Source organism: Blennius ocellaris (genome assembly GCF_963422515.1).
Source record: "Blennius ocellaris genome assembly, chromosome: 4".
Classification (NCBI taxonomy): Eukaryota; Metazoa; Chordata; class Actinopteri; order Blenniiformes; family Blenniidae; genus Blennius; species Blennius ocellaris.
The window spans coordinates 31,314,052-31,381,589 of NC_137653.1; the positions used below are offsets into that span (position 1 = coordinate 31,314,052).

A 67,538-nucleotide genomic window follows, 5' to 3' on the forward strand; every position below is an offset into this window, starting at 1 on the left:
ATGTTTACCTTCACCATCAAAGTTGGGTGCGAAGGTTATGTGTTCGTCTGCATGTATTTATTTTTTGGTCAGTATGTACGAATGTATGTTACTGAAAAAATGCCCCAAAATGCAGAAAAAACATTCCTACACAAAGTGGATGAGAGCGGCACCTCATGGAGGAGATCAACGTCTGTTGCCATGGAGACGCTCCCTGCTCAGTGTTTCACATAGTGATGTTGCTTCCTGACCAAGCGAGTTAGCATCGATGTGAGCTAAGGGCTATCATGCTAGCAATGCTAACTCGGTTCCACAAACAAATGTGGCGTTGGCGAAAGGTCTGCACTTTACCGAGTGTTGCTCTAGTTTCTGCATGTGTTAGTGGGTCTTCTCCGGTAATACAGATTCATTCCACAATCCAAACATCTTGATTTAATACTGCAAATTTGGTCATGGTGGATCATGGCTTTTAACGTTTCACTTTTACACTTTTACATATGAAATAATGAGTTACAATTAATCACACTTACACATGTACACTTCCTGCATGGGCAGGAGTTGTTGAATTAATATATATATATATATATATATATATATATATATATATATATATATATATATATATATATATATATATATATATTTATATATATATATATATATAAATATATATATATATATTTTTTTTTTTATTTTTTTATTTTTTTTTTGTTTTGTTTTTGTTTTTGGCAATATATGCAAAATGAAATGTTACAGAAATGTACCTGTGCAGACAAACAGAAACAGGGAACAATAGGGGACACTCTTTGGAATGGCTGGACTGGGAATCTTATTAGAACTGAAACAGATAGAAAAGGTAATCCAGGATGAAAGATGCAAACAGATGACAGCCACATCGGACACACAAGAGACGCACAGCAAAACACTTTTTGCACAGTAGGTTTCCTACCTACATGAAGCTGGCCCTCCACCCCTCGCAAAAAATCTGTGAAAATAGTCCCAAACGTTTGTGCTACGTTAGTGTTGGTTTGTGCTGAATGAATGATCGTTCTTGCTGCCTTCGTTTTGAAGATATTTAAATAATAATATTAGAAAAGGCGTGCATGCGTGCGCGGAGGCGGAGGGTGCGCGTATAGTGCAGTAGCAACGGATCAACTTCTAAAGTTCACACAGCTCCTCCACCTTTGTCTAAACTGAACACAAATTGGCTCAATCATTAGTGCTGGTTAGTGCGGAACAGAGGCCCCGCAATGGGGTAGGCAACACAGGCAATTGCCTAGGGCCCCGAGATGAAGGGGGTCCCGAGGGACGGCTGACATCAGTCAATTTCAATGACAAAATAATGTAACTGCTTTCAGACGCTGCAACGACAGCGCATCGAAAATCCCCCGAGCCGGGCCCTATCAGAGTAGTCACTGGTTAGTTGCGAGTAGGGGCCCCCCGACAGACGGCAGATACCAGCGAGACAAATTGAAACCCCCTGGACACATTACAATGACATGTCGGGAACCTCCCTAATGAGGCCCCACTACGGCCCTGCATCAATGTGCAGTCCTTGCTGTCAAACACCAAAGAAATTAAGCAGACAAACCATGAAACGAGACAAAAAGAGAATGCGAAGAAAAAACGTGATAGTGGTAAGTGAGAGTGTGTAAGCTATGTGTGTTACATTATAAAAACCTTAGTCCCAGGCACATTGTCCAAAACTCCCAGTCATCCACCAAACACCAGAAAAGTGAACTGCACAATTAAGTCCGTGTAAAGTGAATTCAGCCATTTTCTTCTAAACACGTTCATAAAGTGTCTATATATGTATATATTAATTATTTAAATTAAACAGTGTGGTTAACACACTTCTGTGGTATGACAAACTTCGAGCACATATTTAATCTTACTTTCCACCAATTCTAACAGCTTTATTTTAAGAAGTAGTCCAGCTTTGCTTATGCAGTATGTCATAAGTCTCGTTGCCAACAGCTGTGTACTACATTCATAGTCACACAATAAGTTAGTCCTTTGCTGCCAATGATATTTTCTCCCAGAATAAAGTATTTGTTGTCAAACGCTAAAAGTGATGCCAGCATCAATCCTACAGTCAGATTAGTCTAGACTGTGGCTAATTTGTATTTACAATTGAACAATAATGTAGGAATATAGTAATATAGCCATACACTTTCTGCTGTAGCCTAAATGTTACATTAAATAAAATGTTAACAGGAAGCATTAAAATTGTTACTTCAAATGAATGTTCCTTAATTATTCCATACATAATATGGATCAAATGTTGAGTACTTTTGTTGTTTTTTTTGCTTGTTTGCATTTTTATCATACTTTGATGAAGTATTTCTTTACTGATCCATCATTCTGGACCTCATCCATCGTCCTTCTGGGGCCGGGAGGCCCCATAGTCCTTCTTGCCTAGGGCCCCCAGGGGGTGGTGAAACGTCCCTGGTGCTGAAACAATTATCGTTTGTGCTGCACGGAGCTGAGTGACATCATCACTGTATAATAAAGTATTGTATTTTAAAAACGGAGGCAGCACAAACAGTAATTGTTTCAGCACTAACCAGCACTCACACAGCACTAATGATTGAGCCCGTTTTTGTTCAGTTTTGACAAAGGTGGAGGAGCTGTGTGAACTTTAGAAGTTGCTCCGTTGCTACTGTATGGTGTATGGTTCCTCCTCGCGCCCTTTGTAATATTATTGATTTAAATATCTTCAAAACGAAGGCAGCACAAACGATAATTGTTTCAGCACAAACCAGCACTAACGCAGCACAAACGTTTGAGACGATTTTCAATGATTTTGGCGAGGCGTGGGGGGCCAGCTTCACGTAGTCGCAACGGATCACCGCTCCTCCACCTTTGTCAAAACTGAACAGAAATGGTGTTGATCGTTTGTGCTGCGTTAGTGCTGGTTTGTGCTGAAAGAATGATCGTTTGTGCTGCTTTGGTTTTTCAGATTTAACAGTTTCTCTCCCCATGTATCTGGGCATGACTGTTTATGTTGTAATGGAGCATTATTAGAACAGTAAGTAATGTTTGGACTGTTTTCACTTAATTTGGAGAATGTCCAAACTGTCTGACGTTGTAGTTTCATAATAAACTTGTTCTTGTCATAAACCCAAAGGACAAGACCCAAAAATAGACTCACACACAATAATCAGATTACAAACACTCTTTATTATATTGTGCCTTAAAAACGAAGGCAGCACAAAACGATAATTCTTTCAGCACGAACCAGCACAAATGCAGCACTAACGATTAACACCATTTAATGTTCAATTTTGACAAAGGCGGAGGAGCTGTGTGAACTTTAGAAGAGGCTCCGTTGCTACTGCACGGTGCGCGCACTCTCCGCCTCGTGCCCGCATGCACGCCTTTTCTAATATTATTTATTTAATATCTTCAAAACGAAGGCAGCACAAACGATCACTCTTTCAGCACGAACCAGCACTAACGCAGCACATACGTTCGGGACTATTTTCAATGATTTTTGCGAGGAATCAGGGGCCAGCTTCACGTAGGCTGTGTACCTTTATGTTTTTGCACCCGCGCGCATTGAGACTCGGGAGCGCGCCAGTGAAAGAGAGCGGGTGGGGGGGGCGGGCTGCTCCTTTAATGCTCCTTAATGCTGCGTTCGCGTCACTCGTAAATCTCAAACTTCTGTTCATAATCTCAATACCGGAAGGATTAGCGGGATAAACTTATGCTTCTTGTCGATGTTTTACACTGAGAATGGAACAAAGGAGGGGATGAGAATGTTAACTTTACCAATATGTGTTGTGTTTTGGATGATAATGCGTTTCAAACAGGCAATCCCCTGAATGTCTATAACATCAGAGCAATTCTGACTATTTTCTTCTTTTTTATGAGCAATTACAAATAGAAAGCCACATAAAGTGTATTAAAAGGCCAAACGTTGTTAGACAAGTAGTTAATACAATGTAAGTTTTTCTTCTTAAGTTTAAAATTAGGGAAGACAAGTAAGTGGACCACTTTTAGAAGAAGAAAAAAACCCACCAGTTTTAAATTCTTTTTAAAGACTTCAAAGCATGATGATGAATGCATCTTCAGATTTGACATGTAAATTGTGTTTATAGACACACACGTGGTGTGATTTTGTTAAAACGCCCCGGTTAGATTGTGAAAAATCCGAGGTTGCCGTGGTCCGTGAACGAGCCGCCGCTCTCCTGTTGCTCTGTGTGAGGAGGCAGGCCGGTGATTTTCCACTGCTGCTGATGTCTCCGGTCCCCCGTTTCAAGAGACAAAGGTCAGAAAGAGAAGCTTATAAATAGGCTAAAATAAAGGCTACCGACGCGTCCAACCCTCAGTCGCTCTCACGGACACAGGAGGACACGGACAAGACGGATCGGACAAGGGACCGAGCGTAAAGGACATTAAAAGAACGAAATAATACACAAAAATCACATCATCACAGCAGGTAAAATAAAATTCTATTTAAAACTTTGCAGAGTAATAGGAATAGTAATAGCAATTATGCTTTAATTGTTTTTTTCCATTTCCATCTTTATTTACAATTGCTACTATTTTTAAAATGTGGATCTTTAACGTGAATCATAATATAATGTGTGTTTCATACATATTTTGAAACACATGTGACAATATTTTAGAGAAAAGTTTATGTTCATTTCAAAATGAGATAATTTGCTGGAGTGTTGTGATCTATCTCTATATATATGTGTATATATATATATATATATAATTTATTTATCTATTGATGGTGAGCATGTCTGGATGTATTTCCTGGTGAAGAAGCGATAAAGACTTTGGTGCATTTCGTGCGCACATGAGCTGCATTTAGATTCCCCCAAATGTTTACCCTCTTTTTTTATATACTTCATCCTCATTATTCATTTTTGGTTGTTGTTTTTGTTTTATTCTGTGTGTGTGCTATTTGGAGCGATGCGGGTAGATCAAGCTTACACGCGTGCGTCAAAGCGCATTTCTGCTTAATGTCTGACCACCGTTAGCTATGTGAAGGAAGGATGTGGATCATCCTGTTTTCTTGCAGCTTCTATGTCGTCTGGGGCAGTTTTCGTTTCTCTCGCATCCAGCCAGTGGACGTGCGTTCATCCTTTTTCATTTCGATTTTTTTTTACTCAACATCTGTGTGCGCGCGTGTGTATATGTACATGAATTGAGGGTGTTGAAGGAATCTGCCGCTGGATTTGACTCGCCTGACTTGTCTTTATTTGACTTTGTGAAGCTAAAACGGCTCAGAAAGGAGAAGTGAAGGGTGAGAAGGCGGGGATGTTGGCCTGTGGCACCTCGAGCATCGCCCGTTGCTTCTCCAAACCACGAATCGCTCTCTCTCTCTCTCTCTCTCTCTCTCTCTCTCTCTCTCTCTCTCTCTACCTTTGTCTTGGTCCCCGCCCCTGCGCCCCCCGCCAGCTGTTTTAAGTTTGATCAGCCACTGTCACGTGTGACAATTAATGAAGACATGGTGCCTTTCCCCCTCAATTTGTACTGAAATTACGCGCAAACATTGTGCAAGTGCAAATGTCTCGGTGCACATGAAGTAAAGCTACAATCCAGAGCATCTTATGTAACAAATGCATGGAGAACTGCCACCAGACTCATCTGTTAATGCCATGCAACTGAGGGTCTGTTCATCTCATAAAGTACAGAGAGCATTCTCGGTTGCCTTGGAGAAAAAAAAATGTAATAAGAAGCGTAGTAGGTTCCATTTTGAATCTGTTTCAGTGTGGGTAATTACCGGAGTCCTTGACAGCCAGAGTGAAGAAAAGCTGTGATGCAATTTCTTTTCCTGTCAAGTAGTCAGCTTCTGTTCAAAGCATTCATGCAGGGATTAAGAGAAGTGACCATGAATTAATTGGTCCCATTTGAATGCGAAACAGTTAACCCATTCAGACAACTTTTGCTTTTTTTCCCTTTTTTTTTTTTTTTAAAGCTGTTAAACTTGTAATCCTTTACATGAACTCATAATGGAACCAGCAATTATGGGAGATAATTGTGCAAACATCAAATCGAGGATTGAGCATTTTTCATTTTGCATTAAGCCATTTGTTGATCAGCTGATTAAATTCAAAGTAGCCATTGTTTTACTAAGTGCAAGGTTCCAATACGGCTTCAGAGTTGCACAAAAAATGTGACAAAGTTGCCCCGACTTTGAGGCGGAATGAAGATGACAGGAATTAAATTGCTGCAATCCAAATTTGGGAGGGGGTGTGTTTCACTTGGCTGCTTCTGAGGAGGAGCATCTATTGTCTGAGAGCTGAGCGACACTGACAGGCTGACGTACCACAATGAACTGCTGCTTTTGTCGTGGCTGCTCTTTGTGTGTCACGCTGGTCGCGACATTAATCTAATCTTGTCACGCTGATGTGTGGCTTTTATCGGACAGATATAGCCGAGCGATGCTAACGCAACGCCATTAAAAGTTTTTGTTTCATGAAGCCGTTTTGTTTGTGAATATTTCACGTGTGGAAGAAACTAATAGGAAATAATTAGTGCAATTCACTTCTGCTCTCAAACTCTGTAAACACTGATCTGCGACGGCAGGTCGTGATCTTAACGACCTCGTTTTTTTAAAATTCTTTTCTTCAGTTGGGTTGGACGTTGATTTGTGATGACACTCCAAACGATTGCTAACAACTTGCGACTACCAACGCCGTCGGCCAGTTTTCATTTTTTTTCTGAATGAGTCAAAGCATATCAGTAAGGAAATGAAGAAATGTAAAAAAAATGTTGTCTTTCAATCTGAAAGTGCAATTTTTACAAAAGCCAATGTTTGCAACAGCATGTTGCTGCCCAAGAAGCAGGAATTTGCAGGTTTGTACAAATTATTTGACACCAAAACAAACAACAACAAAAAAATCGGCCAACTTTCGCAGTTGTATTTTCCTGAAATTTGCTTCCTGGATCATATGTTTGACACAAATTAAGGTCCTATTCACACGACAACATTTCCAAATGAAAACGCTAAACGTTCTAGCATGTTGGGAGTCCGTTTACGCGCCAGCGGTGGACGGAGACAATGTCTCTGTTGTCGTGGAAATGCTGCGACTGTGCACAAGCACCACGACCGTAGTAACAAGTTCTCCTGCACATGCTCAGTTGAGACAATAAGAACAATGTTTCCTCCGTGGTGTCATAACTCCCAGTCCACATTCTCTTGGGACTTGGTACTTTTATTTTGACGGTCACTGTAATAACCATCCAACTTGGAATGTCTGTGTCCTCCCATTGTTCATGTTTCGAGTGGGTGGGTGGGTGCATTACAAAAACAAACCAACTGCACCCACTAGTGGCCCAGCATGTTAACTACATCGTTTTCACAGTGCCATGTGAACATCAAAAGCATTCCTGCAAGAAAAAAATGCAAAACAACCCATGTGTATTCAGTGGAGAGGTGGTGTTGTTAGCGGGGCCTGAACAACCTGCAGGCCTCTGCAGAGCAGTGATCTGGCTGAACAACTGTCCCACAATGTGGAGGAGAGACTGACGGCATTACACAAAAGACGCCTCCACTTTACGGCCTCCGCATGCAGGAACAGGTGGAATCAGCAGGTGGCAAGCGAGATGGCGGCTCTTGCTTCGGTTGTTGAGGAGTGGAAACATGAATCTGCTCCTCAATGGTCATGACCATGCACTGGTACGTTCCCAAGTACTATCCTCGGGGATTACACGCTTTTGCTCTCGTGTCCAATAAGCAGGCTCCTTCTACACACCTCAACACTGAACTCCTTCAAAGATTGAACATCATAGCATACTTGTTTGACCTTGTTGTCAATGTTAAATGTGATATCGTCCCTGGATTTGATACATTCAACACAAAATAGTCTGTTTTCAAGGAAACCTTGTTTCTTCCCGTCCATCTCAACGCAGCGCTGACAGCCGCCGCCTTCACTGTTGCCTTGTTTGCTGTTAAATGATTTATTAAGCCAGTAACCTGAGGTTAGTGGAAAGTGTGTGTGTGTGTGTGTGTGTGTGTGTGTGTGTGTGTGTGTGTGTGTGTGTGTGTGTGTGTGTGTGTGTGTGTGTGTGTGTGTGTGAGTGTGAGTGTGAGTGTGAGTGAGTGAGTGAGTGAAATTTCTGTCACAGCAAACACTCCCAGAGTCGCTGCTCCGAATGAAAACTGAGTCCGGAGAGCCTTCTCGCCGACACGAGGATTACAAACGTTACCCGGCCTGGTCGCAGTGAAAGATTTATGGCCATTTGTCCTCAAGCGGACGGAGATCTTCATCACCAGAGTACATAAGAACCAGTCTGAACCACTGACCCGGTTCAGCTCACACACGCTGCTAAAAAATTCCCCATGTCTTTACAGCTGCGTCATTAATCCACCATTATTTTTTGGATAATTGTGTTAAAGTTGGAGTCAGAGTGGCTAATAAAAGGTGTAGGCAGCTTTCCCAGGTTTTATTTACCTTGGCAGCTGGGGGGGGGGGGGAGATAAATAAATGGTGATTAACACCCAGCGCCCCACATTGTGGCATAATGTTTCATCGTTTGTTGCAGATTTAATGCAATAAGGATGACGGAGGTCCCTCAGTTCGCCGGGTCAGCGTCATCTTGTGGCCAAGGCACGAGTGGTATCCTGAATCCACCGCCACATTAGGTTTTGGCTGGTGGCCACACGGCAAGAAACCCCAGAGGGCAGAGCCTGTGTCGGAAGAACACCGTTGTTTGGAGGCACAAAGACTAACATCTGATATCTGCCCCAACGTGTCCGTACGTGTAGATCAGGAAGTGGGGATCCAACCACTAATCCCACCGTAGTGAGGACAACCCGCTCCACCGCTCACCATTTGGAACTACGGAAAAGAGCAAATGCAACGATTTTTGCTGGATTGCAAGAAAATTTGCAGCAGAAACATTCAAGTTAATGAGCTCAGGAATTGATAAGAGTAACATGAAATAATAGCAAAAGTATGTGATAATGTCATTTGAGATTGTCAATAAATCTTTTTTATTTACTTTTTTATTTGACAAAATTGCCTTTGTTATTAATCAATTCTAATAATTCAGGTTTTAGATTGAATTACAGATTGAATGTGCAGAGCAGGAAAACGCACATGAAACATCATTTGATCAGATCCAGTCAGTCTTTAGTGAAAATCAAATCAAACAAAATGAAATGAAATATGTGATAATGGTTGTCAATAAATAAAATTGTGGGCTGTAGAAAAAAATTGTTTTATATTATTAATAATTTCTAATATTTCAGGTTTGCAGTTTGAATTTTCAGAACAGTAAAGCACATATGCATAGAAACATCATTTAATAACACCCAGTCAGTCGTATAGTGTGCATGTTGATACTGCGATATTAATACATTGGTAATGTTTTGTGCAGCTCTAATAGAACCAAAGCAAAACTGCTCAAGAATAAAGCAAAATGCAGCATTTTACCCGGAATTTTATTGACTCGTCTTCCGGCCTTTCATGGAAAAACAGCAGATGAACCTGGTCTCACAGGGTGAACGTACCAACTCCACACGTCTGGCTTCATCTTGTATCGTAAACATGAAGCTGCCAACACGTTTGGTGCATCTTATTTAAAAGGCTGCACATTTCTTCCAACCTAAATCTAGAACATCTCATACATTGCTGTGGTATTAATGGAAAATCAAGGCCCTGCGTACACATTTTTCATGGGAAAATGGGAAAACCTTTGTAGCATCTTGTGTGTCTGTTTCCACGACTATGGCGCTGGGAGCAACTGAACTCCTTGGAAACTGGTGGAACTTTACGAGAAGGCTGCACCTCTGTGCGAACAGGTGGGAAACTACAGATGTCTATAGATAGTTCCTCTGCGAGTGGATGAACAACAAGGTGTAAACAGACACTACTTTTAAAATCTATACCATGTAAACACATAAACAATGACTTTTCACTTTAAATTAGATGGAAACAAAACGTGAACCCAGGATCTCTGCTCCCCCATGGCTGTGGTTTGTCCTTCTGAAACGTTCACTAAATGGGCTAGTGTCTGCAGTGCCATCTACTGGCGGATTGGAAAGATTTCCTCCTTTATTTTCTTTTGTTTTGAAGGATCTCATGACTCGGGCTTACCGGCAAGTCAGCATCTTCTAATTTGATCATGTGACTGCACAGTGTTTATGTGAAATTCCCAAGCTGCAGCAGCAGCTCGCACTCCCCGACAAATCTGATAACAGAGGAATGCAGGTCTGAAATAAAAGCAAGTAAATTGTGGCATGGAATCAACACTAGACCGCAGCAAAGTGGCGAGCTCACGTTTTGGATTATTCGCTATTTAATGTTTTGTTGGCAGGTAATTACATAAGAGAAAATTCACAGCGGCTGTTTTATTTGAATGCACTTTTTTTTTTTTTTAAATGAACTTCTGTTCTTGTGTGTTGTGTTTTCCCCCACTGCACAGCGTCACACCTTCACATGCACCCTCCATTTTTGTTGTTCCAATGAGAGAAAGGTTGTGGGTGGAGTTTTGTTTCTTTATCAGTTTATCCTTATCACTGTACACTTGCAGTAAGTCTGTCACTTTCTGAAGGTTAATCAACAGTAACTAACGTCTTTATGGTCCGACCAGTTAAAAAAGAAAAAATCACATTCACTGTCTCATTTTTAACATATGAAAATAAAATAAAACATAAAATATATATTTTATGGATTCCTTCTTCCTTATTTCAATTTTGAAAGCCATGTTTTATATACATATAAACAGAAATTTAAATGGAGATCTGACTCGATTTGTTCTGACAATTTCTTCTCCTCTAAAGCTGATGGCAAAAGGGACTTTAGGACTTCAGGCCCCATTCCAAGTGAAAATACTTGGTTTTTGTGTTTTCATTTCAGAAAGGTTTTCTGTCGAAGCTGCAACCTTTTGAAAACAACGTCCATTTCCATGGAAACAGTGCACAGGCTGAAAACAATGTTGTTAGCATGTGCGTATAGAGAACAATGTGCCATAAACATCAGCAATAGAAGAACACCAACATTCTAGTGGACAGACCACCCAGTTGGATTGTTATGATGGTGACTGTCAAAATAAAAGTACCAATCGGCTTTGAGTCATGACGCCACAGAGGAAACATTGTTCTGGTTGTCCAGCTACTGAGCATGTGCAGAAGAACTAGTTACTATGGCCGTGATGTGCATGAACAGTGGCATAGATTTTTTAAAAAAGTGACGTTTTCCCCGTTTCCATGGAGACGGAGTCAGAGAAGAATGAAGTAGAATCTGTCTAAAATGACCTGGGCTGATAAAAATCAACAATAAAAGGGAGCTAAAATGATTAGATGGTGCATGAAAAGGAAACATCTGGGACAATGGAGGAGAAATAAGTGACCTGGTTGAGGGAGCAGTAAAAGTAAAAGTAAAAAAAAAAAAAGAAGATGCAAAGCACAGTGATAAATGTTCTGCTGAAAACCGGAGAGGAGGACAAAAGGGGGAACCTTGAGAACAAAAATGGGAAGTGGAGGGAAGATTTGTGTTTCATCATTTCTATTTCACACCATGAAGTCGACATGAGTGGGTCGATTTCCTGTCGGAATTGCATTTATCATCCTTAAGACGCGATTCCTGTCGTCCTTGTTTGGAAACCAAGAAGTCAGAGAGCCAAAATAGCTTATTTGAGACAATAACACAGCAGATTTAGGCTTGTTATTGAAACAAATAAGGCCTAAAGCGGAGAGGAAATGAGGTGAAGGAGCAAATATAATGGAGTGGAGGAGATGAAGGAGTGAAAGAAAAGTCGAGCATCGGAGGAAAGGGAGGACGTGGACATAAGGGGATTTAATAGGCGGTCAGTGCAGTGGAAATGTACATGCTCTTTAAATAGGAGAGTGAGTTATGTAACTGGTGAGAGAGGGAAGCAAGTGTGTGTGTGTGTGTGTGTGTGTGTGTCACTGTAGTCTCGTCCATGGTGTGTGTTTGAGGGTGTGAGAGATCACCGTCGCAACACCACCAGACAACGGCCCTCTGTTTCTCGCCAAACCTCTTCGAATCGTCCCACAATCCTCTGCAGTTCCCCTCAGCCCTCTGGAGGAAGTTCTGAGCACAAATGAGCAACAGTTTCATTTCAAATTAAAATAAATGCCACAGATTGGTGGGGAATCATCAGAAGTTACAGTAGAAATCCAGAAATTGCACTCATTTTAGAGGCTTTCTAGAGTGTTGCTGTTTTCTTGGAATGATCTCGACTGAATTGCCTGAACTTTCCTCGTATTTGGACCCAAATTCTATCAGACAACTGCCAAAACTTTCTTGGTCGATTCATTATTTAAAGCTTTGCCAGTGTGGGATGTTCAACCAGTCCATGCAAAACTCGCTTGACTTGGAACTTGAAGATAAGAAAGTGTTTTTCGGACGCTCCTGTAAGTCACATCTGTTCTGAGACTTTTAAACATTTGCACCATTTCGCCAAGGACATCTGTCATTGAGGCAGATGACATTATTGATTTTTTTAGGGGCTTTCCTAGAAATGAGTCACTTCTTGTTTGTGATGTTGACGCTCCAGATGTCCAGATGCCAACTTCCTCTAATTTATCCCAACTATTTGTAGAGGTCCACACAGATGCATTGACAGCATTGTATGACCTTCCCATAAGCAGCACTATGTGCAGTTTTAACATTTCATTTGAACTCTTTATTAATAAATGAAGCAGGGTTTTTTCCATGTCTATATGACCACGACAGGATGGCATTTGAAAATAGAGTCAAAGTACACATACATCGCTTGTCCTCCAGCCGTCCGCGTGATGCAATGTGTGTTATTTCTGACTGAGCGAGAGTGGTCATTTACGTATGAACCAGTTCTACAACGGAAAATATGTGTCCTTATTTGCATAAAGTGCAAAAAAAAACATTCCATGTCAAATGCAATTGACGTGTTGTTGCACTTTATGCAAATAAGGACACATATTTTTGTGGATGGCTGGACAAGCGTGCGATGTATGAGTATTTAGAGTCTTATTTTCAAACGCCATTCTGTCGTCGTCATATAGACATGGAAAACCCTGCTTCACACATATATATATATATATAGTGTGTGTGTGTATATGTATATACACACGAGCAGGAAGTACTTGTGCACACATACACACAGTATGCACACACAAAGCGAGACTTTGTTGCCGTTGCGGCTGCAGATAGAAACGAGTTGTTGAGACTAAAACAGTCGAACAAAAGGTTTTCCACATCATTTCGGGAATGAACAATTTCAACAGTGGATGGATGATCCAGGTATGTAGGTGAAACGGTGACTTTGTCCTTTGTCGGCTGAAAAGTCAAATTGAGAGAGAATGACGGGAGACAAAGGAGGAGAAGCCAAGGGCACAGCAGCCCAGCAGATGGAAAAAGAGAAAGACGTGACATTTTCCACAGTGACAGCAGACATCTGCTGACTACCGAGTATCTCTCTCTCTCTCTCTCTCTCTCTCTCTCTCTCTCTCTCTCTCTCGCTCTCTCTCTCTCTCTCTCTCTCTCTCTCTCTCTCTCTCGCTCGCTCTCTCTCTCTCTCTCGATCATTGTTGGGGTGGAAATTTACAGCGACGGAGTCGGCGTGACCTTCATCACTCCTGCTTCAATGTGCGATAGGCCTCAGGTTAACGTTAACAGCCACTTCATTTTCACTTAATTACCACATTTACCACCGTGCAAGTGGCTTTCTAAACAGTCGTGGGTGTTTTGAAGTCTCAGCTTGTGTTTAGATTAGATATGAAAAAAAGGTTTCTCTGGTGTTTCCAGGATGGAGTGTACTCCTTTAGTGCGGGGAGAGATTTGTTCCTTATTGGCTCTGGACAGCTTCCAGACTGTAACCCAACACCGACACGTTTGATCTCCTGCTCAAAATGACTGTTTAGAGTCAATGTTTCTTGAGCCACCTGAAGACATTTCCCATTGAGGAAAACCTTCCAGCTTGGAAAGCTTTTCTTCATAACTTCATCGGGAGTAATTGCATCCTGTGGAACGCTCCGGTTGGCGAAGTGATATTTCTGGTTGTGCTATTTTGAGTTTGAGCCCCGAGGAGATCAGGTTTTGACTGTTAATGAAAAAGAATTGTGTTACATCAATCATCACACATTCTTTGCTCAACGCACAACTGTATGGTTAGCTACTGACATCTTGTCCGTGTAAATCTGTAGCAGCCAATCAGAAGCGATTCGGTCCACAGCGAAGAGGTGCTGATCGTTTCTCCATCTCCTGTCTTCCAGAATGGCTCAAAAGGAGAAACTTCAGTGCCTAAAGGATTTCCACAAGGACACCTTGAAGCCGTCCCCCGGGAAGAGCCCCGGCACCCGGCCTGAAGACGAGGCAGAGGGAAAACATCCCCAGCGCGAGAAGTGGGCCAGCAAGTTGGACTTTGTTCTGTCCGTGGCCGGCGGTTTTGTTGGTTTAGGGAACGTGTGGCGTTTCCCGTACCTCTGCTATAAGAACGGTGGAGGTGAGGTCGGCCAGCCGCTCCCAAGCTTGTACCACTCAGAGGAATTCAGCACGATCTCACTGTTCCTGTGTCTCTCTGTTCGAACCTTCTGCAGGTGCGTTTCTCATCCCCTACTTCATTTTCCTGTTCGGTGGAGGTCTGCCTGTCTTCTTCCTGGAGGTCGCGCTGGGTCAGTTCACCTCCCAGGGTGGGATCACCTGCTGGGAGAAGCTCTGCCCCATCTTTACTGGTAGGTGGCTTCTTATTGGACCCATTGGAACCAGATCCATGAGCTTTAGGGCTGCAGGATAGTAGAGCATTGTGATAACTACATGCAAAGATGTTACACATTCCACAGATTTACAAAAATGTAAACACAAAAGATGTTTAAATTCAGGTTCTGAATGAAGATTTACCCTGTTCACCAGTATCATGAGTGTGTGTTGTCCAATAAAGAACGAGAAAGCTCCACCTTTGTTGGGTTTAAAAACCCAAAAAATATGGCGTGTGACAATAATGCAGTTAAAAATTTATAATTTTTTTTAAAAACAGGCACTTTACCTACATCAGACAACTTAGTAAGCACTTTAATATTTGCACTTTCTGGTTTTTAGGAAGAAGTGTTTTATCATCTTTGTCGTTGTTTTACGATATTGTTTTTGTATGTTTGCAACCTTGTATGGTTTTATGTGGGACAACGGATGGTAATTAACCTTAAATCCAGCATTATTTACGGTGCCTTGTTCATTAACACGCACTTTCTCATCCACAGAGACAAATAACAAAAATATAAGCTCTAATAGGGAGCCTGTACCAGGTTTAATGAATCAAACCACTTAAATTCACTCTCTCCACCTGAATTACCTCATTGTTTATAAATGTTTGGCACAGTTAGCGCTTAGCCTTCAACACCTGGAGCATAAAACAAGTAAAACTCTGAGAAATATGAGCTTATTTTGACCAAATCTGTGTTCAAACATGATGACGATCACATGCTCGATGGGCAGTTCGAGTGTGTTTGAATGAGTTTGTTTTTATTCTTAGTATTTAATAATGGGGCATAAATCGTAAATTCTTAAGCCTAACCATACATGACTTGAAGCTCCTCAATCCATCCCCGATCTTTTCCCAATGGTAAAATAAGCTTAAAGTCACGTATCACAAGTGGAGCAGAGAGTTTTTGCCCTAAAAGGTAAGTGGGACTCCTCAAGTGTGTACACGCACGCACACACACACACACACACACACACACACACACTGCCCAGCATGAAAATAGTCCAGATATACAGTGCAAATCAAATTCTACAATATTGATCAAATCTTCATGATTGCAGTCGTTGCCGAGCTTGAAATCCGTGACCTTCAGACGGCTTGGTGACACGAGCGTCTCTACAACTGCTGCTCTTGTGGCCTTTTTTCCCCCCGAAAGGAAAAGCTGTGATACGTATAAAGAGTGTGGAGGTGAAGGCAGAGTCGGTGAAACTGCTGCAGCTCTGAATGAAAGGTCATTTTATTGAGAGCCCCATGAGCTCCTGACTTTTTTGCAGGTGTTATTCTGCCTGGGGTCTCCTTCTTTTTCATTACACATCTTATGAACAAGATTACCGTATTTTCCGCACTATAAGGCACCTAAATACCTCAAATTTTCTCAAAAGCTGCCAGTGCACCTTATAGCCCGGTGCGCCTTATAATGGAAGAATTGCTCTACTCGAGACTGCTATTTGACAGCTGAACAACCAGAAGCTTTTATTTTGACAACTTTAACTTCTCAACCGGATCTTCAGAGCGGACGACACTCCACACAACACCTTCATCACTCATGGTTGCACACCAATGTTCTAACAAACCAAAATAAACTAGATGAAATAATGACTCCCTAAACTGGGGAACAAAAACACATAAACACAATCAACACAACACCAAGCCCAACAACAACCCACAATAACCTCCAACAACACAAAACATGAATTCCCATCATGCCTTGCATCCTGAGCTCCTCAGTGCAGCCGACAGCTGCAATGAATTATGGGAGTTTCTGTTTGTGGTGTTTTAAATGCAATTATTGGGGGTTATATTTGGTTTGTGGTGTCGGTAATAATTGTGTTGTGTTGTGTTTTTGTTGCTTAGTTCATGTAGTTTAGTTTATTACTGGTAGTTGTAAGTTGTCAACCAGCAGTGAAGAAGGTTTTGTGTGTAGTGTCCTCCTGGCATAGGCTGCAGGTAGGACTATCAAAATAAAGTGTGTGCACCTCTCTGGGTGTTAGAATCAGTGGAAAATGTAACCTAATGGCTTTGAGCTATAAAGGTTATGACCACTGGTCTATTCCATGTGCCTTATAGGGCAGTGCGCCTTATATATGAACAAAGTTGTAAATTATGTCAATCAATGTAGGTGTGCCTTATAATCCGGTGCCTTATAGTGTGGAAAATACGGTACATACAAAGTCGCATGCACACGCGCACAATCACACAGCACAAACTGTGAAGCTCACTGTGAAACCAACTAAAACATATCTGCCAAAAGAACACATAAAACCAACAACACCACAGAACTATAATAACTATGGGGTCATCCAAAAATCTAAATGAAACAACAACAATAACAATTATCAACAGCAATTATTGTTATTATTACATTATTATTGATATTACAATCATCATTATTAATTGCTGATCAGGTATTTAACTGAAATTCATTCTTGTGTAAACAAAAACACTTTTAATTTCTTTTGAAAAACATTTCTGGTTATTTTCTGTCAATGATATTCAATGTGCTCCCGGGACAAAACTCCCGGGAGCACCGTCCAGGCTACCATGGCCCTATGATAAACAGCTCGCTGCATTTGATAGATTTTACAGCCTGGTAGTGCCCAACTCATTTCACTGCTCTGACGTGGACCATCATTGGGATTGTCTGCGTAAAAGGACAATTTATTATGTATAATTTTAGGTATTTTTGTAACAATGACATTTCTATTAAATGTTTCTTCAGAAGTACTTTAATCTACATTTAATTGTTAACCAGGGTTGTGGGGCAGGTGGGTCGTTATCTTAATTCTCATCAGCCCAGGTCGTCTTCTATTTAGCACTAAGTATTTCACATTTCATATTTCACATGTTTTTCGCCATAACTCTTCATTAGGACTTGAAGGAGGTTTTCAATTGACGCAGCTTTTCTGAAATACTGCTACTAGTCCTGCGCATCACGGCCGTAGCAACTATTTCTCCTGCACATGCTCAGTAGATGATTCAAGGATTCAAGGATTCAAGGATTCTTTATTGTCATATCAAAGGAAGAAATGATACGAAATTTGGACTCAGGTCCCGGTAAGCCAGTAATAAAATAAAATAAAATATATAGAGCGTAAAAATATATACAAATATACAAGAGCAGAACTGTAAAGTGTAAAGTGTTGTAGTGCAAAATTGTGAGGGAGTCTATGGAACATGGCTCGAGTTCACTAGTCTCACAGCTTCGGGGAAGAAGCTGTTCCTGAGCCTGGTGGTTTTGCTCCGGATGAGTAAGTAGAGCAAAGTTTCCTCCGCTGTGTCATGACTCCCAGTCCATCTTCTCCTGCGACAGTCCAACTTGGTGCTCTGTCCACTAAAATGTCGTCTTCACTGTAAAGTTTTAACCAAGCAGAGATGGGTACAAATGAGGCAGTTGAGGCTTGGGCAGTGAAGCGGATCGTAGCTCAATCAGAAGTTTTCTGGTTTGATTCCCCATCGCCCCATGTCACATGTCAAAGTGTCCTTGAGTGAGACACAAACCTAAACCTCTACCAACGGATGGACGGTGCTCCGTCATGCCAGCTGCCTCCATTGATGAATGTGATTTACAGTGTCAAATGCTTTGGGCATTGCTCACGCTGTGCACTCTCTTGACCATTTTACTAATAGGGTTCCACGGGTTTAAAATCCAACCATATGGTCTCAAACACCTTTGTTCAAAGACCATGTTTGGTTCACGGCACTAAAGCGTATGGCCCATGATCAGCTAACACGACATCTGATCTGCACCTCCTGTTGCAGTTTGTAAAACTACACATTACATTTTCAGATATAAAAGCACATGTTTGTCTCCTCGAACCAACTAAAACCGCACATCCATCATAGTTAAATGATTTAAAGGCCTCGAGATGAGATGTTTTTCTGCGTCTCGTCACGCCGCTCTCCGCTCCGCCCCGTCCGGCTCGCCGTTGCGGCTCCGGCATTTTCTCCACTCGACTCAGGGGTTTAGAATTTTTCCAGACCTCTGTTGTTTTTCACAGAGGAATGGCTTTGCAACATAAGGCTGAGTCACACCAGACTCTGCTCCAATCAGGCTACCGAGACCTTACCCTGCAGCCGTTGCCAGGCAACCGGGCCTGCACGGGTACACCAACACACTGAGGCCTCTATTCTGCCTGCACCTTTCCCCAAGCGCTCACCTCCTCTGCTGTGGAAAGCACATCTCCTGCAGGAAGCCACATCACAGTTATCCTGCTGAGATTCTTCATTTTCAACTTCACATCCTTTCTTCTTCTTTTATTCCCCGGATTCTACGGTTCTTCTCACCTCCTCCTCGCCGGCTGTTCACCACCAGATAAATATCATGCATTCATCACTGTCTATACTTTCTTCCTCTCACTATTCACTCTGGCCCATCAGTCACATATAAGCATCCTTGTACTTTTAGGATTGAACTAATACTCTGTGATTTAGAGCTGATTAAGCTTCACCGTCCTCAGTAATTCAAGCATCTCGTTACAACATTCAAAATATAAAACTTGGGCCTGATTTATGAAGATCCCATGCTGGGCTGCATAAATTGTGCCTTCGGTTTGCATTTTGTGGTTGATTTATTAAGAATACACACAAGCAAACAGAAATATACAAATAAGAGGTTTGGGCTGTGTCTCAATTCTCCCCCTTAGCCCTTCATCTTACCCCTACCCCTTTGAAATGCGTGTTAAACGAGAGTCTGAGGGGTGTCCCATTTCACTGTTGTGCAGAGGCGGAGGGGTGAGGGGAAGGGCTATTCACCCCTCGAAACGAAGCTTTTCGTTTCCAGATGCACACTTTAAACAGAGGGGGAGCAGGACATGGCGCCGAAGGACTCGCATTTCACATATATACCCTTCTAAAGTTATATAAACCTGTTGTGTTTTATACTAGTAAGAATGGCAGTAGTGTTGGCGTATGGAGCTTCCGTGTGTATTTGTTTGGTAGAGACCGTGTTTCTAACATTTTATTATTACACTGTAGAGTTCCAAAGTCTTCTAATATGGTGTTTTGAAAACAGGAACCCAGAGCAAACAAAGGAAGCTCCTCTGCTTTTGCATGATGAATGAGGAAATATTTCTGAAGTCCAAATACAATGCAAAAACTGAAGTAATCCATGTCTCCGTCTATTTCTTCACCTTGATGTGGAAACAAAGCAGCCAAGCTGCTGCAACACATTGAATTTGGGACGGCAGGACGATGCTCCTGCTGGAAAATCAACAAACATCCATGATTCAGTTCTGCTGATATAACGGCGCCGTATTATGACGTCAAAACTGTGAGACGGAGGGAGAGGGGCGGGGCTGAGCAGAGGGAGAGGGGCGGGGCTGAGCAGAGGGAGAGGGGTGTCCCAAATCTAAGGGCTGAAACTTTTATCCCTTTGCCTTTGCCCTCGTTTTGGAGGCAGGGGGCTAAGGGGTAGGCGTAGGGGTAAAAATAGAATTGGGATTGGCCCTTGGTGTGCGTCAACTCAATTTTAAATTCAAGTTATTTTATTTCTATAGCACAGAATACGACACAGTCAAGCAGAGAAACCGTGGAAATAAAAAAGTCTCTTCTAACAGGAAGAAATCTGCAGCGTCTCCTCCGTCCACATAGACTTGTCGGAGAATAGTTGGTTTTCCCCCGTTTATTGTAGTATATTACACAACAACAATAAATAATACTTGAACTGTACGTATTTAGATTGAGATTATGATGAATATGCCTCATATACTTTATTCTATTGCTGATTTACAATTTGACATTTAAATAGCATTTGTGTTTTCTTGACGCTAGCATTAGTTTTACCCCCATCAGTTTTTTATTATCATGATTTTTGAGGAAGAAAAGATGCTGGCGGAATGTCGATCACAGCGGTGGGAAGGGCATTCGCCTCCATCCCGAATTAACTCGTTGCCTCGTTTGTAATTCTACCTCGTGCTAATGAATCCACCACAGTAACTTTATAATCACGACCAGTCTGTTGTTTCATGCTCTCGATTCAATAATTTACTCACGTCGCTATTCTCACTTTCACATATATGCACAGTCTTTCTTCCTTTCAGACACATTATCCTCTTGCTGTCTCGCGTATACACACACACACACTCACACACGTACAAGGCGGTGTACACAGTGTCCCGAATCACACGTTGCTACGGCAACAGTGCCGCAACACATCAGAGGGAACAACGAGAAACAGGGAAGAGGATGGGAGGAAGAGAGATCTGAACAGCAGACAGAAAATGGAAGGAAACTGAGAAATAAAGAGGCAACGAAAGGATGGATAGAGATGGGGCAGAAAAAGAGTGAACTGCATAGATAGATAGATACGATAGATCGATCTCTAGCTATATCTATCTAAGGACACTTTGAAATGTAAAGGAAAACATTATAAATAAAATAAAAGTGTCCTCAGGTTCTCTGTCTTGATGTTTAATGAAATGAAAGAGCAGTCAGAGAAGCAGATGTGGGATTAACTGGTTACAACCGTCTGAATTATATTCCAACATGTCGAGGGGAATAAGGTTTCATGTCGCGTTGCAGTCAAACAGTGGAGGTTAGGAGAGAGGGGAGACTTCAGCTTTACACGACTAAGTAGCAGCATTTCCACCCGCGCGTTTTCATAAAGTTACGTTATGCCCACCAATGTTGTTTTTGGCAGCCATCTTAGTTTTAGTGTTATGGACGAAAATGCGTATTAGTTTTAGTCATATTTTAGTCATTTCAAAATGTGATAGCGTGTCAAAGCGATTGTAGTAAGCGCGGGTAAATTGCACCGGACCTCCGTGCACTCTGAGTGCTGCGGTGCATTCAATGACCTCCAAATTCATATGTCATGACTGTGTATCAGGACAAATGAAAATTGTCTTTCCTTAGAAATTAACAAACTTTCTGTGGTCTTTGTGAGATCCCAACATATGTATGCTTTGTAAAGAGGGATAGTTGTAACCTACCTTCGAAAGAACACCAACGTGGAAAGCCTTCAGGTGCCGCTTCAGATTGGTGGTGTTCTTTCTACCTAGTTTGTAGCCACATTTACCACCGTCTCCCTCTACAATGTACTTGATCTTTCTTTCGTGTCAAGGAAAACTCACACGTGTACACAACTCGTGTTTTAGTCATAAAAGAGACGTGTTTAGCTCTTCACCGTGTTTTCAGAAAGTTGCATTTTCAGTGACCCCCGAGCACCGTTGTCATGTTAACAGACACGGAAAAAGCATCAAACGATTTTGCATTTTCACTTGAAAACAGTGTAAACGGGGCTTCAGTGTAAGCTCTTCTTATAATAGTTGCTATTTCACTAAGCTCCTTTTTACTAAGCAGGAGTGTCTCAATAATCTTAAGCGAATTGGATCTATCACATAAAATATTTGGAAATCTTGTTGATATTGTGTTGGCTTGCGATAATTTGGTGAGGATTTTTTAAACAGAAAATCCAACTGAAAGTTATTAAAACTCCTGAAAAATGCCTCGTACTCACAAGACCTCTCCCCACAAACACTGATTTATAGTCTGACATCCATGATTGAACTGAATGACTGCGTAAATACAAACAAAACAATATGGCCTGTCGTCGCATCACCAGGCAACCTCTGACACATCAAGCCTTCGTTCTCATAAGGCATTTTACTTTTCATTAAGGAAAAAAAAAGAAGACACCATGATCCTGTGTTTTAAAATGTCATATCTTCCGTGTGAACCCCCAAGAAGAGTCACTGCAGATGCCGATGTGTCATGTCAGGAAGACGTGAGTGGCATCAATCGCCGCGGCGTCCGGTTGGTGAGGTGGTGCATTCAGGGACATCATTAAAGTTTTTAATTCCAGTGGGGAGTTTCCTGTTATGGCAAGTAGTAAGGTCTCCTCTGAATCAGATACAAAACAAAGTTTGTTTTGTTTGAAATGTGTGAAAATAAATCTAATTTGTGCACCCAGAGTGATAACGCCACATGTACACAAACCCTTCAAGGTCAGCCGAGGTCGGTTAATGAGCACATGGAGTGACATCATGGAGGAGTATGCATCTGTTTGTTTGATCAGCACTGTACCGAGTGATCCGAGCTGGCCAGTGTGTGTGTGTGTGTGTGTGTGTGTGTGTGTGTGTGTGTGTGTGTGTGTGTGTGTGTGTGTGTGTGTGTGTGTGTGTGTGTGTGTGTGTGTGTGTGTGTGTGTGCGTGTGTGTGTGTGTCTGTGTGTGCGTGTGCGTGCGTGCATGCATGTGGACGGCCAACAGGGGCCACTCATCGAAATTAATGTCTTACAACGTCATTGGCCATCTGTGTGTGTGTGTGTGTGTGTGTGTGTGTGTGTGAGTTGAGAACGGCCCGTAGGAGTCGCTAGCTTCCATCTGCATGTGTGTGTATGAACGTGTGAATGATTTCGGGCCTTGTGGTGGTTGTGTCCTTTTAATCACTTGGCTAATCAGCTGCCATCGAGCCCAACGTTCCTGCAACACTCACACACACACACACACACACACACACACACACACACACACACACCCGCTCGGGTACACTTGCAAGGAGTGCGGCCTTTGTTTGATCAACAACCTAAAAACTAATCCAGCTTCAGTATTGATCCAAATCCTGATTCCTACACCTGGTGTCATTTTACAGATTTAAAAAAACAAAATAGACATTCACATAGCCTTGATCTTGTCTCTGTCAAGGCTGCTTGTGACGTATTGAAATTCAACTGATTGCTCTCAAACGCAGACGAAGTTGGAAACAACAAAAAAATACAACAACATGATAGTTCTGGACCTTGAACAGGATTAACACATAGTATAATATGAATGCAAAGATAAAGAAGAGATGAAGTGGCATTAATAATGAGCTGTTTAGGCAGATGCAGTAGGATTAACCTTCTTGCTCAGACTGCATTCAGCAGCTCGTGCGATGTTATCCAGAGCAAACAAGGTGCACAAAAGCCTTTCAGACTGACAGATGGAGGGAGAGAAGCAGGAAGCAGCTTCAACCTCATAAACAGGATGTCATGACTGATCTGGAGAAACATTCAGTTTTATCTCCGAGCGGTTTTGGCAGTTCAGTTTATTTAGCAACACTTAACGGGGTCCTATAATGCAAAATTGGTATGAATCTTTATTTCGAACATACAAATATAAAGAAAGAAAAGAAACATTCACATGAAAAAAAACAAAAGAAGCAACAAACTCCCCTTCATCTACATGTGCATGAATGGAAAGGAGTAGTAAGAAGTAAAAACCTATTCACCTATTCTCTTCCTAAAGGTTTTCCAACAGTACTAATCGTCCCCATCAATGGAACGACGCCCCAGAAGTGAAGAAAGGCTGTCTTCCCTCTCCCTGGCTTGTTTAGGTTTTAAAAAGTGTCCAGCCAATCAGAAATCAAACCCTATATAGTGTTATTGGAGGTTTAGCCAATCACAATCAAGGTAGGCTCCTCCCTTTGACTCCTCCTACAATTAGGTAGCTCTGCTGTGGCACATGGCACCACGAGAGGAAGTACTTCCTCCTCTGCCCAAGATGGGCATGTGTGGGCGGAGCCAGTCCAGTTCACACAGACACAGCAGATTCTGAATGCAGCTCCTATGGTCCAATATTCAAATGAAGGGAAATCAAGAACGAGCTTGAAACTTTGAATACCAGGGTTCTGGACCAACGAGACCATGTGGAAGTGTTGAAAAGCCGGATTATATGACCTCTTTAAAGAAAATACAATCACCGATTAAAAACATTAAATCCCAAATGGTTGTTGGTTGCATGCGTCAGACTGAATCTGTAGTATTCGGTTGACAGATTTCAAAGCAGCTCATATGACTTTGTTTTGGCTGATAATGACTTTCTGATCAACTGTTAGTACTTCTCTTGTAATAACTCCTTCAATCCTCTCTCTTCTCTCCAGGTATTGGTTACGCCTCCATCGTGATTGTGTCCCTTCTGAATATCTACTACATCGTCATCCTGGCCTGGGGTGTCTACTACCTGTTTCAGGTACGTTTGGGATCCACGTCTCTATTCTGGGGATAAAAAAACCTCACCAGTTCACACTGACCTCTAACAGCATCCAATAAATCTTAACAATATCTGGGCTAGTGCCGCTTTCATGTGTTTAATTGGCTTGTGAATTAGGGTTGGTTATAAAGTTCACCCGGTTGGGATACATTCAGCAAAAATGATGCTAAACTGGCAAAATGCAGATAACGAGGGAGTTTCTGTTGATCGGTGAGCAGATTTGTCAGCATGTTACAAAAACCATGACTTGAAATGTGTTCACTAGCGAGTGATTTAAACTGAATGTTTAAATCTTTGTTAAATGCTTGTGCGTACGTTTACAAAAGCTGCTTTTCTAAAACAGTCCATTTTTGGTTAAAATTTGAGTTTCTTTGATTTGTTTTTTTGTTTATATGTTAAGAAAAATAATGAGCAAAAGTAAAAAGTTGTCAAAAAAAACAAGAAAGTGAAGCAAAGACGCCTAAAATAATCTACCTCATTTACTCAACAAAGTTTTAAAGTAAAATGCAAGTTTTTGAAAACACTGACACATCACCATGGAAATGGGGGGAAATGCAACTTTTTGAAAATATTTTGACTCCGTCTTCATGTAAATTGGGGAATACACTACATTTTGAAATTGTCTATTTCCATTGAAAATGGGAGAAAACACAACTTTTCGAAAACGCTGCACATGCACATGACGCCCGTAGTAACCAGTAGTTCTGCACATGCTCAGTAGAGACAATCAGAACAATGTTCTCTCCGTGGTGTCATCACTCCCAGTCCATATTCTCCTGGTCTCCGTAATAACAATCCAACTTGGTAGTTTTATTTTGATAGTCACTGTAATAACAATCCAACTTGGTAGTTTTGTTTTGACAGTCACTGTAATAACAATCCAACTTGGTTTTATTTTGACAGTCACTGTAATAACAATCCAACTTGGTTTTATTTTGACAGTCACTGTAATAACAATCCAACTTGGTTTTATTTTGACAGTCACTGTAATAACAATCCAACTTGGTAGTCTGTCCACTAGAATGTTCTCCCAGTGTTTAGAGCTTATTGTTCTAAAGCATGTGTGTTCCATCCATCCATCCATTTTCTTCCGCTTATCCGGGGCCGGGTCGCGGAGGCAGCAGTCTGAGCAGAGTTGCCCAGACTTCCCTCACCCCAGACTCTTCCTCCAGCTCTTCCGGTGGCACCCCAAGGTGTTCCCAGGCCAGCCGAGAGACATAGTCCCTCCAGCGTGTCCTGGGTCTGTCCTGAGGCCTCGTACTGGAGGAACATGCCCGGAACACCTCCCTAGGGAGGCGTCCGGGGGACATCCGAAATAGATGCCTGAGCCACCTCAGCTGGCTCCTCTCGATGTGGAGGAGCAGCGGCTCTACTCCGAGCTCCTCCCTGGTGACTGAGCTCCTCACCCTATCGCTAAGGGTGACTGAGCTCCTCTCCCTATCTCTAAGGGTGACTGAGCTCCTCCCCCTATCTCTAAGGGTGACTGAGCTCCTCACCCTATCTCTAAGGGTGACTGAGCTCCTCACCCTATCTCTAAGGGTGTAGACAGCCACCCTACGGAGGAAGCTCATTTCAGCCGCTTGTATCCAGGATCTGGTTCTTTCAGTCATGACCCATAGTTCATGACCATAGGTGAGGGTAGGAACGAAGATCGACCGGTAAATCGAGAGCTTCGCTTTTTGGCTCAGCTCCTTCTTCACCACGACGGACCGATACAACGTCTGCATAACTGCAGACGCTGCACCGATCTGCCTGTCGATCTCACGCTCCATACTCCCGGAGCACCCCCCACAGGACGTCTCGAGGGACTCGGTCGAACGCCTTCTCCAGATCCACAAAACACATGTGGATTGGTTGGCCGAACTCCCATGAACTCTCAAGCACCTGGTGGAGGGTATAGAGCTGCTCCAGTGTTCTACCATCAGGAGAACCTGGTGGAGGGTATAGAGCTGGTCCAGTGTTCCACCATCAGGAGAACCTGGTGGAGGGTATAGAGCTGGTCCAGTGTTCCACCATCAGGAGAACCTGGTGGAGGGTATAGAGCTGGTCCAGTGTTCCACCATCAGGAGAACCTGGTGGAGGGTATAGAGCTGGTTCAGTGTTCCACCATCAGGAGAACCTGGTGGAGGGTATAGAGCTGGTCCAGTGTTCCACGACCAGGACGAAAACCGCATTGTTCCTCTTGGATCTGAGGTTCGACTAACGGCCGGACCCTCCTCTCCAGTACCCTGGAATAGACTTTCCCGGGGAGGCTGAGGAGTGTGATCCCTCTGTAGTTGGAACACACCCTCCGATCCCCCTTCTTAAAGAGAGGGACCACCACCCCAGTCTGCCAGTGCAGAGGTACTGTCCCCGCCCGCCACGCGATGTTGCAGAGACGAGTCAGCCACGACAGTCCCTGCACATCCAGAGACTTAAGGAACTCTGGGCGAATCTCATCCACTCCCGGTGCCTTGCCACCGAGGAGCTTCACAACAACCTCGGTGACTTCAGCTTGGGAAATGGACGAGTCCACCTCTGAGAACCCAGCCTCTGCTTCCTCAATGGAAGACGTGGTGGTGGGATTGAGGAGGTCCTCGAAGTATTCCTTCCACCGCCCAACAATGTCCCCAGTTGAGGTCAACAGCTCCCCACTTCCACTGTAAACGGTGTTGGTGGAGAACTGCTTCCCCCGCCTGAGGCGCCGGACGGTTTGCCAGAATTTCCTCGAGGCCGACTGAAAGTCGTCCTCCATGGCCTCTCCGAACTCCTCCCAGACCCGAGTTTTTGCCTCCACCACAGCTCGGGCTGCGGCTCGCTTGCCCTGCCGGTACCTGTCGATTGCCTCGGGAGTCCTATGAGCTAACAGTGCCCGGTAGGACTCCTTCTTCAGCTTGACGGCATCCCTTACTTCCGGTTTCCACCACCGGGTTCGGGGATTGCCCCACCACAGGCGCCAGAGACCCTGCAGCCACAGCTCCGAGCAGCAGCTTCGACAATGGAAGTGGAGAACATGGTCCACTCGGACTCAATGTCTCCAACCTCCCTCAGGATCTGTGAGAAGCTCTCCTGGAGGTGGGAGTTGAAAACTGCGCGGACGGAGGGCTCGGTCAGATGTTCCCAGCAGACCCTCATAACACGTTTGGGCCTGCCGAGTCTATCCGGCCTCCTCCCGGTCCAGCGCATCCAACTCACCACCAGGTGGTGATCAGTTGACAGCTCTGCCCTTCTCTTTACCCGAGTGACCAAGACACACGGCCGGAGATCAGATGACACGACCACAAAGTCTATCATTGACCTCTGGCCTAGGGTGTCCTGGTGCCACGTGCACTTATGGACACCCCTGTGCTCCAACATGGTGTTCGTTATGGACAAACTGTGACTGGCACAGAAGTCCAATAACAGAACACCACTCGGGTTCAGATCGGGGAGGCCGTTCCTCCCAATCACCCCCTTCCAAGTCTCGCTGTCATTGGCCACGTGGGCGTTGAAGTCCCCCAGGAGAACAATGGAGTCCCCAGTTGGGGCACTATCCAGCACCCCGAGCATGTGTGTTTTCATTGCAAAAACAAACAACGACATCAACTAGTGCCCAACATGAAAGCAACATCATTTATAGTGTTCCTGCCGTTTCCATGGAAACAAATGTCGTTTTCAAGACATTGCTGTGTAAACGAAACACGGAGCGTTTCTGAAACAAAAATGCAAAAATGATTCACTTACATACGTACATCTTTCATCTCGCTCCACGTTTGCTAAATGGTTTGACACCAGACTGTCACACTTGTACTTTGGTTGTGATGTGGTTGTTGTTGTTGTTGTTCAGTGCTTTCAGCCAGAGCTTCCCTGGGCCAAGTGCAAGCAGCCCTGGAACACAGACCGCTGCATCGAGGACACCTACCGCAAGAACAAATCCTTCTGGGTGGCTGCCAACGCCTCCAACTTCACCTCCCCCGTCACCGAGTTCTGGGAGTGAGTTACATAAAACCACACACAAATACACATGCACACAACAAGCAGCTTCCTGCTGTTGGAGCATGGCTGTGACGACTTGCTTCTCTGTGTGTTGCAGACACAATGTGCTGGGCATCACCAGAGGCATCGAGGACATAGGCACCATTAAATGGGACCTGGCCTTGTGTTTGCTGCTCGTCTGGGTCATCTGCTTCTTCTGTATCTGGAAAGGAGTCAAATCCACCGGAAAGGTACTTTTATTCTAATCCTTCTGTAATCCCGAACTGTTGAACCAGTTTCAGAATGATTTGTGTTTTGTGTTTGAACATGACTTTGTTCTTTTTTTTTGCTTGTTGATCTCAAAATGATGATTAATATCAATAGAAATGCATTGATGGGCCAAAAAAACCTGGATACGATTTTCCCTCCAATATGAGGTCTACAAATTTCCGGTTGTATTGTGTAGATGCAGTGGTGTGCAATCAGGGGCAACCTGTCAAAAATTATTTTTCTTTTTTTTTTCCGCATCACAGCTCCTTTCCTCTGCTGAGCCAGCAGTAACTTCATTGCTAACCTCTGATCAAAGCTGGATGCTGCAATTGGGTTAAAATGTTGAGTGACAGTATCATCAGCCAATCAGATTTTCATGTGTTATTGACGGACCGCCTTAGGGCCAGCAGAGTTACAAGTGCTCGCCTTGCTATCATCATTGAAATGAGCTCGACTAATTGGCCCATGGGCCGGTGCATGATGACGCACTGTTATTATCTGCTCCTCTGGAGTGATGGAGGCTGATTTAACAGCAAGATCGATGATACGATAGCGGACCAGCTTCGGACACCAGAAATGGATGAGCTAACTCAGACCAACAAAGGTTTTGTGCAGCATTTTACAACAGGATGGATTAAATCTACAAGTGATCGTCAGTGCTAGTTTTGTTTTTTTTACTTTCTCTGGATTAGATTGGTGCTGCTGTTGGCATTTGGTGCTGTTTTTTGATTGCAAAGTGGTGTTTCCTATACAATCGTGCACACAGATAGACAAGCGTGCATGCATGACAGTAGTGCGCGCACGGCCCCCCATCGGATGCTACAAACCCTCCCCTTGCAAATCACTGGAAAATGATCTGATGGTGCTGCTGCACAGTGGTGTCTTGATGTGTTATGGTTATTGATCAGCTGTCATGTTGGTGTGGATTAAAGGTGTACAGGAGGATTTTCTTTTTCCGGGTGGATCATCAAGACTATTGGTCCTCCCAATTGTCAATCATTCTGGTGATATATTACGTAAGGCCGTCGTACGTGCTCGTCCCCAGGTAGCGTGGATCTATTCGTTTTCACTTTCTGCGCATGCGCGCTTTCAGGTGTTTATGGTGAGCTACGCCTTCAGCTTTTAAAAAGGTTTGCTTGTCGTAAATAGACTTTCACTTACCGGTGGCGAGTCTGACATAGTGGAAAAAGTGCAAATCTTCTTGTAAAGTGAGCTTGTGTGAGCAATGCCGACTTGTGACTTGTAAACAGAGCGTGCACGAGGAGAACTGGGCTCGTGCACGTCTCTCGCACGCGTTTTAGTAGGCGTTCCGTCTCGGGAGCAGGTACAGCGTTGCACATGTGCATTTTTTCAAAAGGTGGAGAGGGCGGTTCTTTCCTAAAATTCCTGAAAATCCTCCTGTACACCTTTAAGTACTGATGCATAATAATGGCCTTACATTGGATTCAGATTGTGTTTTTACTGTAGGACATAATGTGTGGCGGCGGTGGTGGGACTGCTGGCCCTGACTGAAACACCACTGCACGCTACCGATTAAATGTTTGAAGCATTTGAGGGATTATATATATTTTTTTTATCACTGTGTGAATAGTTACTGAGAGCTGCACAAACTACTGTATGCCAGTAACGCCCAGATTTCTGTCCTTCACATCTCAATAGAAGGAAGTTTTCCTTCTTCATATTTCACATTTTTCTTAGATATTATCCTGGAACATGTAGGATTTTTTTTTAAATAAGATCATAATCATATTCATTATCACGTGGATTAAGCCTTTTTTTTTTTTATATATGGCTGGCACAACACCTGACTTTCTCACAGTTGTGCAGAATGACTGCAGCCTTCGGTCAACGTGCACAGAAAACTCTTGAAAGCACATTCAATTGCTGCTTGAACAACAACTACAACACCTTCCCCGAGACCAGTGGCAATCAATCTCAGACTACTCTTTTTATAGCCTCAATGCTCCATATTGATCGGCCGGCTCTGATTTATTGTTCTGGTTGCTCCACGTTGTAACTCCGGTAATATAAACTGCTTCTACAAGGCCGAGTGTGGTCAGCGCTTTCCAACCCAACAGATATTGATACACCGCTATTGATTTAAGTGACAGCCTGTGGTCTGCTGTTGTCATTATCCCACCATAACATGCAGAGTTCACACACATATCAAGACTTAAAATGGCAACACGAACCATAAAAAATAACTACACATTGTGAGCATTTTGACATTTGAGAGTAAAATGATGCTAAATAATGCTCCTGATGAATCACGGATGTTGGATGACATGAAGGGCAAATCAGGGAGTCACTGACAAATCCTGAGTCGGAGGTATATTACTGGTTCTATTAATTGTATTACATCTGAAATGATGAAACCTTTGTGTCACTCGCCATGATTACATAGTTTGTTGGGTCAAGCACCTTGGATAGCACAGCTAGCCTAGTTACCTCAAAACAAAAAGGTGAATGAAAAAACATAGTTTTTAGATAGATAGATAGATAGATAGATAGATAGATAGATAGATAGATAGATAGATAGATAGATAGATAGATAGATAGATAGATAGATAGATAGATAGGTAGGTAGGTAGGTAGGTAGGTAGGTAGGTAGGTAGGTAGGTAGGTAGGTAGGTAGATTGATACTTTATTCATCCCCATTGGGAAATTCACAGTCTCAGCAAACAACAGCGTTGTTGTGAATATAAGGAATGGAGTATAATAAAAGAAAGAGATAAGAATAAATAAAAACAAAGTCTGGCACCCATGGTTCCCCGGGTCCCCTCTAGTACCCTTGTCCACAGTTTTTAACCACCAACTCCCTTGGAGGAGTTAAACAGCCTCATGCAATGAGGGAGGAAGGATTTCCTCAGTCTGTCAGTGGAGCAGGACAGGGACAGCAGCCTGTCACTGAAGCTGCTCCTTTACCTGGAGATGGTGCTGTACAGTGGGTGCAGTGGGTTTATCCATGATGGACAGGAGCCTGTCCAGCGCCTGTCGCTCAGACACAGATGTTAGACTGTCCAGTTCAGTGTCCACCACAGAGCCTGCCGTCGTCACTATTTTGTCCAGGCGTGTGGCGTCCTTCTTATATGCTCCCCCCCCCCCCCCCCCCCCCCCCCCCCCCCCCCAGCACACAGCGGCGTAGAAGAGGGAACCCACCACTGCAGAGTGATAAAACATCTGCAGGAGCTTTTTACAAATATTGAAGGACGCCAGCCTTCTGAAGAAGTACATCCGGCTCTGTGCTTTCCTGCACAGGGCATCTGTGTTTGCAGTCCAGTCTGTCGTCCAACTGTACTCCCAGGTATTTGTAAGTCTTTACAATGTCCACAGTGTCCCCCTTGATGGTGATTGGCCCGGGTTGTGGCCTCGGTCTCCTGAAGTCCACCACCATTTCTTTGGTCTTGGTGGTGTTGAGGAGCAGGTGGTGGGAGTCACTCCATGTAACAAAGTCCTGGATCACTTTCCTGTACTCCTCCTCCCGTCCACCACCTATACATCCCACGATCGCAGTGTCGTCTGTGAACCTCTGCACGTGGCACGACTCCAAGTTGTATTTGAAGTCGGATGTGTAAAGGGTGAACAGGACCGGAGACAGCACAGTCCCCTCTGGCGCTCCAGTGCTGCTGACCACAGTGTTGGACCTACAGTCCCCCAGCCGAACATACTGGCGTCAAGTAGTCTGTTTTCTATGCCACCAGGTTTGTGTCCACCCCCATCTCTGTTAGTTTGTGTCCCAGGAGCGGGGGCTGAATGGTGTTGAAGGCGCTGGAGAAGTCCAAGAATGTGATTTTCACAGCACCACTGCCCCTGTCGAGGTGGGAGAGGGATCGATGCAGCATGTAGACGATGGCGTCCTCCACTCCCACCTTCTCCTGGTATGCAACCTGCAGGGGGTCAGCAGCGTGGCGGACCTGTGGTCTCAGAGGGTGTAGCAGCAGCCTCTCCATGGTCTTCATCACGTGTGACGTCGGGGCAACCGGTCTGTAGTCGTTCAGCTATACAGGTTGTGGTTTCTTAGGGACTGGGACGATGCAGGAGGTTTTCCACAGCTGGGGGGTCCTCCCCTGCTCCAGGCTCCGGTTGAAGATGCGCTGTAGAGGGTCTCCCAGCTCCGTCGCACAGGCCTTCAGGAATAGTGGGGACACACCGTCAAGACCAGCCGCCTTCCTGGGACGTAGCCTCCTCAGCTCTCCACACACCTGGGCTGTTGTTATTCTGGGCGGGGGAGCACTTCCCTCTGTGCAGGCGTCAGCAGAGGTGCTGGTGGGGGGGTGCAGTCATCTGACTTGGGAGTGAATGGGGAAGGTCAAACCTGTTAAAGAAGTCATTTAGCAGGTTTGCTTGGTCCACTCCTTCTTCGATGGTGACTCCCCTCCTCGAGCTGCATCCAGTGATGGTTTTCATCCCGTCCCACACCTCTTTCATGTTGTTCTGCAACTTCTGCTCAAGCTTCTTGCTGTACTGCTCCTTTGCCTACCTGAGCCGGACCCTGAGTTCCTTCTGCACATGCTGGAGCTCCTGTTGATCACTGTCTTTAAAAGCCTTCTTCTTCTGGTCCAGAAGGCCTTTGATGTCAGTTGTGATCCAGAGCTTGTTGTTGGAGAAGCAGCATACAGTTCTTACAGGAACCACAGTGTCCATGCAGAAGTTGCTGTAGTCCGTGGTGGAGTTAATAGCCGCCTCAAGGTCCTCGCTGTCCTGTAGTACAGCCCAGTCTGTTTCCTCAAAGCAGTCTCTCACAGCCTGCTCTGCACCCGGAGACCACTTCCTGAAGGTTCGGGTTGTTATTGGTAGCCTCCTCACTCTTGGGATGTAGTGAGGTTGCAGCAAGATCAGGTTGTGGTCTGCTTTACCCAGAGCGGACAGTGGAGAGGAGCTGGAGGCGTCTTTAACATTGGCATACAGAAAGTCAATTGTTTTGTTCCCACTGGTGTTGCAGTCCACATACTGGGTGAAAGCAGGAAGTGTCAAGTCCAAATTAACATGATTAAAGTCCCCTGATATTAGCATAACGCCCTCGGGGTGTTGCAACTGCGGAGTGGATGACGTCACAAGCTGCTTCCGCATTAGCTCGAGGTCAGGGTGATGGCATGTCCCAACTCCCGTGGGAGATAGTAGGAGTGCAGACTCCCGGCTAAGAGTTCTACGTCCCTACAGCACAACGTCATTTTAATGTGTGCATTCCCAGGGTTACACCACCTCTTGTTCCCGTAGAGAGTCAGTCCTCCCTTCCGCTTTCCGCAGCCTTTAGTGTCTCTGTCAGCTCGGACTGTGGCGTCGTCCGGGATGTTGCCAGTGAGCCAGGTTTCAGTGAAGCACAACAAACTACACTCCCTGTAGATCTTCACATTCTTCACCAAGCCCAGCCAGTTCGTCGATCTGGTTTGGCCGGGAGTTCACATTTCCCATGATCATTGATGGTACCGTAGGCTTGTATCGCCACTTCTTCGCTAGCCGCTTAGCCTTTAGCATCGCTCCGGCTCTGCAACCGCAGAACGGTCTCCTCACCTGGTCTGGAAGATGCAGGACCACACCGGCACGGGCCATCGCCTTCAGTCCAAGAAGTTGGGTCCTCCAATAAACGAGTTTAGTTGTTCTGTAGTGCATATCCATAGGATCTATCATAAAGTGCCAAGGTACGTAAAGTGCATGCGTACGTACGGAAAATACGTGAAAATATGTAAAGAGCGTAGAAACGTTAAGAACAAACGTGAGGGCTGCTGAGAGGCGGCCACTCGCAGCTGCGCCGGAAGCATTATTGGAGTTTTACCAGTATTTTTTTGTTGTAATTAACTTTTTATTTGGAAAACACATGGATAGACCCCATTTCACTTGTACAATTTTACAGTATCCTTGGACCCGTCCTCATTGTCTTTCATTAAATAAAATGAACAGAGAATGAACAGAAACCATAACGAAGAAGAGTCCAAGTATCTCAGTCCACACTGTCCTCCCGACTTCTTCTTTCAGTTTGTTGCTTACGTAACTTGTAGGATAAAAGCTTTAGTGATTTTGATCCTGTTTCATAGTACTGTTGTTTTATAAACAGCATTTTTTCTGTATTTCCTGCGTATTTATTTCATCAATTTCTTTTCTTATTTTAATAATTTTGCCTTTGATCTCATCTTTTAGGGTTGTCTAATGTTCTTTTTGGAGTCTATTCAGTTCGTCTTCAAGAATTTTAAGGGTCTGATGACTGTGTTTCTTTTCATATGAAGCGATTGATATTATTTTGCCCCTTATTACCGCCTTCAATGCATCCCAAACTATTAGTGGTGCCACCTCCCTGTTGTCATTGTGTTCCAAGTATGATTTACTTTCAATCTTTAATTTTCCTTTGATAATAGGGTTATTCAGGATACTGCTGTTTAATTTCCATAGAGTTGTCCTGGGCTTATTTTCCAGACACACCATTGTGTAGACTGGGTTATGGTCCGAGATAGTGGCAGGACTTATTTCACAGTTCCCAAATCTGTGAAAATCTTTTTTAAATGCAAACAAATAGTGTATCCTAGAGTACACTCTATGGGCCGCCGAGTAGTGCGTATAGTCCCGGTTGGTCGGATTTCTTTCTCTCCATACATCTACAATTCCCAGTTCATTTATCAGCGTGTTAAGTTTCTTACTTATGTTTTTTGCATCTGGTTTCCCATTAGAGCAGTCCATTTTTGGATTGAGTCGAACATTAAAGTCCCCCCCACATATCACAATACCCTGACTTTTCGTGGTTAATGAATCAAATACCTGTCTATAAAAATGCCAGTCACTCCCAGGAGGAACATACACATTCATGAGACTCATCATCGCGTCATCCACTTTACCAACAACCAACACAAATCTCCCCTCTCTATCTTTATATTCATTTATATGTTCAAATGTCACTGTGTTGGATATCAATATCGCCACTCCTCTACGCCTCCCCCCTTCATATGAAGAGAAATATACGTGCTTAAATCCCGTTTTGTTCAGTTTTACATGTTCATTTTTGTCAAGGTGAGTCTCCCGTAGGAATGCAATTTGAATTTTTTCTTTCTTAAGCTTTGATAAAACTTTCCAGCGTTTAACAGGGTTAAGCATGCCATTTATATTGAATGAAGCAACCTTTAAGGATCTGTTTAACATTCAGGTGACACCTAGCTCCACCTTGTTTCTAGACTTAGGGAGCCCCTCCCTCCCTGGGGTAAACAACAAAAAAAGAACAAAAGAACTATGAACAAACATAATATCAAATAACATTGAAATTGACTTCACTTAAAGTGTTTGTATGACTTCCTATGTTGGGGTCCTCTAACCGGACCCTATTGAGCCTACAGAGTGGTCCTAGGCCCAGAGGGAGAAGCCCTCCTGCCGTGTCTGGTGGAGGGAGCCCTATTGGTGGTGATGGTCCACAAAAAACAATGGAACCCCAACGAACCTTGATATATTTGGTTAAACTCTACCAGTTTATACCCATGTTGAGATGAACCTCAAAATTGACCAACAAAGCAGTGGTTAGTGACCCTTAGGATTCAGCAGGCGCTGGCGAGGATCTCCTGTAGGCTCTCAGCTTGTCCTTGTAGCTCAGCTCTCGTCCCTCCTTGACGGCGCCCTTTCTTGCTCGTGGTTTGGCCCTCCTCCATGTCAGCTGTTGTATCTGCTCCATCATTGACTCCGGTGATCGAACGATGGTCACCGCATATCCTCTGCTTGACAGGTCCTCCGTTGCCTCCTCATCCTTGTGTCTCACGCGTAGCCTGGCCGGAGAGAAAGTCTGGAATTGGATGTTATTTTCTTTCAAAACTTTGCGGACCTCCGCATATTCTCTCCGTTTCTTCAAAATAAGAGGTGGATAGTCGTGGTCCAAATTTATCTGCTTCTCCTTCCAAGTGAATCCTTTCCCCATCCCCCAACCGCCCGCTGCACTGGTGGCTCCAGGTTAAGAGGTACTTGTGGTAAAGTGGTAATGAGGCTTCTGGGGCTCCAGAAAGAAGAGTCCTAGGCGTGAGTGTGCACTGAGGATGGGGGTCAATTGAATCAAATGTCATCCGTCTCCAGGAGGAAACCTTCCAACCACTACACAGCGAGCGAGCGGGGCCTCGTTAGGGGGGTTTCCGATGTGATATTTCACTAAATTGTCAATGATACAGACCAATGTCGGCCTTCTTTGTGGCTGAGACAGACTTTGCCAGACGAAAAGACAGACATCCCCCCCCCTCTCTCTCTCTCTATATATATATATATATCTCCTTCTGAACATCATGGTCTGTATGTTGGTAGGTGGTCTACATCACAGCCACGTTCCCATTCATCATGCTCATCGTGCTGTTGATTCGCGGTGTGACGCTCCCCGGTGCTTCTGAAGGCATCAAGTTCTACCTTTACCCGGACCTCGAACGCCTCAAGGATCCAGAGGTAGGTAACAGCCCCCCCCCCCCCCCCCGAAGTTTTTTTATTTAATATTTGTGTCGTAACTGAAGAGGTCCAGTAAGACCCCGTTTCCATGACAGCGTTTTCAAAGGAAAACCATTGACACGACTCTGGCGTTCGAAGCCACTGAAATGCAACTTTTGGAAAATGCTCTGACTCCATCTCCATGAAAAGCAAGGGGAGGAGTAACCTTTTCTGAAACAATGCTGCTGGTCCTGCTCTCCGTGGCCATAGAAACTCACTTGTTCTACACATGCTCAGTAGCTGGACAATCAGAACATTTCCTCCACCGTGTTACGACTCCCTGTCCACGTTCTCCTGGAACTTGGTACTATTATTTGGACAGTCACTGCAAATCACCTGCTAACTATATCCTTTAATCGGTTTCCATGGAAACTGACATCGTTTTTCAAAACGTTGCCATGGAAACACAAGACAATACATTTACGTGTAAACACGGCCTATATTGGTCAACCAATATATATATATATATATATTGGTTATATATATATATATAAAACAATAGAACTAAGATTCGGCTTGAACTGTTCCAACAGTCACAATTTGAGCCCCCCCCAACCCCCCTTCATTCAGCAGGCCTCAGCCTTTCTGTCCCCCCCCTCCTTCTACCCGACAGGTGTGGATTGATGCCGGCACCCAGATCTTTTTCTCCTACGCCATCTGTCTGGGCGCCATGACATCCTTGGGGAGCTACAACAAGTACAAATACAACTGCTACAGGTGAGGTGTCAGTTTTCAGTGAGGGGGCTTAGCGGTGGTGGTGGTGGTGGTGGTGGTGGGGGGGTGGGGGTCAGCGCGGGCGGGGGAAAGGTAATGGGATCCTTGTGTGTTCATTAACAAATCCTCCTCATGACATATGTGTGACATAGGGACTGTATGCTGCTGGGAGCCCTCAACAGTGGTACCAGTTTTGTGTCTGGCTTCGCAATATTTTCCGTCCTGGGCTTCATGGCACAAGAGCAAGGGGTGGACATTGCTGATGTGGCAGAGTCAGGTACGAGGGTCCTAAAAAAAAAAAAAAAAAAGGCGGCAGTGATGGTGGGCACTGCTTCCTGGTCAACCAATTAAACAACAGTCATAAATGAAGGAAAAAACAGCAACGAAACCAAAGACAATCCAACAGAGAATCACCCTGTTCGGTTTAATTCCAAATGAATTGGATGGATTCCCCCTGATTTCATGACAAATGACGGCATCACAATATGGAAACTTCCGCAATCAAACACTCCGTGATGACAGCAGAATGTGAGAAAATAGCAGCTCAGTTGTTTGTTAGCGTTCTTTTGGCGGCGGGCCAATGGGAGAGATGCCTCATTTACTTTCCACATAATGGGTCTCGTGCAACATTTTCCTTTCCGTTTGGGAAACTTCTCCTACGAGTGTGTCAGATGCCACTTTCACACTGAAGTAAATGTATTCTCTGTGTGATTGCTCTTTTTACTGCATATATTCTGATTGTTCAGGGAAACGCAAAATGGCAAGAAAGAATAGAAAGTATTAAAAATAAGGGGAAATAAGATCATTTTCTGAGCAAATTAAAAGTTCAATGGGAAAATAATCAATGGAAATAGTGATAAAAGGACATTTCACCAAAGCAGATAGAGGCGAGCTGGTTTCCTGCACCACAGGAACAGAATCCCGGCGATGATGGAAGAAGTTTGCCTGCATTACATCCAATCATGTAGGAGTTTATGTCCTGTAGTTGATATGTTGGTGTGAAGATTTAGAACATTTTCAAGTGAAAACAGAAAACCTTCATTGCATTTTGGCGTTTGGATCACACAACAGTGTTGGTGGGAGCCACTGGAAATGCAGCTATTTGAAAGCACTCTTTTCTGAAACTAAAGTTATTCAACTGCATTTTCATACAGTTTTTTTTCTGGACAGGAAGGAATCATCACATTAATAAAATGATGCACAGTTTTAAGTAATCAACTTTGTGATCATTTCTTCTCTTCTGGATTCAGTTCCTATTAAAGTTTCTTGCATGAGGTCCAATACCTTTTTGTTCTCTTATAGAATCACACATGGACTGATTTCAACTTTTTCTTGAAAATGAAAGGCAAATCAAGAGATCCTGCAAAAAGGTTACTATAGAAGTGGAAGAGCAGAGAGAGGACCAGCTTCAAAACTCATTGAAGATTGACTTATTTTGGCTTCAGCCACAACTTTTAGTTATTCATACTGGAAACATAAATATGTTTAATATGGGGGTATTATTGTAGCAAAACTATTTGTCTATGCTTATGGAGAGTTGTCTGTCTGAAGTTAGATGCATATTGAGAGTTGTATGTCTCAATCTGTCTGTCTGTCCCTTGAGTTGTCTGTCTGTACTTCAATCTGTCTGCTTGAAGTTAGAGTTGTCAGTGTGTAAAATAATGTGTCAATGTGAACCTGAATCTGAAAAGTCTACACATTGGAATACAAGTGCTGAAAATACAGACAACTCACCAATTACGAGTCACGCAGTTTCCCAATTGGCTGTTTTTTTACACGTGGCTTTTGCTCACTTCTGCCGTCTGAAGGAGTAGAAGCTGTAAAGCCTGGGTTTTCCTGCCCTGAGCTCAGGCTCACAGGCTCCTGCATTCTGCCCTGCACCTCACTTGTTAACAACTGCCAGCCGTCAGGCGGCGCTATACCCCAGGCTCATTGAGCGTGTGCGACATTGGAGACGGGGTGTAGACAACAATGGAATCCCAATCACATGCTGTAAGTACATGTCAATAATTTTACACTTTTTAGAATTAGCGAGGCGATTACTGAGCCTTCTATAAATATCATATTCCAGGTGCATGTAAACAATTTACATTTGCTGAGTTCATGGGTTGCTTAGCAAACTCTTTATTGAAGTGGCACAAGCAAGCTAATCTGAGCAATTATCTTATCTGAAAAGTTGCTGCTGGAATATGATCTTTATAGAAGGCTCAGCAATCGCCTCACTAATTATTAAAAGTGTAAAATGAATGATATGGCACCTGATGGCTGGCTGTTGTTATTTTCAGCACTTGTATTCGAATAGTTAGACTTTTCAGATTCAGGTTCACATTGACAACTCTAACTTCAGACAGACAGATTGAAGTGCAGACAGACATCTTTCCATACACATAGACAAATAGTTTTGCTACAATAATACCCCAATAGTTTAAGTGCTGATGTTTTTGGTTTTTTTGTTTTTTTTAAGACTAATTTCCATCTAATTCCTGAATCTGACCGAATGGTGGGCTAACGGAAACAGGGAGCGTCCGTGCTGATGGCCCAGTCGATGTAGATATTGCACAGTTCTGTGGAGATGCCTACAGAACCGTCCGATACCAGAGTTGTTTGGCGAGTGGGCCAGTCGTCTTCCGGGTTACTTGAATCCAAGATGGGTTATTTCAGTTTGGTGAAATGTGTTTTGTTTTGTGTTTTCGGTAAATCAACAGAAGAGGTCTTGTCAGATCTGTCTTGACCTTGAGAGTCGGGGGTAAAATCTCCTTAATTCCACATAAGAGCCGGCTTGTTATGGCTCCTCCTGTAAATGAAGGCTGTTGCAGAACACATTGAGTATACATTCAGGAGGCTCAATACACAGAGCAGTGTGGTTTTCTCATGTCAATCATAGTACTTGATCTATGCTACGTCAATGTGAAGTCATATGAAGCATTACATTGTGTTTTCCACAGTAATAACTGACTGTTCGTAGTGTTTCCTACAGTGCGGATATAGTCCAGATTGTCCCTCGGAGTGACTTTTTATTGAGTCAACGCTGTGTTTGGTTGGATGCCTTGTCAAACTATTCTTCTAAAAAAATAATTAAAAAAAACAAACAAACAAACAAAAGAAACCCAAAATGGAACATTAGATCTCGCTATCAGCTGCAAATACTAGTTTGCTGTCCTGGCTGCTGCCTTGTTCCTTGACTTCTGTTTGACAGTTAGCACTGTAGCAGCGAAATCAGACCTACAAACACGACAACAAAAGAACCCTTTTGCATTTCATTTGACCACTCCCTTTGCATCTGCTGCTGTTTTGAATCAGTCATTTTGCATCCCTCAAAGAAAGGGTCACGCTTGTTCCAGGCAGGGATGCAAAATGGCTCAAGTGATGAAGGTTCCTGACTTACTGAAATTACTGCTTGTCATATAACAGTGTCTTATTTTGTCTTTTTGCCCTAATTATAACGACAAACTGTATAAAATTAATGACTTTTAAAAGAAATGTTTAATACTTTTCTGCTGCTCATTTTTGTGATATTTTGTAAGATTGTCCTCGTGATTTTTCAGTGTGAATGTTCTTCACTAGTGTTATGCGTTGGATGCGTACAGTTTGTAGTGTGTTTTTTTTTCATGTTTAAAACAAGAGGTAAGTGAATATGCAAAGTAGAAGATGCCTTATCTGTGACGCACACACACACACACACACACACACACGCACACACACACACACGTAAAAAAATGTTTGATTATGTGTTCACGTCTTGTTCTGCGTCTCCATTGTCTGCCCCCCCCCCCCCCCCCCCCTTTCAGGGATGCAGATCAGATGAGCTAATCACATGATACTGACGTTGCCCCTCCCCCACACCCCTCTGTCTGCTCTTGCCCCTCCCCCTTCCTTCACACCCCACTTCCTGTTCTCCTGCAGGTCCAGGCCTGGCATTCATTGCCTACCCCAAAGCTGTAACCATGATGCCTTTCCCGACAGTCTGGGCGATTCTGTTCTTCATAATGCTGCTGCTGCTTGGCCTCGACAGTCAGGTGAGCGAAATGCTCACACGCGTCATGACAAAATGCTCGCACGCATCAAACTGTGGCTGGTGCTTCGAAAGATGGAACAAATGCAGACAGCACGTCCGCTCAATCTTCTTATATTAAAGGGCTCATATTGTGCAAAATTCACCTTCTCAAGGTTTTCCAACAGTGCTAATCGTCCCCATAAATGGAACGACGCCCCAGAAGTGAAGAAAGTCTGTCTTCCCTCTCCCTGGCTGGTTTCAGGTTTTAAAAAGTGTGTTGCTCCAACCAGCCAATCAGAAATCAGACCCTATATAGTGTCATCGGGGGTTTAACCAATCACAATCAAGGTAGGCTCCTCCCCTTGACTCCTCCTACAATTAGGGAGCTCTGCTCTGGCACATGGCACCACGAGAGGAAGTTCTTCCTCCTCTTCCCAAGATAGTCATGTGTGGGCGGAGCCAGTCCAGCTCACAGACACAGCAGATTCTGAATGCAGCTCCGATAATCCAATAGTCAAATGGAGGAAAATCAAGGAGGAGTTAGAAACTTTGAACACAAGGTTTCTGGACCAACCAGGAGGAGTTGAAACTCTGAAACTAACTAACTCTCCTAACTGAAACTGATCTGGTTCCACAAGACGGAGCTTGAGAGCTGAAGGCTCTGCCTCCATTCTACTTTTAGAAAACCTAGGAACCTCCAGGGGGCAGTACTGAGAACCTAGAGTTCTTCTGGGGAGAGACAGGACTAACAGTTCTTTAAGAGAAGATGGATCCTGGTTGTTAAGAGCTTTATAGGTTAGAAGAAGGATTTAAATTCTATTCTAGCTTTAACAGGGAGTTACAATAGTCTACTCTCGAAATAATACATATGTGGATTCGTTTTTCAGCATCACTCTGACACAGCATGTTTCTTATTTTGGAAATATTATGCGTAGGTGAAAAAAGGCAGTCCTTCATATTTGGTTAACGTGAGTTAAAGGATAAATCCTGGTCAAAATAACTCCCAGGTTCCTCACACTGGTACTGCAGGTCAAAGTAATACCATCCAGTGTGACTATATCTTTAGACAATTTGTCTCTCAGATGTTTTGGCCCAAATATAATAATTTCAGTTTTATCTGAGTTCAGGAGCAGCAAATTACAGCTCATCCAATCCTTTATAGATATAAAGGTTAAGACAAGCTTCTAGTTTAGAAAGTTGGTTATTATTGTCAGGTATCATCGATAAATAGATTTGTGTGTCATGTGTCACTCCATTAACTTCAATGGAAGTTAAAGGAGTGTTTTTTTAATAATATTCCCTACAGGAAGCATGTATAAAGTAAAAAGTAGAGGACCTAAGACAGAACCCTGTGGAACTCCATGTTTAACCTCAGTCTGGACTGAGGAGTTATCGTGAACATGAACGAAAAGGAACCTGTCTGATAAATATGACCGGAACCAGTTTAGTACTGTACCTTTAAGTAGTTCTAGCCTCTGTAACAGGATGTTCTGATCAATAGTATGAAAAGCAGCACTGAGACCTAACAGGACCAGAACAGGACCAGAACAGAGACCAGGTCTTTGTCTGAAGAGAAGATCATTAGTAACTTTGACCAGAGCGTCTCTGTGATATGAGGAACTCTAAAACCTGACTGGAAAGATTCAGATAAATCATTTTTGCTTAAATGGTCACAAAACTGACTTGTGACCACTTTTGCTAAGATTGTAGAAATAAAGGTTAGGTTGGATGTTGGCCTGTAATTTGCTCAGACTCCTGGGTCAAGGTGTGTTTTTTAACAAGAGGTTTAACAACAGCAACCTTAAAGGCTTGTGGTCCATAACCTGTTATTAGAGATACGTTGATCTGATCTAGTATTGATGTGCTAATCACAGGGAAAATATCTTTACACAGTTTAGTGGGTCCAGTAAGCAAGTTGTTGGTTTAGATGAAGCCACGATTGAGAATAACTCCAGGACTTCTATAGAGTGAAGCTGGATAACTAGAAGTCAGGCTCCACTAATGAATCTAAAGATGTGGTTGGTTGATCTGCGACTGCACTGGGCAGTGAGTCTTTAATTTAATCCCTCATAGTTAGAATCTTGTTATTTAAGACATTTACAAAATCATTACTGCTCAGAGTTAAAGGGATATGAGGTTCGACAGAACTGTGACTTTTTGTTAGTCTGGCTATAGTATTGAAGAGAAATCTGGGATTGTTCTTGTTTTCTTCTATTAAGGAGGAATCGTAGGCGTTTTGTGTTTTGCGAAGGGATTTTTTTATAGATTAATAAAACTCTCCAGGCTGTTCGAAATACTTCTAACTGAGTTCAGTACTATTTGTGCTCTACTTTTTGTGCCTATTTCTTTAGAGTTTGCAGATTGTCATTATACACAGTAAATCCCCCAGTGTTAAATATGTAGTGTCATAATGCATTGACACTATCAGAGTTATTACAACACCAGCTTGAGTAAAACACTCCCCAGTGTTGGTGTCATTTCCCAGAGATAAGTGTTAAAAGTATTCTGAAGAGAGTTAATTTGACACAGCAAAAGAGTAGATTAAGTGTAAAAATAACATCATTGACAGCAGTGACATGCAGTCAGGGTAGGCAGTGCCTCCCCAAGGCTGAATTGTTGAAGTTTCTTTAATGGTGTTTTACAATCTTGATGTTGTTAGATTAACAGATTTGGCAGATTTTGTTTACCGATAGAAGCAGTTTTGATTTGTATCAGTTTCTTATGTTTAACCCCTCTCCTGTCGGATTCATCTTGTCTTTGGTAAAATGGTTGTAGAACACAAACGGTCTCCACATGAAAGATTCGGATGTTGGAGGGTGAGGAGACAGCAGGAGGAGAATTTAGTTTTGAGGCCGAAGATGGTGAGGATGTAACTGACAGAGGAGAAGAGTCAGGGGTGCTGGTGCTGCCAACAGCAGCCTGAGGAGTCCAGGAGGAAGGACACTGGGGGGGGGGGGGGGGTCAGTCGGTCTCCAGAGGACCAGTGGACTTTATGTAGGATATTAGCAGCTAATATCTGGCTCCAGAGCTGCTGGGAGGAAGTCCGTCAGAACGGAAGACGGACTGTTCCAGAATAAGTTGAAGTTCTCAATGAAATCTACATTCTGGCTCCTGGTGACCATAAATAGTTACTGGCCCTTTAAGAGTTAAATTTCCTTCCACCCACCCTGATCATCCCACTATTCTGGATTCATCTCTTCTCTGATTTTGACTCTATAAATAAACCTGATGATAATGACATTCCCAGCAGTTGTCATGTGCTCTGGAGCAAAAACCTCCAGGGATCATTAACCAGCTGTGGCATCAAATCACGTGTAAAGGAACTGGGAAAACAGCATCTGACATGTGTTTTCATTATTAAATAATGTATCCAATAACTGTTTGTGTTTTACTTTCTGATTCATGCATTTTCTGTTTTTGTTTTTGTTTAGTTTTTTTACAGAAGATTAATTAAAGCAGGTTCTTTTAAATGTAATTAAATCCACAGCAAAAATCTACATTCATTCACTAAAAACAACCCTGGTGCCTGAGTGTAACAGCAGAGGCCCACGTTTGGCAAAAATGAGCCAATGAGACTAAAACGTGGTAGAATTTGTGTAAAAACACAACAGGGTGAATTTTCACTTCAGTGCAGAGGAAGGCTTTAAAGCTTCAACAGTTTATCAGCATGGGGGGGCTGTGATGAACTGAACTGGGGGTCTGGAGCCTGCAGCTCAACTTCTACATAAATAAAACATTTTGCTTTAATTTTTATTTGATGTGCATTACGCGCCATTTTTTATTAAACCGGTCTAATCCCCTGGCGAAGAACATCTGAACAAAGCAAATCTGCTTAAACAGCCTCAATTGCTCAAAAAAGTATAAAATTGCTAAAATATCCCAAATAATTACAATACAGGAAAAACTGGTAAAAAAAAAATTGCTAATGTTGCTAAAATTGTTCTAAGTATGAAATGCACAATTGATATAAATAGAGAAAATAGCCAAGATGCATACAATTGCTAAAATGGGAAAAATCCATGAAACAAAAGGAAAAATTGCTCAAATTGTTTACAAAGGCTACAAAAAGAAAAAAAGTAATAAAACGTATCTAAATTGTAGCTATTAAACATAATCAATGCAAGGTTAGTTTTTAGTATGTAAAGCAGTTTTTCAGTTTTATCTTCATTTCACATAACTAGCACACATTTAGGCTCCAGCTCAAGCGTTTTCACTTCTGCATGTTCTCCTCAGCCTGACGCTGCACTGCAGGTCGCTGCATGAGCATTCATGCATTTCTCCTTCCTGTCACCCCTGCAGTTTGTGGAGGTGGAAGGGCAGATCACATCACTGGTGGATCTGTATCCGTCCTTCCTACGGAAGGGTTACCGCAGAGAGATCTTCATCGCCATCATCTGCTGCATCAGCTACCTGCTTGGACTCACCATGGTTACCAAGGTATCGTCGACCAAAACATTGGGAAGGACACACATTAAAGATGCTATTTCTACACACATGACATAGATATTAGTAGTTACCTTTGCCAACAAAGTTACCCTAGAAGGTTATATTTTCATATGCGTGTATTTATTCATTTGTAGGTTTGTATTTGACCAACTTTTCTTAAAAACTCCTCACCTGAATTGCATGGAAGGGATGATTTGTCATCATACAAGGACCAATCGATTAGATTTTGGGACGTTAACGGCTAAATGTTTCTGAATAAATCCTGAAAAAAATGTCCCATACAAAGCAGATCAGAGTAGCTGTTCAGCGTCTGTTGCCATGGAGACGCTCCCTGCTCAGTGTTTCACACAGTGATGTAGCTACCTGACCTAGCTAGTTAGCATCGATGCAAGCTAATGGTCATCATGCATCGTGATGCTAACTGAACGTAAACAAATGTGGCGTTGGAGCATATCGGTGCTTTACTGAGCGCAGCTCTAGTTTTTCATGTTTTACTACTCATTTCTCTCATTAAAAAACATCTCATCTTCCAAAATCTTTTAATATTTTGAGATGCTGGGTCCAGACTTTGCAGGTTTATGTCATAAATCTGACTTAACTGGACATTTCCAAAGTATTATTTGTGATCTCCTATTTATTATACATTTAAATAAACAACTACTGTGCAACTTGACACACAAAACCCAGAAAATCTGCATCCATCACAGATTCACTCATATTTTTGACTGTTTGTTCAGTTAAAACAATGCGTGCAGCATCTGTTGATAATTGCGTGTACAAACAGATGCTGGCGGCCTGCTTTTAGTCTGCAGCTCGACACAGCAAAACAACGGTCGGCCGATCCCCAGGGAGATGAGAAGGGATATTTATACTGTCAAGTCATGAGAACTTCCTTTCCCCTCATTTGGTATTCATAGATACACCAGATCTGATTTAGCTCTTCGGAATCTTCATGCTTTATGTTATTTTTATATGTACAGTACATGTTGTTTTTTTCCCCTTTACTTCCTGTCTACTCATTTGCTTCCAGCCCTCCTCTTCTGTTCAAAGTCATCTGATGCGTCTTCCTGTTCGTATCTGTTCTATTCCTGTGTCTCTCAAGCTTTTTTATTTGGAATTTTCTGGCGTTTTCTCTTGAAATTTAAAGTCTGGAAAGCCCCAAAAAAATAATAGCATGTTGATAATCAACATGTCATTTGGATTAAAGAAATGGCACGAAGATGGTTTCAATATTTAACAGGAGTTCTTCGGGGTTTTTGTGTTAGGACCCATCATTTTCACCTTACATGCTTTGTCATGAGCTTCTTATGAGGAATACATGTGTATTTATGTGTGAAATAAGACGATATTGTTTGGCTTGTTAACATTTGTTAAAAAAAACATAGGCCTGGAAGAACTGCAGTTTTCCTCTCCTGGACTCGTATAAAACATAAGTAAATATGTGACCTTGTCAATAGGCAGTATGGGTTATGATTTTAATGAAGACATGTTCCTGCTCGGAATTTTATTGTTTCAGATTTTTTCTGATGAAGACAATGTTTTAGCTCAAATGTACATAGTTAAAGGTATACCCACAACTTTAACTGCATTTCTACAGTATACAATTAGTTTAGTGATTTTGTTTTGACGTCACAGTAGCTCTTCAGGGACAAAGAACAGCAGTACTGATGTATAATACTCATCTCAATTCCATTTGCTTTAAAATCTAATGTTATTTCTACTTGAGGTAAATGATTGATAACTGCAGCCTTTTATTGGTGAAGTATACGTTTCTCACGCTGGTTTGCACCAAACCATGATATCATTACTGTCAGTTTTTTTCTCCAAGTCGGTATTTGTTCTTACTTATTTATCTGTCAGAGTATCTCCGCTGTCCTACTCAAGATAGAAGTGTATGCTCACCCTGAGGGCATTTGTGAAAATACCCAAATTTAACAAAAGCTTTTTCCTCCTTTTTTTTTATTTCGTTGAATCTGTAAACCATTTCGAATCATCTGGTGAATCTCAGAGCCTACGTCCTTGTCTGTCGATATGACAGATGTTAGCTGTTTGCACACTGGACGTCCACGTGAGGACACACATAATCGTGCATGGCAGCCTTCCCCTGGGCCAGCGTGTCTCAGCCGCTTGATTTATTTTCCTGTGATGAGGGGGGGAAAAAAAATCTGAAATATTTTAAATACATATGAGATAGAGGGAGATAAATCAAATAAAGGCCTAAAAAAAAATGGAGGAAAACCAGAATCCATCAAGAATCAAAGCATAGCGTTGCGTTAATTGGTGTTTATAACATCAGTATTTTAATTTTGATCTTTTTCTGTCTGTGTTTTGTCTTCGCAGGGTGGCATGTATGTTTTCCAGCTGTTTGATTACTATGCAGCTAGCGGTGTGTGCCTTCTGTGGGTGGCATTCTTTGAATGTGTAGCTGTTGCCTGGGTTTATGGTGAGTACCAACAAAATAAACTACCGGTAACTCGGGGCCCATTTACATAACGTTTGCCTTGAAAACGTTGTCGTTTTCACGTTTGGCCATGAGTCGGTGCTGTTGGTTGTTGTTGTGAAACCACACTTACAAAAAGTTGCATTTTCAGTGGCTCAGCACCGTTGTTACGTAAAACACAATGAAAGTTTAGCATTTTAATTGAAACTGTTGGTGTGTAAAGTGGGCCTTGTGCTATTGGTTAAGTACACGTTAAATATAGTGTCATGTGTCCCTGAGAGACTGCGATTTATGTCTGAATCTGAATGAGATCATTTAGTATAGAAAAGTCATTTTCAGGAGCAGCAACACTGAACAAAATTGTTTTCATAATAGTGTTTCGAATCTATAGCTATCTATCTGTCTATATATCTGTCTGTCTGTCTGTCTGTCTGTCTGTCTGTCTGTCTGTCTGTCTGTCTGTCTGTCTGTCTGTCTGTCTAAAGAGAGTAATATTCAAATGTATAGTCGATTTCACTGGAGATGCATGTGTATATATAGAGTGATGTTGGTTTATTATATTGCTGTAGAAGTTTATTAATGTCATGAGTCTTGGAGAACGGGGTATAATTAATCATTTTTATACTTCAACTTTGTTTTTAGATGTCTGGACTTGATTTTTGAACACATAATGGATTCATTCATCTGCTTTCAGGCGTGGATAATTTCTACGATGCTCTTGAGGACATGATTGGCTACAGACCAAATCCTTGGATGAAATGGAGCTGGACTGTGATCACTCCTTTACTGTGCATGGTACGGGCCGTTGTCTTCACTCTCTTTTTTTTTTTCCCACTTTTCGTTCTACTTCCTCAAACTTTAACAAGTGTCATGGTGGCCTGTCATCTTTCCTGTAATGCATTCCACTTAATGAGACCATGACACAGACGGAAAACGTTCTCCTTCTTCTGCAGGGCTGCTTTATCTTCTCCTTGGTCAAATACAAGCCATTGACGTACAACAAGGTGTACCAGTATCCTGACTGGGCCATTGGAATCGGTTGGACTCTGGCCTTGGCCTCCATGATCTGCATCCCCATGGTGGTCGTCATCAAGATCATCAGATCTGACGGGCCGCTCATTGAGGTCCGTCTTTGTTTGTTTGCGTTGTTGAATCAGTAGTTTGGGCGATCCGAGGCTAGTGATGTTTTTTCAGCTCAGAAGAGATACTGGTGAACTTATCAGGATAAAACCAGGATGTGATGGTGACTAGGGATGAACCGGATACTCGTTTCAGAACAGCATTTTTTTACGAATACGAGTAAAACTTGTCAATATTCATGTTCGTGTAGAAGAAAAATCCTCATTTGGTAACTGACTGTCTTCAGGCTCTGTGATTGGCCAGTCACACACTGACCCCGCCCCTCCACACACACATCTCTGCAGCAGCTCACACACACACACACACACACACACACACACACACACACACACAGTGACAGTTGTTCTCTTCAGAATTCTCAGGTTTTCTTCAGCTCGCCTCTATTTCAGTTTGTATGATATTTAAAGTTACTTGGTGAACTTGTTTCATAACGTACGCGGTGCTTTAGACAAGACTGAGCTGAAAACGACTCGTGTCTCGTCAGTCACTGTCTCCACTCTGGTCGCATTTTTTTTTTTTTACCGTCTGGCTGGTGGTTTAAAGTCAGTTGGAAACTTTGCTCGTACTGAACGCGATGCTTTTGAGAAGAACACAGTGAACAAGGCTGACATGTTATTTCCTGTTTGTCTCCACTGGATGTTTACATGAATCACCAGGTTCACACATCATTAATATAAACAGTCTTACACTTACACACATACACACATATAGCTGAACACACAAAGAAGCCTATATTAATATGTTTATTGTATATGGCTGTTCATAAAGATAAATCTATATACATGTTACAAATTAAGCTTTATATACTGTATATAGTATATAGTTTTTTATATATAAAACATTGAATCTCAATTCTGAGGCTGTTCTGTAAAGTTTTCAAATAAACAATAAATAAAGCAACTTGTGATCAACCATATCAATGTCAGACTTAAAATAGTGGTGATTTAAGCCCCACCCAGTTTCAAAACGGCCACTTCAGGTTTAGGCCCCGCCCACTCTGAGTACGGACACGGATGCAGATCATTTCGATGGTTGAACAGATACAGATAGTGGTGTACTCGCTCTGCCCTAATGGTGACTATGATTATTTCTAGACATGTAGATTTACATATATACACAGTTAATGTATAAATGTACTCATGTCCCGACAGATATAGGCCCCATTTACGCAACAAAGCTTCAAGTGACAACCTGTTGTTTTTAGGATTTCATTGCAGAACAGCTTTGCGTTTACATGGCAACGCTTTGAAAAGAAACGTTTATATGGAGATGATTTTTTTTTTTATATGGAGATGAGCATTTTCAAAATGTTGTGATTTCCGTTACTCTGGCCACCGTTGTCATGCAAACAGACCACCAAAACACTACACGTTTTGCATTTTCATTTGGAAAACGTTGTGAAAATGTGCCCATAGTACATAAAGCACAATTTTTGGACTGTTGAACGCACCGAAACATAGGCTGCACCCACATTATTTTTTGTTTTGTTTGTTTTTTTAAAGTAGGAAAGAAATTGTCGGAGTTAAGTGATGCACCTGAACGCATCACCCATGTATTGGCAGCATGAAGCCTGTTGAGCTGTTGTAAAACTGGAGTGTGTGTTGAGCGATTACTCACCTGGATGAGTCTCTTTTTTTTTTTAATTCGTTCAATCCTCTTGGTTCTTTTAAAAAAATAATATTTGAAATATATAAACAAACAATATTTATTTCTTTGTTTAAAATAAATGAATAATAAATAAATAATTCAATTAATACATAAATAAACATTAAAGTATTTATCTATCTATCTATCTATCTAAATTATTTATGTAATGAAGTAATCAATTTGTTAATTGATTCCTTAATTAATTAGATGTTTAAGCCACCAGGTTCAAAGCGTGTGAAAAAATGAAAATAGTGGCTTATAGTCTGAAAATTACGGTAAACACACACACCAGTAACTATGCTAAATGAGCTTTATGAAAAGAAAAGTGGGCTTCATGCTGTATTCCACTACAATATCATTCTAACCGTGTTTTATCTGTCTTTTCATCTCCCTTCTTCATCACTCCTCCTCCTCCTCCTGCAGAGGATCAAGGCGGTGGCCGCTCCGGTCCGCGGCGGGGCTAGCTCCCGACCCGCAGACCACCGTGGGCCTAAAGACCTGGCCTACCCTCTGGACCCCAACGGGAACAAGGGGCTGCTGCTGAAGGCCCCCAGCCACACCATCGTAGAAACCATGATGTAAAGGAATGAGGCGGAGGCTCTCCATGAGATGGCTCTCCTCTCCTCTTGTGTCCTCTCAATCGCTTCTGAAGCTCGCCAGCTTTCTGTCTGTCTGTCAATGTCTTTCTGGTGGACTGATAAGGGTTTTAAGAAGAGAAAAACAACGACAACAAAAAAAAAAAAAAAAAACAAGTTTCACATTTCAAATCTTCTTGGGATACTTCGCTGTCGGTGGTTTGTGAGGGTAGCAATCGCATTTCAAATCTATTTCCCAACGACTCACAAATGGTTCTATTTCCTTTCATGTGTTTCATGTGAGTGCGCTGTGCTGCCGTGGCAGATGAGCAACCGCCTGCGGCCACACACTGGTTCATTTGCTCGTTCCACGAGCTATTTTCTTCTTTCTTTTTTTTGCGAATGATAATAAGCTTGTGGTTTTTGGAGTCTTGGAATCAAACAACCTTTTTTAGCCACAGCGTTAAAAAACAACCACAGAAAAACCAATCGTTCCAATGGTGCACTTAACGATGGCATGTGCCATATGGGTTCAACTTTGGCTTATTTTGTTCAGGGGCCCCGAAATGATGTGGAAAAAAATAAATGTGTCTGATTTAAGGTGAATAAAATGCCACTGCAGCCGCATGAGGCCAGACCAAAGTCAAACCAAACACCGGAACCGTGACCCGATTCTACCAAAAAACTCGACAAATCAAAGGGCAAAACTCAGCGTTCTGATTGCTCTGTTCAAGATTTGCCATATTGGTAAAGACACAAAATTCCCTCTGCAGCTAACGGAAGACAAAAATCAGCTGGTGCCCATCCCCCGAGAATTGTGGTTCTAATGCACCTTAGCACAAGTGTTCCCTTCTGCCATCGCTGTGGGTCCAAGAGACGACGTGGAGTTTGGGAAAGCCGTCGCTGCACAAGGAGGGCGGTATCTGAAAGGATTTGAAGTGTGGAGGTTGAACCCTTGAGTGTGTTGTCTGTGGTGTACTGTGCAGTAGTAGCGAATCAGTCTATCGATATCTATCTCTTTATCTATCTATCTGTCCTAGATCAGTTTACAGTAAATTAGTGACTGCACTAGGCTCTCTCAGCTTCAATTTTTATGGATTGGGTTTATTTCTTTGCAGAGGAAGTTACATTATTGTTAGTTTTCTTTTTCCTCTGATATGTTTAGATTTTTGTTTGTTTGTTTTCTATTAATGTTATTGGTATTCACTATTGAATTGCTGTAGTTTTACATAGAAGAAGGAACACTTCTTTCATTTGGCGATAATACTAAGCTATTATACAAATCATACATTTACAGTGACAGCCATTGTAGTACAGTCCGTGTCATTATTGTTGTTTTTTTAGCCTTGGCCCTTCTGACAAATCTGTATTCAGCATCACAAACACGAGCAATGCAATGTTCTCTCATTCGTAAGGGGCGTGGATCAATTGTTACAATGGCTCCATCTGTCAGTCTGTAGGCGTTTGGGGTTTATAGCTTGTTCGTCTTCTGTCAATACCAGAGGACAGTATTGAATTCGGGTTAATGCAGCCAAGCCAGCAGTTAAACAACACCGGGCTCATTTATTTCAGGCGAGCCATCCACTCGTGTGAATGTCCGACTCCTGCAGACACTGTGAGACGTGGCGGCTGATAAGCTTCAACAGGCCAAAATGTCAAAGATGGTGCAAATTATTCTGCTAAGAACTGAATATAAAAAAAAAAAATGCAAACAACCACAAAAAAATGGGTAATTTTGACAGATTTGAATCAGTGATGACAGTAAAACTGCATCATACATGACGGTAACACACGGTATTTGTCCAGTCTGGTTCACCACGTTCCAGTTTACAATGTCTATATGAAGAAATGCATCAATCCTTACATGATGGCCACGTTTTGCATTCATCGTTGTAAGCGGGGCCGAGGAGTGCGTTCTGGGATCCTGACATTGGTGAAAGGAAACGTCCCGATCAGAGACCGACAATCACATGACTCAGTATATTCAGATCAGAATTGGGCAACTTTGATTGATTGGAGTGATTCAAAAATTAATAGACTCATTTAACAGAAAGAACTAACTGTCATTTGTAAAACAAAAAACTGCAGTTGATCATTTCTACCTTGAAATATGTTAGTTTTATGTTACATGAGAAATAACTGCAGTTATTTTCAATTCAATTCAATTTTCAATGCAACTTTATTCATACTGCACCAAATACATTTGAAAAGCAAGTCCAAACCAGCTCGAGCTCTTACTTTACACTTCAATAAAAACATTTCCAGGTCCTGCCTATGTGACAGTGTTTTCTAATGGAAAAAAACAAAAGTTACAGGCAACGGTGCCCGGTGCCACTTCAACTCTGTCTCCATTGAAACACGGGAAAACACAACTTTTGAATACACATATTTTCATAATAAGTGGTAAAAATCTGTTGGGAACTGGGAAAATGATCCCAATAAAAATATATTTCACACGTGGAATAAAAAAAAAAACAGAAATGTGCAAAATTTCTATTTGGATGCCTTTACTAAGCTATTGTCCTAACTACCTGATGAAATGAATTGTTTATAATATGCTGATAAAAAGAAGTTTAAAATGACCATAAATTCAATTCATTTCAAATGTATTCATATAGCACAAATACAACACAGTCATTCCTCGGTGCTTTTAACAGAGAAAAGAGAAAAACCCAAAGGATCCACATGAGCAAGCAGGTTTATTTGTGACTGGAAAGAAAAAGTCCCTCTAACAGGAAGAACCTTTGCAGAAATCAGACTCAGAGGTGGCGGCATTCCAGGTTGAGGGGATAGAGGAGAGCAGAGGATTGTTTTGCAACACAATTGGTGTAAAATACCTTGTGTTTGTCTGCCAGTCGTCTGACTTACAGCGCGAGAGACGGAGACGCAGGGAGAGCATGCAATCTCCTCCGTGGAAACTGTCTGGATTCGAACCCGGGCACCCGTCGGGTGTTAACCACTTGCACGCCGCGCTGCCATTCTATTGGTATCAACATGTCTGTGTATGCATCACCAGCTACCGTCCACTCAGGACCTCCTATTCATTCATTTTACTGACTTGTAGAGCTGCATTCATCCAGCATCCGTTTAAAAAAAAAAAACGAATAAAAAATTGACTACTTAATGTGAGTGGCAGAGAAATACAGCCATGTTTTCATGCTGCCATGCAGAATGACAAAAAATAAATAAAAAATCACACCTTTACTGCCTATTTTATCCACAACCAATGGCAAAAATACCAAGAGAGTGACTTGAAGCGAGTTTTTATTGCACCTTATCTTTATCATTTGGATTTCATATCAAAAGACGAGGCCAACTAACAAACACAAGACCACTGCCATCCTTTTATTCAGGGTTTTCAATGGCCTCCTCTGTGTGAAAAAAATATCCAAATATAGTATAAAAAAAAAATAACCAAACAAAACAAAAACAAAAAAGGCTGCTTTTGTTCTCACAATAGCAGACATGTTAAAATAAACCATTCACACTTTGCAGGATGTGACCAACATTGTTAAAAGTGACAGAACAGGGCCTTTGTTTTATGTTTTAAGCTTTGATAGATTTGTTGGTTTTGTTGGTTTTTTTTTAAATATATATAATCAAGTAGTTGATATCATTAAAAGGGATTTGCAAAACCAAATCCACAGCAAACATCTATTTTCATACAACTTTTCCTATGTAAGTCGTCTTTGTACAGCTGAGCTCCCATTGCAGACCTTCCATATGAATACAGATACAAAGCTTTGTTTTATTCTATATTTTTGTACAGATCTGCTTCCGGTTTTCCTTCGAAGGATTAAACTCACACCCATTGGAAAACACATAATCACTGATAAATGACGTGAGGAATTTGAGAAATGTTGGAGTGGACCTCCTCCGAAGGAAGCCGGTCTCAGAAATAATCCCGGTGCAGTCATTTCTTGGTTTAATCTGCCTCCCTGTGTATATTTACAATACGCCTTCTTACACTCCCTGTTAGTTCGCTTGTCAATCTTCCTTTGACCTGTGCAACTTTTTACCGCCGAATGTTGAAATGTGAAGGTCGTCCGTGGGCGAACATAAAAGTTTCTGAAGATTGTTTTTTTTTTTTTTTTAGCTTTAAAATTGAATGATTCATTTGATTGAATTCAGCATATTGTTATTTTTTTCTGTCACGTTTGCCTTTTGTATTCTAAATATGGTGTATTTGAATCCTCTGTCATTGGAGTAACATGTACAACTCAATCAAAAAAAAAACATTAATACATGGGAGAGAAATAAATTAAAAAAAGCTATTATTAGTGCGATATTTTCTAGAATGCAATTGTTTTTCAGTGTTTATCCCAAAAACAAGTTGGTACTAGTCTTTAACCTGTGAAAGTATGAAATTGAATCTTCAAGGTCTCATTAAAACTCAAACTTGAGGTTCAAATTGCACTGACCAGAAAATGATGGTATAATTCCATTTTGAAGCCATTTATTCTTTTTGTTTTTTGAACCTTGTTGGGAGTCTGTGAGGAAACATTAACACTGCCATTTCTCCCGCAGGGTTTCGGATAAATCGGCCGGCTTTCCAAAGCAACGCCACCAAAGCTGACATGTAGCTAGAAAGTGTGATTTTTAATTTTGCAACACCAAATTTATTTGATCCAATTTAAACAAAAAACGAATGCATCATATTGAGTCACTGCAACCTTTATCAAAACAACTGAAAAGGAACGACTTGGAACCGATTTGAAGCATTGCATTTAAACATATCAGGATTCTGTTGCTACAGGCTCAGTTTGTTTCGCCGTCGTTAATGCAAACAAATCATTGTGTTCAAATTCAAAGCGGAATCACCAACCAAAACAATCAATATCGATGTAAACTCTGATTGCTTGAATGCGATTTCTGAGTAAAGACTTCTGGGAAACCGAGTCGGGCTCGTCCTCCCGCCACATCCCTTTCCGCTCTCATCATGATCTCCAATGACAACGCCTGCCTTCTCCTGCATCGCACCGTATACCAGCCCTTCCCTCTTTCAGAATGTACCATGGAAAATGTTTTTTTTTTTTTAGACAAAGAAAAAAAAAACATTTTAAAAGAATATGAAAGGTTTTATTTTTCATTTCTATGGCCAACCTGTAAGCTAGTTAAAACAAGAAAAGAAAAAAAAAGAGACCAAAAAAACGTGTGTTTCAATGGGTTTTACAAAGGTGTAAAACTTTTTTTTATTTCTTAATAAAAAATTTGTCTTCAGAAAATGGTGGTGTGCGTTCTTTTCTTTTTTGGCCCCTCTGGATTTATCACACTCACTCGCAGAAATGAAGTTTAATTTCACAACTCGTGATGATTATGAACCTAAATCCCCTGACTACACAATAATCTAATCCCTTAAAGCCTGTAAAACAAGATCTCAGGTTGTCCAGCCAATAGGAGGAGGAGGAGGAGGAGACAACATTCTAGCCAAGTTAAATATGTGAAGGCAATAAAACTGAAAACTTCACAAAGGCAGAAAACTGGTTGTAGACAAAAACACCTGAATCACTAAACGATTAACTGCACAGTCTCTTTAATCAATCAATTTCTCTGGACACAAAAAAAATATCGATATGACATCAAAGCAAGACCAATAAAATACTAATATGATACCAATACTGGTACTTTACTGATAACATTCTCAAAGTATAATAGAAATACGATGTAAATACAGAGATACAATATAAATGATACCAACACAATGTCAATGCATTACTAATACAGTACCAATATGATACCGATACAATACTGATGAAATCCAAGTACAATACCGATACCATTGCAATATGATACCAATACAATATCAATATTATACCAATTCAATGCTGGTGCAATCCCATTACATTACTAATACTATTGCAATGTAATAATTATACAATGCTGTACAATGCCAATACAATACCAATATGATACCAGTGCAATATCAATATTATACCAATTGCTGATGCAATCCTACTACAATACCGATACCATTGCAATATGATACTGATACATAACTGATAAAATACCGATATAAGATCAATGCAATACAGATCCAATATCAATATGGTATCAATACAATATTGATATACGACCAATAAAATACCAATATGATACCAGTAAAACACAGATCCGATACTGTTAAAATACTGATACACTACTGATAAGATACTGATAAAATACCAATATGATGTGAAGCTACAGATAGAATACATACTATATCAATGTAATCCTTTGGTATGTGAAGGTAACCCGAAGAAAAGAATTAAAACTGTAAATACAGTATAATTTTGTGCACATCATGACCATGACTCAGCTTTTATTGTTAAACCAAAGTCATGTTTTGGAGTAAACACTGAAAAGCTTGAGAACTGTTGGAGGGGAAGTCTTTTCATCATGGTAAAATATATACTCATCGAGATTTGTGTTTGCTCAAGGAGGAAACCCACAGAAACAAATAAATCCCGCCGGTGCTTCTTTCATGAAAACAAACCATAACACAAAGTTCTTCACTGCTACAAGGAGGTAAAGAGTTTCATCCCCTCCTGGACCAGTGCTTGTTGTGAGACAAAGGCTCAGTCCTCGGAATATTTTGACCCAAACATCCGGGATGAAGCTCAGACATGATTAATAGTGAATGCGGCTCATTTTCCCAGACTGCAATTTTATCCTGCAAACACTGTGGTTGAATTCCCAGAGAGTGTTTACATGTGTGCTGCACAAAATACGTTCTCGCTGATACTCGTGAACTTTCTGCTGGTTGTTTGAGCTTTAAATAAATGCTTCACTCCGGAGGGAGAAACAACTGTAACATTTCCATTTCCTGCCTGCTGATGTCAAAAATAGACACCCCCCCCTTGAGAATATTCCACTTCGTTTCATCTTCAAGACAAGTTCCTGGCGCTTGCACAAAGCAGAGAAAATAAAACTGTTTTTCTTCTGTTCTGCAGTCAAAAATAGAAAGAGGCAGGAAATGGAAACTTTTTTTTTTTTTTTGTAATAATTAGTATTTTTTTGTGTTTTCCAAAATGTACAACAGTCAATCCTTCACAATACAAGTACATTTCTCCCAAACTCAATGTCCTTTATAATACCCATACTTGTAATAAAAGGGAATACTCACACAAACAAAGGAGAAATAAACAGACAAGAAAAAGAAAAATATAAATAATACAAAAATACAAGAAACAGTTGTAGCTCAGAACCAGGGGTAAAATTAAGAAATACTTTATATATATATATATAGCGGCTGGATAGCTCAGGTGGTAAGGCAACGGACTGGTACACGGGAGACCCTGGTTAGATTCCCGCTTGGGGCACTGAACAATTAACAGCATCCAGTGTGGGTCCTTGGGCAAGACCCTTCACGCTACTGCCTACCTCATACCATGAGTGAAAATGAATGCAATGAGATGCCGGCTCAGACGTCGCCCGGCCAAACAAGGTCTGCGTCAGAGGCCCAGAGAGGTGCAATAAAAAGACCGTTACCCAAGAGGTACACCCAGATGCCCATACCTGAAGCACTCGAAACTGCCAAACAAAGACTCCAAGCCTTCGCCAGCCGCCTAAAGAGGTACACGAAAGACATTGAAGCCAGGCAAATAAGCAGGCTGTTCGCAACGCAACCTGCGAAAGTGGCAGGGTAATAACAGCAGAGTAGACCCACCAAGGCTGGAAACTGAAAGGTACTGGAAGAGCATATGGGAAAAGGAGGCAGCACATAACATCGGTGCTCAATGGCTGGTGTCTCTGAGAGAGGAGCACAGCAACATCCCTGAACAGAATCCAGTAATCATCACAGCCTACTGGCTAAAGAACCAGCTGCTCAGAGATGGGACTCACCCAGAATGGCTAACCGAAGGGCGAACAATCCTGATCCTGAAGGATCCCACCAAAGGTGCAGTCCCGGCCAATAACCTGCCTCTCCACAACATGGAAGCTCATGTCAGGCATCATCGCGGCTAAGATGAGCGGGCACATGGATCAATACATGAGCAAAGCACAGAAGGGCATTGGTAGAGATACCAGAGGAGCCAAACACCAGCTCCTAGTTGACAGAACAGTCGCCCAAGTCTGCAGGTCCCGTAATACCAACCTGTGCACTGCCTGGATTGATTACAAGAAAGCCTACGACTCAATGCCACACACATGGATCAGTGAATGCTGTTCTGCATAGGTCTGAACCCCCTAAGCCAAATAATCAACAAGACAGGCTACGGATACCTCAGGAACGGGGCCACGATCAGTCACCTCCTCTACATGGATGACATCAAGCTGTACGCCAAGAGCGAACGGGACATAGACTCCCTGATTCACACCACCAGGATCTACAGCAATGACATTGGGATGTCATTCGGGCTCGAGAAATGTAGTAGGATGGTAACAAAGCGAGGCAAGGTAGTCCACACTGAAGGGGTCTCACTCCCAGAAGGAACAATAGCAGACATTGAGGACAGTTACAAGTACCTGGGAATACCACAGGCAAATGGCAATAAACAGCTACGCCCTGCCAGTGATCAGGTTCCCTGCGGGTATAAGAAGGTGGCCAAAGGAAGAGATACAGACCACAGATGTTAAAACACGAAAGCTCCTTACCATGCATGGTGGGTTCCATCCCAAATCCAGCCCCTTGAGACTGTATGCTAGCCGTAAGGAAGGAGGCCGAGGACTAGTGAGCGTGAGAGCCACTATCCAGAATGAAACATCCAAGCTCCGTACATACATCAAGGACAGGGCTCCAACGGATGACATACTCAACGAAAGTCTCAGACAATGGCGAGATGAGGAGGTGCTGGAAGAGGGACCATCATGGGAGGACAAGCCCCTACATGGGATGTACCACCGGAACTTAACTGAAGTGGCTGATCTCAAGAAGTCCTACCAATGGCTAGAGAGGGCTGGCCTACAGGACAGCACAGAGGCCCTCATCCTGGCTGCACAGGAGCAGGCTCTGAGCACCAGAGCCATAGAAGCCCAGATCTACCACACCAGACAAGACCCAAGGTGTAGACTGTGCAAAGAGGCACTTGAGACAATCCAGCACATAACTGCAGGGTGCAAGATGCTGGCTGGGAAAGCATACATGGAACGCCAAAACCAAGTGGCTGGCATAGTGTACCCAAACATCTGTGCGGAGTATGGTCTGGAAACCCCAAGGTCACAGTGGGAGACCCCCCGAAGGTGGTGGAGAATGACCGATGAAGATCCTGTGGGACTTCCAGATACAGACAGACAGGATGGTAATGGCGAACCAACCAGACATCGTGGTGGTTGATAAAGGGCAGAGGAAAGCCGTGGTGGTGAATGTAGCAATACCAAGTGATGGTAACATCAGAAAGAAGGAACATGAGAAACTTGAGAAATACCAGGGGCTCAGAGAGGAGCTGGAGAGGGCTTGGAAGGTGAAGGTGACAGTAGAGCCCTCGGGGCAGGAACCCCCAAACTGGAGGAGTGGCTCCAGCAGATCCCTGGAACAACCTCGGACATCTCAGTCCAGAAAAGTGCAGTACTTGGAACAGCAAAGATACTGCGCAGGACCCTCAAGCTCCCAGGCCTCTGGTAGAGGACCAGGACCCTCAAGCTCCCAGGCCTCTGGTAGAGGACCCGAGCTTGGAATAGAAAAACAGGTGACCACCCGTGGAGGGCGAGAGGGGAATGTTTTTTTATTATATATATATATCTACCCGGCCTCTGTAGAAAGGATTACCGTCCTCAGACATGCATCACTCAGACCAAATTAGTCCACAAAAGCATACATACATTACAGTAGGTCCTACACAACGTCAGGTCTCAGTTGCTGAATATATTGTAGCCATCCTTTCCAGTTATCCTTGAATTTGTCAACTTCCAGTCTAAGAGACGCAGTCAATTTTTTCCATATTATAATTGTTTAACATTACATCCATCCATTCATCCACGGTAGGCACCAGATCCTGGCGCCACCTCTTGGTTATTGCCTTTTTTCCAGCCAACACCATAATCCTCAGTAATTTACCATCTTGTTTATTTTTCAAATTCAATGTCTTTAATAATACAAAATACAAAATCTTAAAACTAGTTGGAATCTTAGTTCCAAAGACCTCCCCTATTATTTTTACTATCTCTACCCAATATTGATGAATCAAGGGGCAACCCCAGAATATGTGGAAGTGATCTGCTTTAGCTTCCCCACAGGATCGCCAGCATTTGGTGTCCCCGTGTTTCCTCTGTGCCGGGGTCGCAAAGAACCTTATGGTATTCTTCCATCCATACTCCCTCCAAACCAATGAATTTGTAGTTTTCCACTGGTAATTGCTTATCTCCTCCCATTCCTCTCCTGACAAATCTATGTTAGCTTCCCTCTCCCATTTTTCTTTTACATATTCTGTGCCATCTGCCTTTGATCCTCTATTGCCTTATAGAGTCTGGCGATTGCTTTCAGCTCTACCTTGGAACTACATGCGTCCAATAAAACCTGTATGATGCCTACCCATGGTGTACTCAGATTAGCTTTTTTAATTTCTTGTCCTAAATAATGCCTCAGCTGTAGATATCTGTGAAAGTCCTGATTCTTGAGGCCATGTTAATCCTTTATGTCCTGAAAACTCATCACTGTCCAATGTTTGATAACTTCCCAATGCATTTTTGGACCATTCTCCCATAATTTAAACCTACTATCTAATTTTTTGGGAGCAAAATCCGAATCGTACGCGATCCATCTGAGGAACCTACATTGACTTCCCAAACTATTTTTCCTCACAATATTCGACCAGGTTTTGAGTGATACCCCTAACTATGGATTTAGATATTCTTTCCACTGGGACCTCAGTTTCTCATCATTTATTATTGTTTGTACTGGGAGCCCCTCAAATAATCGTTCCTCAATATCTTTCCACCTTGCGGAGTATCCCGGGTCACAGAGATATATCAAAACCTGTGGAGCTTGGAAATAGCTTTTTAAACATGGAAGGGCTAGACTGCCATCTCCCTTTGGCAATTGTAATGTTCTATACTTTATTCTGTGTTTTGCACCTTGCCATATGTATCGAGGAAATGGAAACTTACAATGCTGAAAATCAGATGTGTCGTAAACGATTCCGCTACAGGAGGCGGAACTTTGGAAGAGCAAGTATGAAATGGAAACTTACAATGCAGTTTATCTGTTGCGATAAACTGTTCGAAACAGTGAGCGCAGCATCAGTGACTCCCAAATAGTTTTTCTTGTAAGATCGCCCAGATTCCCCCAAACGGGCTGCAGATGTGTCCCATCATTGATTTGCATAAAGATTATAGCGTCTAACTGGGAAGCGTCTAAGTGGGATGAAACTGTGCAGAAGAACTAGTTACTATGGCTGTTTTGTGTGTGCAGTAGTAGCAGTTCCAAAAGTTTCCCTCTGTTTCCATGGAGACAAAGGCCCTGTCCACACGACAACACCATTTCATGGAACCAACGTTTTAGGAGCCTGGAAATGTGGTGGGAAAAAAACGGGTTCCAGAGTGGAGAAATTTGAAAAACGCCTGCTCGGCTTTGACATGTGGATGGACAAGATGCACATTAGCTGAAAACGTTGATGTCATCACCCTACCTTTTGACCTGTGACCCTCTGCGACATCACATAGGGTACATCCACATGATGAGAAAAACAATCTTTTTTTCTCCCCAGCCTTCTCCAAAAAACCTCGGTCCACACGTCACTATGAACACGGCTCAACGTTAGGCTTCAGGACATGTAGTACACATGCCAGGCCTTTAGGGGTGCTGTGACTTACCAAACACACCAAAAATGCAAGAAGAAGACAGAGAACACAGCACTTCAGAAGAAGATTCATGCTCATAAACCTGTATATAACGCAAGTTCTATAGGTCTATGGCCCTGCTCCTCTTGCTGCTAGCGTCAGTAGTTTCTGCAGCTCCACCGGAGCGTTAAGTCCTGGATTGTTATGGTTATTTTTTTATTTTTGTATTTAAAAAAATATATATATATATTTTGCTTGACAACATACAGGACAAAAGACAGATACAAACAACAACATGATACCCCGACAGCATACAAGCTATTTACAAATCTTTACAGTTGTAGTGTAAAGTGTGTGTGTGTGTGTGTGTGTGTGTATACAATAATCTTGTACTGTATTAGTTGTATATTTGTATTTTTTGACATAGAGTAGATGTTTTGGATGATGTGGTTCCAGAAGTCAGGATCAGGAGCAATCGATAAATCTGTTTCCCATTTTGTTGTTGGTAATGTTATGAACTGTCTAATGTAGATATTATTTTGTATATTTTTGACTGGAGTTTTTTTTATAGATGTTATATTAAGATATTCTGAAGTGGGATGTGACAGATGGAGGTTAAGGTTTGCAGTGTTACATTTGACATGAATGGATGACTTGATTGGAGGTATTCCGGGTATTGGTTGCTCTTGATGCCGTACTCCTGGACCACGTGGGAAAATAGAATTAGTATGTTATTTAAAAAGTTGTGTTCCAGGTGAGTGATGCCTTTGTTTGACCATGTGTGGAAGAAAAATGGCTTGTTGTTGCTTTGAAAATAAGGGCTGTTCCAGACGGGTGTGAGTTTGCATGGAAAGCTGTGCAGGACTTCGGGGCCATGTGTCAGGAGCGGGACGCTGAGGAGGTTAAAGGCGTTTTACCCTACTGGCCCAGGATCTACTGCAAACCTTAGAGACTCAACACAAAGTGATGCAAGGCCGTGGATTACAACACTGCTGCCAGACATCTCTTTGATATTCAAGATTGACGACAGCAGGAGAGAAAGGTGGCTTCAACTCTTCTGCCACTGGAGATTTGTTACGCCATCGTGTACAACCACCATCACCATCAACCATCAGCTTGTGCTTGCTGGCTTGCTAGCTCTGTTCTCGTCATGCCGGCTGAAAATCAGGACCAGGTCAAAACCATAGCAAACTTAAAACTACATAATAGGAGACTGGCAGAGCAGCTTAAAGACAATGAAAGGCTTCTTAATCACTTCATGGACATCACTCACAAACAGTTGCAGCAGATATCAATGATGAGCGTCTCGCTACAGGACACACTCGCTTGGGACCCGCTTACCTGCCCCAGACCACGATATCCGCCCGTCAACCTGCTCAACCCCATCTCCGGGAAAACAGTCATCCTGGGTGGATATCGTGGTCTGGGGCAAACAGAGAAGCCCCCCCGGTGCTGCTCCAGGGCCGGTCCTTGTCAGTCTTGACAAATGAGGACGTCCTTGCCAGCCCCATCACTCCAGACCCTCAGGACACAGATCACCAGGCAGTAGTGCCTAGTGTCCTGACAGGTCCCGTGGACCTCTTGCAAAGCCACTTTCCAGCTCTGTGGGTCAAGGACATCATGGACAGGGTGACAACTCGGCACAGCGCGTGGAGGGAGCGAGTCTCCCTCCGAACAGCAGCGGCTACCTCCTCCCGCCGCACATTGCTAAAAAATGCCGTCCTGAGACGCTCCGGGGAAGGGCCACCGGCCACGGGAGCCCCGAATGGGACGCTATCTCTGCATTGCCGCCAATACATCCACCTCACCAGTCCGTGCCACATTTGCTGCCTCGCCATCATCCTGGGCAACTGTAAGCAAATTACTGGACAAATAACCGGACATTCTGCAGGCAGCGCCTGCCACAATTACACGAATCATTGTCCATGTCGGCACCAATGACACTTCTCTCCATCAATCAGAGATAACCAAGACAGAGTGTAGACTCCTGTTTGACTTTTTATCCCGCTATGGGAAGACTGTTTTCATCTCTGGCCCTCTCCCCACACTGGGTCGTGGGGATGTAGGTTTTAGCAGGGTACAGGCACTCCAGTCTTGGCTCTAATACTTCTCCACACACAATGGCTATGGCTATATTGACAATTTTACTTTATTCTGGTTCCGCTCCTCCTGCTATCATTCTGACGGACTTCACATCAACTCACTTGGAAACCGTATTTTAACAGCTAACATAGTGTATGCAGTTCATTCCAACAATCCGCATTGACTGCCTGCATTCACTGATTCCTCACCACCTGCCACCCCTCCCAAGCCCACCACACCTCTGTCCCTCCCTCCTAGTACCCCCTCCTCTCCACCCATGCACACTGTCCCAGTCATGACCAAGCTTCACCCCTACGGACATTCCTATGATAACGGACTTGGATCTCCTCTTTTTGTACATAATTCACCTATTCCAGTCTTTATCAGCAGAGAGTGGACTAAATACCGGAATGTCTAATCCATAAAACATAATCCAAATAATCTCAAACAATTAACAAAAGTCCCTTTACCACAAAACCACTCAGTTTGTCCACCCCCAGTCACTTTAAACATGGCACTTTTTAATGTCCGCTTTCTGCTGAACAAGACTTTTATTATGAGTGACCTGATTTTGGACCATAAACTTGATTGTTTATTCTTAACGGAAACTTGGCTGGGTGCAGATGCTGCAGTTGTTCTCAAAGAGGTCTCACCACCTAATTTTAACTTCACTTATTCTATGAGGAGTGGCAAAAAGGGAGGTGGCACTGCTCTAATAAATTCAACCCTTGCTGCCAAACCGATTTTATTTGATAATTTTACCACCTTCGAATATAATGCAATTGTTTTTAGCAGCCCTGACAATTTACGTCATAATCTATAGACCCCCCCAAAAAGTGCTCACTTTTTATTCACGAGTTCTCAGTTTTTATCGATGATACATAACACATGAACATGAAATAATTTTAGCTGGTGATTTTAATCTGCATGGAGATAATATTTTAGATCCTCTTGCAAATGAATTTCTAAACATAGTTAATTACATGGCTTTTACTCAGCATGTCACACAGCCCACTCACCATAGAGGACACACCCTCTATCGTGTGTCCTGGTCATCACATATGGCCTGTCCACTGGTGTGTCTGTCGTTGACTTGGCTGTCTCTGACCACTACTGCATGTTTTTTAAAGTCACCGGTTTTATCCAGCGCGAGACCTCTTTGAGAGCTGTGATGAAGCAACATCTAACCCCTGAAGTAGCTGCAGTTTTCTTGATGTTTTTAGATAAACATCCTCCCATGGTTTTACCTGCAGCCTGTGATTCTATTGTTGATGATTTTAACAGTAGGCTTCAATCTGCTCTTGACTTGGTTGCGCCTCTAAAATTAAAGCATGTACACCTTAAACCCACGCCTCCGTGGAGAAATGAGGAACTCAAAAAATTTAAAAGAAATTGCAGGGTACTCGAAAGAAAGTGGAGGAAAAATAAAATTACAATCAATTACCAAATTTACACTGAACAGTTGAAAACATACAATAAAGTAGTAAGAAAGTCAAGAAATACATACCAAAATCATATCGGACAATAAAAATAATATAAAAGTTATTTTTTCTACCATA

The 67,538-nt window shown here is 42.6% G+C and overlaps 1 protein-coding gene across 1 annotated transcript; it reads left to right on the forward strand.

Moving 5' to 3' along the window:
• The first annotated feature begins 4,230 nt into the window (after nucleotides 1–4,230).
• LOC308129714 (sodium- and chloride-dependent taurine transporter-like) lies at nucleotides 4,231–57,422 on the forward strand. Its single transcript, XM_080495746.1, has 15 exons — nucleotides 4,231–4,423; nucleotides 14,162–14,391; nucleotides 14,486–14,620; nucleotides 24,502–24,590; nucleotides 28,417–28,562; nucleotides 28,663–28,795; nucleotides 37,074–37,208; nucleotides 37,861–37,964; nucleotides 38,114–38,238; nucleotides 41,865–41,977; nucleotides 46,255–46,392; nucleotides 48,742–48,844; nucleotides 49,536–49,636; nucleotides 49,795–49,965; nucleotides 52,052–57,422. Exons 2-15 carry the CDS (start codon nucleotides 14,163–14,165, stop codon nucleotides 52,208–52,210), a joined length of 1,881 nt encoding a protein of 626 aa, XP_080351872.1. The 5' UTR covers nucleotides 4,231–4,423; nucleotide 14,162; the 3' UTR covers nucleotides 52,211–57,422.
• The last annotated feature ends 10,116 nt before the right edge of the window (nucleotides 57,423–67,538 follow it).

Coding starts and splice junctions, on each gene's coding strand:
- LOC308129714 (XM_080495746.1), top strand. CDS start 14,163: ATGGCTCAAAAGGAGAAACTTCAGTGCCTAAAGGATTTCCACAAGGAC. Junction 14,621..24,501: donor GCTCTGCCCCATCTTTACTG/GTAGGTGGCTTC, acceptor TCTTCTCTCCAG/GTATTGGTTACGCCTCCATC. Junction 41,978..46,254: donor TGCTTGGCCTCGACAGTCAG/GTGAGCGAAATG, acceptor TCACCCCTGCAG/TTTGTGGAGGTGGAAGGGCA.